The sequence below is a fragment of the Coptis chinensis genome, chromosome 9, assembly GCF_015680905.1.
Source record: "Coptis chinensis isolate HL-2020 chromosome 9, ASM1568090v1, whole genome shotgun sequence".
Lineage (NCBI taxonomy): Eukaryota > Viridiplantae > Streptophyta > Magnoliopsida > Ranunculales > Ranunculaceae > Coptis > Coptis chinensis.
Genome location: NC_141464.1, coordinates 39,114,585 through 39,186,673, shown reverse-complemented (window position 1 = coordinate 39,186,673; position 72,089 = coordinate 39,114,585). Strand labels below are relative to the sequence as shown.

General features: G+C 35.5%; 2 protein-coding genes and 1 long non-coding RNA gene across 3 annotated transcripts; all 3 read left to right on the top strand.

Annotated features, from left to right (window-relative positions):
- The first annotated feature begins 4,374 nt into the window (after nt 1–4,374).
- On the top strand, nt 4,375–6,048 carry LOC147475925 (uncharacterized). The gene is made up of 2 exons (XM_086585578.1): nt 4,375–5,798; nt 5,880–6,048. Exons 1-2 carry the CDS (start codon nt 4,375–4,377, stop codon nt 6,046–6,048), a joined length of 1,593 nt encoding a protein of 530 aa, XP_086441704.1.
- A 31,739-nt stretch (nt 6,049–37,787) lies between these two features.
- Nucleotides 37,788–38,902, top strand: LOC147475924 (uncharacterized). Its single transcript, XR_015207676.1, has 3 exons — nt 37,788–38,015; nt 38,681–38,722; nt 38,805–38,902. It is a non-coding gene; the product is annotated as an uncharacterized LOC147475924 (long non-coding RNA).
- Nucleotides 38,903–41,783: 2,881 nt separating this feature from the next.
- On the top strand, nt 41,784–42,164 carry LOC147475923 (uncharacterized). The gene has a single exon (XM_086585577.1). It carries the CDS (start codon nt 41,784–41,786, stop codon nt 42,162–42,164), a length of 381 nt encoding a protein of 126 aa, XP_086441703.1.
- The last annotated feature ends 29,925 nt before the right edge of the window (nt 42,165–72,089 follow it).

Here is a 72,089-nt window from a genome sequence, read left to right as displayed (position 1 = left end):
TCTTCATCTCTATTCTCAGACTCATTCAAAGAATGGGTAGGCTGATATATATTTTTTTATTTTGTTTTTGTAACAGGGTAAAGGATTTGCGGTTTATGAAAGGCTAAAGAAAGGCTTAAAGGGGCGACTAGTGGAAAATAATTCATAGGATTGAATTTTTGGCTATATCGATCCAAAGAGGGCCTAAATTCTCGCTTAGGATATGGTATAGTGATCAAACAAGTGAACGTGTGATTTCCCTATCCGGATTTTACTTCTCCCTTGTGTCATTTCTCAAATATTTCACTCATATAAGGCTTTAGGCTATATTCTCACAGGATTTGTAGAATAAGTACTCTAGCCTAGATTTCAGAAACTTACTGCCAACAATCATAGATAGTTATGTAATATATTTATAGATAGATGCAAGGATTATTACCTACATATTAACATAAGTTTCTAAAACTATTCTAATACAAAAGCTACGTGAGATTTTTAGATTATCAATGGCCTAGAGAAGGAAAATAATACCAATATTCCTAAGTGTACAGCATAAACTTTTTATTAATATTTTTAAAATTTATGAATTTTTAACTAGAAAACAAGTGCATATTATACATATTTATATCCTAACAGATGCCTTAATTACAAGTGTTTCCCCCCCCCCAAACAAGAAGCATGCTTTGTTCTCAAAGTATTTAAATAAAAAAGGTAGAGAAATACCATGAAAACGCGTGAATTCTGGAACATCTGTAAAACAAGGTTAAAATATACTAATATAGAAAATAAAAAACTGACGCAACTCGATATGAGTTCCACCCGTTATGGGGTTAACAAGAATCAAATTGCGGGACATAAGCAGACACTAACTGAAACTAAAAACTTACCTTAACTTCCCGATTAAACGTCATCCTCCTCATTCTTCCTCTCCAAAGAGATGAGGTTCCTTTGCATCCTGTCATGCCATGATAACTTGTCAAGCCCGTCGCCGTGTGTCATCAACACGTGCTAACTTGTCGAGTGTTACTATGTCTGATGGGGTGTAAGGAACAACCAAATGAGGTTGCACCTGCCATCCCGGCCAAGTCATTACTCGAAATGAGCGAACCACCCAATTGGTGGGTCTCATGGCTTCAACCCTTTTCCAATTCGTGAACTGGGTATAGAAATCAGGTAAACAACCACACATGATGCGGCCAACCAAAACATGCATAAGAAGATACTTATGCCTTATGTTTTGGGCTTTCTTATGACTAGCCACTAATACTCAGGGAATGTCATATCGGCGACGTCCCTCAGCTAAAGCGAGGAAAACGTCACCAGCGGTACTATTTGCAAAATTAAACTGCTACTCCCCTAAAATATTCATCAGGATGAATAGCATGGTGGTGCCTACATTAAGGGACAGGCTACCAAGGGCTATGTTATAACGCCCTTGTCCATTATACGAAACACCCCTCCACCATAATACTCATGGAAATATATTCCCATGTGTGCATAGGATCAGGTAAGGGAAATCCCGAAACTAATGCTACCAAAGACTTACTGAATTCCATTGTTGTGTCATTAATTGTAAGGGAAATTTTTTGTTCTCCGTCTTGGTTACAATAGAAGGTAATATTATTGTAGAAAAATGCAGTAAGCTGAGGGGAATATGAGTCGTCATCATTTACCAGTAGATGTTGCCATCCTGATGACTGCAAGATCCACTACAACAAACAGGTTTTTTAGCGACGAAATTTTTACCGACGTTTTTATTTCGTCCCTGAAATGCACCTTTTGGCACGTTTACATCGTCCCTAATAGTCTGTTGGTTTCAGCTGGGAAAATTAGTTTTTGCGACATTTTTTTTTTGTCGGAAATTGTGTTCTCGTGATTTTTTTAAAAATAATTTATTTTTATAGAGTTGAAACTGTGTAGTGCCGACGATAAAAACGTCGAAAGTAGGTTTCTACATAGGGCGATTTATTTCGTCGGTACTGATATTAAAGTAGCGATATTTCAAACTATCGTGGGAATTGGTATTTTATACCGACATTGTATACTGTCAGAAATTGTGTTTTCGTTTGCCGCAATTTCGGTAAAAACCAGCTCCAAATACTTTGATTTTTCACGAAAAAAAAAGGAGCGAAGAAACTTTCGGGAAAAATAATTAGAGAGGAAAGAACCCTAAACTAAAAAAGGAAACAAAAGAACAAAAGATGGAGACCTCATAGTTTCTCTCCTCACTTCCGAATTCCAATTTACTTTCCAGATACTCTTTTCTTAATTTTTTTGTGATTGTTCTTACCCCCCTTTCTCTTCCTACCTTTTGTAATTGTTGCAAGTTCAACTCTTTTGTTGTAGGCCCTTTATTTCGGGTTCGGTTTTGCCTTCTCCTTCATCCTTCATTGAGAGAAAGCAAGTCAAATTTCTGGTCAGTTATGAAGCAAAAATCATTCTTTGAACTTGTTTACAGATAAAATCGATGAAAGCTATGATTTTTCTTTTTGTTTCTACAACGTTGAAGCTATTTTTGTTTGGAAGCAAGAATTTTTAATCAAACTTGTTTGTAGAAATTAAAGAAGCAACTTTTTTCTGGTATTAGGAATCAATATTATGAACAAAATTGGATGCATATAAATTTTGTTAGAAGATAAACATTGGTTTTATTGTACTGTACTGCAAGAATTTGCTATCTACAAGGGAACCTCACGTCAAGGTTGTTTAGATTAGAACATTATTAGTGAATTCATTGCAGAGCATAGTAAGACTATTTTTTTTTATAGGTAGCATAGTAAGACTATCCCTCGAAGCATTCATTTGAGGAATGAAATTGTAATATTCTTTTTGGTAGTGAGATCATAAAGATCATATATTTTATGATAGCTGTAAGTCTGTAACAACTAACAAGCAAGTTGTTGGGATATTTTCATTCGTTCCATGGGAAGTTGTTATTATACATTTATACTAACATCAGTTTGATATAAAATGTCATCCCACGTCAATTAACTTTTTGGTATAGATCTGTCTTTGTTTGTTTCTTAAACTAAAGGATTATTAATATCAATAATAATGAGTAGTTAGTTCACTAGTCCTACACTCCTCTACTTAACAATGCTTTAATGACACAATCATACACATCCAAGCAATTATGTCTCTCTTTTGCTATCCATAAAGCCTAATAACATTCGGTCACTTATTGGACTCTGTGAATATACTTCATTTTTGCTAGCTTCAGTTCAAGTATTTTTTTTTTGCTTGTTGGGCCTACGAATATTTACTTTTTTATCATGTTATTTTTGTTTACTAGCTATTTAGAACATATATCAATTTATTATTTCCTGAGCTGGTAGTAAATGAGTTTTTGCGTGGTTGTTTAAAGTGGTAGCTGAATATTTGAAAAGTATATAGGTTAGTTAAGCAATAAGCTAGGCTACCTTCATGGAGTTCAGATTCCATGGGAAGTGAGTAGCTGCTTTTTAGTTTCTACACAATTTGGATTTTGGGTTCACTTTCCTTGGAGTAGTACGTACTCAATTTTCTACTTAACTTATTAATTAATTTGTTTTAATACCTTTTGTGCATAGGAACATATATGGATAAAAGTTGGATGAATATGCCGCATAGGCCTGAATACTTTCAAGGTCTTAAAGATTTTATTACGCTTACCACCAATCATTTAGACAAAAACCATAGATGCTGGTGTCCATGCAAGAAGTGCAATAATAGGTATTACCTGCACATTGATGTAGTAAAAGATCATTTATTTGATTCGGGTATCGACAAAGATTACACTCGATGGGTGCATCATGGTAAACCTTTTGAAGTAATGAGTGATGATGATGATGATGATGATGATGGTCGGGTGGACATTTTCATGTGTTGGACGACTTGCTCGCAGATGTAGCACCGATTCCTAGGGATATTTTGGAGCCTAGAGTGCAACATTCATAAGCATTTGATGTTCCTACTACAAGAGATGGAACTCCATAACCATTTGCTAAACTTTTGCATGAAGCTCAAAAGCCTTTGTTTCCTGGTTGCAAGAAATATAGTACGTTGGATTTTCTCGTAAAGTTGTTTTATCTGAAGATAATTAACCGTTGGAGCAATAAATCATTTGCCATGGTTCTCAAGTTATTTAAGGATGCATTACCAGATGGTGAAACACTCTCGAAGTCCCATTACGAGGCCAAGACGTTATTGTGAGGCTTAGGACTTGGTTATGTTTGTATACATGCTTGCATCAATGATTGTATGCTCTTTTGGAAGGAAGACCAAGATCTTGAAAGTTGTTCAATTTGTGGTGAATCGAGGTATAAAATTAATCAAGGGAAATGTAATAAGATACCACAGAAAGTCTTGAGGCACTTTCCACTAAAACCAAGGCTTCAGAGATTGTTTATGTCTAGAATGACTGCTAAAGCCATGAGATGGCACAAAGACAAACGAGTTCGGGAGGACAATGTACTTAGGCATCCGGCAGATTCAAAAGTTTGGGAGGACCTTGACAAGGAACATCAGTGGTTTGCTGCTGATCCTCGCAATGTTCTGCTTGGTCTTGCAAGTGATGGGTTTAACCCTTTTGGTGACATGAGCAGTACTTACAACATGTGGCCTGTAATGCTTATGCCGTATAATTTGCCACCTTGGAAATGTATGAAAGAACCATTCCTTTTCATGTCTCTACTTATACCTGGACGCAAAGCACCTGGAAATGATATTGATGTTTACATGCAACCGTTGATAGAAGAATTATTGGACTTGTGGCAAAATGGGGTGGAAACATTTGATGCGGCGACAAATAAAATGTTAGTAATGCATGCAGCAGTATTGTGGACAATAAATGACTTTCCTGCATACGGAAATTTGTCCGGTTGGTCCACCAAAGGTAAGATGGCTTGCCCGAATTGTAACAAGGATACATTCTCTTTGTACTTGAAGAACGGGCATAAGCAATGTTACATGAACCACGGCCGATTTTTGCGGCCAAGACATCCTTTGAGAAAGCGTCTCAAGCAATTACCTGGTGGAATTAGTGGTAGCAAGTCTGAACCAAAGAAATTAAGTGGGGAATATGTGAGGTTACAACTTCTGCATGTCGAAGAACAAACATTTGGAAAACATCCAAATAACAAAAAGAGAAAGCGTACTGAGGCTGAGTATAATTGGACAAAGAGGAGCATTTTTTTTCGTTTACCTTATTGGCGAAGCCTTAATCTGCGGCACAACCTCGATGTTATGCACATTGAAAATAACGTTTGTGAGAGTGTTATAGCAACGTTGTTCCACCTAGAAAAAACAAAGGATTCAGTGAAATCTCGAATGGACTTGGAAGCATTGGGTATTAGACCAGAGTTACATCTGATTCCTAGGGGTAATAAGTTTGTTATACCCCCTTCTTATTATACGTTGTCACCTGCCGAGAGAAAGAGCTTCTGTGAATGGTTGAAGACGGTAAAATTTCTTGATGGTTATGCATCAAACATTTCTCAATGTGTCAATGTTAAAGAATGCAAAGTATATGGAATGAAGAGTCATGATTTCCATGTTCTTTTACAACAAATTCTCCCAGTTGCACTTCGTGGTTTCTTGGCTAGTGATGTATCAAGTGCATTAACCGAGTTGGGTTTGTTTTTTCGAGAACTATGTTGCAAGACATTAAAGCTGGCAATGCTTGAGAGATTAGAAAAGGATATTGCTGTGATACTTTGTAAGCTTGAGTTAATATTTCTGCCAGCGTTCTTTGATGTCATGGTCCACTTAGCAGTGCACTTGCCATATGAGGCAATACTTGGAGGACCAGTTCACTATCGGTGGATGTATCTAATTGAGAGGTCAATGTTTGTTAGCTATAATTTAATTTGCTTGCACTTATATATTTCTACTTGGAATTCACTTGTTTAAATTCTAAATAGGTTTTTGAAAACTTTCAAGCAATATGTTCGTAATAAAGCACACCTAGAAGGATCCATTGCTGAAGCCTACATTGACACTGAATGTCTCACATTTTACTCAATGTATCTAGAAGGAATTGAAACATGTTTCAATCGTGAAGAGCGAAATTATGATGGTGATCATTCTTAACAAGTCAAAGGGTTTCAGGTTTTCACACAGAAGATTTGACCATTAGGAGCTCCCCAAATTATCAAACTTAGTGTGAAGGATTTCAATAAAGCTTAATACTATATGTTGAATAATTCAGAAGAAATATCTTCACATTTTGAGTAAGTCCCCAACTTAGTTCTCCGACATTGTATTTATTATATATGAACATATATGTAATATTTTATTTTAAATACACAGTCAACACATGGTTGAGCTTAAAAGACAAAGTCCGCATGAATTAGACCAAAGGCAAGAACGACACTTTGCTGAATGGTTTAAAAAATGCGTAAGTATTAGTTGAGTTTTTCAAGTAGTTCCTTGAGTTTGAGAATTTTGTATTTGCATTAATTTTTTTTTATCAATATAGATGCAAGTAATGCGTAGAGAGAAATCTTCTGAAGCAAGCGACGAACTGTATTCATTAGCATGTGGGCCTGATCGTCGTGTGACTCGGTATAGTGGCTGCATTGTTAACGGAGTTAGATTTCATACCAAGGACCGCGAGGCAACACTCCGAACCCAGAATAGTGGCGTGGTTGTAAATGGAGAACACCAGTCAAAAGAAATGGACTTTTATGGTGTCCTAACAGATGTTTTAGAGCTAAATTACCTATTTGGAAACCGAGTTTTTCTTTTCAAGTGTGATTGGTGGGATGTTGGAAATAGGATGGGAATAAATATAGATGACAATTTCACTAGTGTTAATGTCTCAAAGAAGTGGTATAGTGATGACTCATTTGTGTTGGCGACCCAAGCAACTCAAGTTTTCTATTTGGAAGATACCAAATTGCGTGGTACTTGGCAAGTTGTGCAAAAGGTAACTCATCAAAATGTGTATGACGTTCTAGAGAAAGATGAAGTGACTACTCTAGAGAATGATGATGAGGCTTATCAACAAGAAGAGCAGCTTGGAAGGGAAGAAATCCAAAATGAAGATGTTACACTTGTACAATTAAACAGGGAGGATGTGGAGCCTGATGAAGTTGATGAGAATGTGGTAAATCAAAATCTGATGGTTGTAGGTAATGACTTCATTGATGATGATTCTGAGGTTGAAGAAGATGATACATTACTAGACTATTACAGTGAAGAAGAAGGGAATGCTTCTAGTGATAGTGATACCGACATTGATTAGAAGTTCATGTAATAACATTATAAATCATGAATGAGTATAGTACCACTTCTAAGTTTTCTTATAATATTAATTTTCTTTTAGTTATTCTTCTTTTTATTTACCATTTACGGTTTTTAATAAATAATTATCCATTTTGAATGTATATCATTGTTATTTGTCATTTTATTGCTTATTGGTATTATGGGATTGCATTACTGACACTTATTGAACTAATTTATATTTCTCGCCCTAATTTTTTGTTCTATTTTACATTGTGGTTTTATTATTTGTGATTAACCCTTCATGTCTCTTGTGTAGTTATGGCACCTGGTCGTCCTCGACGCCCATATGCTAGTGAGCAGCCTCAATCCAGTCAGGGTGGTTCTTGTATGGGATATAAACTCATTCTTTTAATTTGTTTTACTTTTTTATTACGTACAAATACCTAACCTTCCTTGTGACTATTTTTTTTGTGTGTTCTAAATAGCTTCTGCAGCCAATCGTAAAAGGGTTAGAGGAAGGGCAAAAAATGAATATCTTACAAAACACATCAAGCGGGGTGGCGGGAAACCAAGAATAGAGATTCTTCCTGGGAAAGCTAGGCATATAGGCAATTGGGGCCAAGAATGGAATAATGAGCTTGGCATGATAGCTAAGGATGACATGCCCCCTTTTGCCCATAAGTGGAAGGATGTGGATGATGATGCAAGAACGCTTCTTCATGAATTTTTTTTGGTAAATGAGTAATACATATTAATTATTGCATTTCATCTCTTAGCTTCACTAGTTTATTATATTACTACTATTTCAAGAGCTTCAATGTGGTATGTTTTTCAAATGAGTTAATTATGAGAGTGAGATTATTGCTTACTAACTAATTGGTAGATGCCTTGCATTAGTTCATTTAAATTGTCTGTATAAAATGACAATTTCATTGGTCAAACTTTTGTGTTAGTTAAGTTGTTTATTTTTGTCTAGCTTATGTTTTTTTTTTTGTTCTTTCTTTTTTCCTTTCTTTTTTTTTTTAATCTTTTTTGTAGGATAAGTTTGATATGGATATGAGTCAACCACATGTGGTGTCAGTTGTAAATGGATATTTAAGGGACCGCTTTAAGGATAACAGGTGCAACCTTCACATGCACTATGTGAACCTACCCAATAATGTAAACAAACGTGAACACCCATACAGCAGTATTTCACAAGATGTGTGGGAATGTTGGTGTGATTTCTGGGAAACTGAAAAGTTGAAGGTAACGATTTGCACTTTAATGATCTATCTGATTTGAACTATAAGGATTGGCCTCATTGTAGTGAACTTTCTTTATTAACTACTTGAAGACTTTTCAAGAGGAAAAAACATACTATGGAGGAACTCCTTTCTTCCTTGCTTCCCATCTTGCTATCCTACAAGATAGGATAATAAGTACTTTCATTCATTCGATTCCTAATACAAATTAAAATGCATTTGTTTGGATGTAGAATGTCAGTGAGAAGACCAAGTATAGTCGCTCGTGCTTAACAACTGGCCACCGTGGTGGTTCAAAGTCTTTTATCCGGGATCTTGCAGATATGGTATGTATATAGGATTTCTTATTACTTAGATAATTATGTTTTTAGTTTCTTAAACAAATGGTATAACCTGTCTCTCTTTGGAAATGGTACAGGCTGATCCTGAGAGCCAACAAGAGCCTAGTCAGATTGAACTGTATAAAAATACCCACTACAATGAAAAGAAAGGCTGGATTTCTTTTCAAGTTGAAGAAAACTATGTAAGTAATATGTACTCTGAAATACCCACTATTTGTTTGATATTTAGTTATAACTAACTAACAATAATATAGGAAAGAATGTGTGAACTCCGTTCTGAACCTCCACAAGAAGGCTCGACCCCATTGACAGAGCAACAGATATTTGATAGAATATTGGGTGTAAGACGTGGTTACAATAGAGGCCTTGGTCATGGACAAGTAGCTCTATCAAGCAAAGCTTGAGGTGGATATGTGAATACAGAGGTGGATCAGCTAAGGAGGAGGGCAGCAGATGCGGAGAGCCAGTTTGAGGACTTGCGTAATTCGACACAAGAGAGAATGAATGCCCAACAGTAGGAAATGGATACCCAAAAGGCAAGAATCGATGAGCAACAACACGCATTGGACTTCCTTATGTCGAAGTTCATGAATGCTCCTTAATTGTGGTACGAACAACTTTTTCTCCCTTTATCATTTGAAATTAGTTTTCCTGCTGCCATGATTTTGAATAACTCTCCATGTTTCCTCGTTGTTTTATTGGATTTTTCTTTCATGCCTTCAATTGTTTAGGTTAGTTGGTTCTGCCATGCATCATTAGATTGTACATAACCTTCTGCTCATTCCTTTGTTTTACAAACCGTTTATTGTTCCTAAAAATAGACTTCTCAAGCTTTCCATGGGCATTGGAATCTTGGTGGACTATTCAGATTCTAGGTTAAGTAATCAGTTTTTACAGTCGGGATTTTGAGGAGTAATATGTACAAACCACAAAGAACCAAATTTGGTGATATTAATGTAATAAATTTATTTGACTCATGGAGAAAAAAAGAGATATTCTTCTATGCTTGTGACGTATCATAGTTGAGAGAGATACAAACTTAGGCAGAGCAACAAAGATGTTTATTGGGCAAGGAGCATTCTACTGGGACAAACATTGACCCCAAAGATCACAAGCTGTTCCAGAATACAGCCACCATTGTTTGTGTTCTTGGTAATGGAAGCATTGTACTTGGTGTCTCTGCCACCAATATGTGTGCTACTTTTGCACTATGAAGCACAGCTACTTCTTCAGAGGCAAACTATCTGTGTCCGACACATATTGGATATCGATACTCCGGTTTGCCTCCGACATGTATCCGATATTCCGGTTGAAGTATCCAATCTTTGAATATTTTTACAACTTTGGGAACGCTTGGGACACACTGAGGACATGCCTGTGACATGCACATGGCACTATTTGTGTATTTTTGTTCGTTTTTTGATATTTTTTCAGTGATAATAGGGATTCACTCGTTTAAAACAAAATAGTAGGCTAAATTAGATCCAACTGAAGTTATGCTGCTTATTGCTTAATCTGTTAGAATTGCCATATCCTACTGTTTGAAAAGTGTCATATTCGCGTACCCGTGTCGGGGCTTATCCATGTCCTGTTTCGGTGTATGTGTTTCATAGTGTCTGCACGTCAATTTTATGCGTACATGTTAGGTACTTAAACCAAAGTTCTTATACATGGGCCTTTGATACTTCAACAATCAAAAAGAGTCGAACACGGGAGACAAAATGTTATTGGAGATTAAGACTTCACATGTTATGTTAGTATTGGGCAATGAGCCCAGGAACAAATTTTATCTCATCTAGGTAATCACCCATATTTTGGGGAACAGAAAAGGCAGAGATGGATCTAATCTTCTTTGATACCATGTCTAGAAAATAGGAGACAATTTACTGAGATTATCGACTTTATACATTTAGTGAGATGACTTAATTGTCTAGAGACTAAGAAATTCACTTTGAAGAGTGTCTACGAGGCACTGTGCCGTTTGCAAAGACAAGGTGATATAGATTAGTTTGGAAAAATTGGTTATCCCTAGATACTCTTTTACATGTTGGCAGGTCTTCTTAAATAGTCTAACATTTCCCAATTTAGATTGTTGCAAAAGAAATACTAGTTCAGTCTCTTTGTTGTCCAAAGAAGAGAGAACTCTATTTATCCCTATAAGTGTATGTTAGTAGTAGTAGCCCCCCTTGAGTGGCAATTCTAGATCCACCCCTGCCATCAATTGCGCTTCTTTGTGGTAGTCAGGTGCTACTATGTCAGTCGTGCACACATATGACGGGGACATAGCATTTGGGTCTATTCAATAATAGTTTGGATTTTTACTCTTTTATGAGAGGTTGTGAAAATAAGGCATCATTCGGTGATTTGGTCAAAGTTTCACACTATAGACTATTAGCTAGAATTGAATGAATCCTAACTAATAAGTAGCTGCCTCTGCAACCTCACCCCTAGAAGTATCACTACAATAAATTTGCTTATGGGTGCTCGATTGGGCAAGCAAAGAAAGTATTGAAGTATATTCTGTTTGTACAACAAATTGCTTTAGAAATTAGTCCATAGATATCATCTTAGGGAGGATAGTATAGAATCGTACTCTTGTCATGTTTACATTAAAGAAAGAAAGCCCTAAGACATCTAGAGTATATTGAAGTCATTATGAGGAAAAAAAAATTGAGTATATATATTGAAGCAGTGCAGCTTCAATGTACTTTACTCTAGTCTCTAAAGTAGATTGATACAATTAATTAGTTTGCCTCAATGTAGTTTTATAAGCCAACAATCTTATTTCATATTAAATTTCAAAATTCAATGTGAGTGGCACCCACTTATTACTAACTACTTTTCAATTAAGAAAAAGCATATAAAGAAGTTAGATCTGTGGTCTCATGTCTCAAGCAACAGAAGTCATGGCTTCTCTATTCTGGTTCTGCTTCCATGTTCTTCTTCTTCTTCCTACTTACAATGTCTTTCCAAAACAAACTTACATAGTGCATATGAACCATCACTATAAGCCCTTATCCTATGCCACCCACCATGACTGGTACATTGCACACCTTCAGTCCCTAACAACTGCCTCTTAAGATCTCACAACTTATAATCTCTACACTTACACTAATGCCTACCATGGCTATGCCGCTTCACTTGACTCTGAACAAGTCGAGTCCCTTCGTCGATCTGACTCAGTTTTTGGCGTCTATGAAGACACCATTTACACTCTCCATACTACTCGTACCCCTCAGTTCCTTGGCCTTGAAACAAATATGGGTTTACCAACAATTAACCGAGCAAAAGATATCGATCAGGCGTCAATGGATGTGATTATTGGGGTGCTCGACACTGGCGTTTGGCCTGAATTGAAAAGTTTTGATGATTCAAAAATGGAACCTGTACCGAGTCGTTGGAAAGGAGAATGTGAGTCGGGGCCTGATTTTAGTTCCTCACTTTGTAACAAGAAACTAATTGGCGCTCATAGTTTCTCTAAAGGATTCAAAATGGCAAGTAGTGGAAGCACTACAAAGAAACCATTAGAAGAAAATGAGTCGCCCTGTGACCAAGACGGTCATGGGATGCATACAACAAGTACGACCGCAGGATCACACGTGGCCAATGCAAGCCTTCTAGGATATACCAGAGGTACGGCTCATGGTATGGCCATCTATGCCAGAATTGTTGCATATAAAGTGTGTTGGAAAACTGGGTGTTTTGGGTCTGATATACTTGCTGGGATGGATCATGCAATATTAGACGGTGTTGATGTGCTTTCACTTTCACTTGGTGGTGGGTCTGCACCTTATTACTGTGACACCATTGCCATAGATGCCTTCACAGCAGTAGAAAAGGGTACCCACTTGTTATATATGTCTTTGCATCTACAAAAAGACAACATTATTTTTGTTCCGACAGACAAAAAAACAGACACAACTTCATTTTACTATTTCCACCTTAATAACTAGCTAAGTAATCTGATACCGTCTTTTTCTTATTAGTTGACTTCACCGACCCCAGTTGTGTAGAAAAGGCCTTTGGTTTTAGATTTCAGCTGGGATTTCAAAAAAAAAAAAAAACAAGTATATGGAGAGATAGTCCTCCTTGTATAGCTTTTTTCTTAAGATATTGTACATTAGTTGTCTCAAAGATATAACTGTGGATGAGTTTTAAGAGGGATAGATTGTCTCCGGGCCGTTGCAGGCCATTTTCTTAGACGCGTCAGGTCGTCTCCAGCAGTTATAGGCCACGTGCCAAACCACCGTAGGCCATTTCCTGTTTACTATTCTCTTATCTAGTTAATTAGTTATCATTTGATTTTTCTCGCCCATAGCTATATATGTTACTTAGATTAGTAATGAATTAATCTTCTCTTATTGGTATTGAGATTTTTGTTCGTTTGCTTGAGATTCGGGAAAAACCTTGAATGAGTAGAAGTGAAGTGAAATACCATGTGGAATATAGATTCGAGGTTAGGAATTGGTTAATTAGTGGCATTACATAATTAGAACATGAGTGAGGAACCTATACCGCCTTCCTCATCGGAAATGACTTAATCCATTCGTATAGAAACACCCTATCAATAGGAAAACTACGATTGGCTTGATCCCTAAATGGGTACGTAGGCAACTACATGGCTCAGCCGCTCCATAGGAAAACCCCTACCCCTTGTACAAGGAAGTCGAGTGTTTAACATGTTTTATTATTGATAAATTTTGGTTAATTATGTTTTCGAACGTGTTAAACATGATCTAAATCCTTTGATAATATTGATTATATTGCGTGTTACCAACATGTTTATTTTGAAACTTCGTTAATCGTTATCTGTACAAAGATTTATATAAACAAAATGTAATAAGAATTGTCAAGTAGCTGAAAGAGGATGAACAGGTACCTATCGTTCTACATAGAGAACTAGAATATAGGTTGCTAAACTAATACAATGCAAGCACCAAGTAATTAACCTTGTTTAATTATTATATACATGCATTGACTAAGTGACTAATGTTGGTCATTTGAGAATAAATGACAGAGACGTACAAGTTTGTTTGATAAGTATTAACCATGCAAGCTTCCTCACCATAACCGTAGCTTCCGCTAGGATAAGGAACCTTCATTCTTTAATTCAAATTGATTCTTTTTAACTTGTTTTGTAATAATTTAGCTATTTTTTCACATTATTGAATTATGAAACACTATTATACTGCATTCATTATTTAGAAGTGATGACGATATTTAGCATTCAGAGATATTGGGTAAAAGATCGATTTCGTGGCGATGTAGCTACTTGATTTAACTGGCACTTGTCGAGATAATTAAGTAGCCGGTTCCACGAATCAATGTATCTTTTAGTAGTCGGGTTTATGGCTGAGGTATTTTTTATATTAAATGGAAGTATATTATTTGAATTTCAGGTTAGGACAGGTTTTAAATTTATGAAATGTTAGAAATACAGAGGAAACTCTGCCGATTTTTTTTTAGAATGCGATGTGTAGAGGTTGTTTTATATTTTAGTTCTAGTTTGGACTCATGTGAGTCAAACCCGCTCACGTCTTGGTTTATTAGATTGTTGAATATTTGGATCGAGCTCTTTTATTTGAATATTCAATTGTCTGAGAAATTGGGGCGCTATAGTATAAGATAAGTAATGGCTTGAAGAATTAAGGGAGAGGGTGCAATAATAGAGTTACCTTGCTAAATTGGTAAGAAATTCTTTTAGTTTGGTGAATGGAGATATTTTTAGCTTGCATTAGTGTTGGAGGTGGATATGCTTGCTGCTTATTTGTGCTAAATTTTTAATAACAAACTATGGAGTAAAGGGGGGGTGTTATAGCTAGCCAAAGATATGTCAGAAGATGGCCTGTCAGTGGCCTGGGGGATGGCCTATAGCAGCCTACGAGTTAAATTATACTAAAATGGAGAGTAAAACACTAATTAGATTAGTGTTAGCATTTAGTATCTCATTTTTTTATCGTTGTACATACTAACATATTCCATATTTCTACGTTAAATTAATATCATTATAACTGATTAATTCTTAGATTTTAATTATGTGTATGTGAATTCTAGGAGCCAATGAGGGGTATAGTTTGTTATTTAGATTACATGTCTGGTGTTGGATTATTTGGATTATCTTTAAATACATGTTGCCATATCTTGGCTTGACATATTTCAGTGGATGTGAACTAAATGTTGTCATATTTTGTTTACAGGTTCTCATGCGGTTTGGAAGAAACAATTTATATGGGTTTGTTTAGACATTTTTCTTTTGGGATATAAAGTATTATGCGATAGATGTTGGATGTTCAGACAATTTCTTTTGATGTTTTGTTGTTTATAAGACTATTGTATATATATATATATAATGAATCATATTACTCTTAAACATGGAGAGAGCGATCTTTATAAATTACTTTTGGGAATGTTGTTGGTTAAATTTAATGTGGTTGAATTTAAGTTATTTATATGATTCTTTTAGGTTTTGTGATTGAAAGAAATGAAGTAATGTAAATATGTAATTGAACAAAAACAGGATTAAAAAAAAAAAAAAAAAAATCGACGCTTTGTTAAAGCGTCGCTAAAAATAAATTTATAGTGTGAAAACAAGCGTTCCTATAAGCATATAATTTGCGACAAATTTAAAAAGCGTCGCTACAGGTTCATTTTCAGCGACGATAAATATTGTCGCTATATGGATTTAGCAACCAAAAATTTCGTGTTGTTGCCACGAAACAAAACGTCGGTAGTATAAGATTACAACCACAAGATATATAACGTCGCTACAAGTTAATCTTTAGAAACGGTAAATAACATCGCAATAGTAATTAAAGTAACGAAAAATTGGTGTTCTTGCCACGAAATAGAACGTCGGTAGTATTGAATATGACCGATGATTTTGAAAACATCGCTAGTAATCTATCTTTAGCAATGATATATAACGTCGTAATACTAATTTTAATAACGAAAAATAGGTGTTTTTGCCTACGATATAAAACGTCGGTGGTGCTCCTCATTACCAACGTTTTTTTAAATCGTCGCCAGAATAGAGTTTTTGCCACGTTTTAAATAATCAAATAAAAAAATATATATATTGACGTTATTTTGGGCACTACCGACATTATAAAATATCGTTGATATTGTCCATTCACCGACGTTTTTTTTTTTTTTTTGTAGTTTCGATCTTTAGCGACTGTACCTCTTGCGACGACCGAGCGACGACCATATAAACATCGCTAATAACAATTACCGACGTATTTATTACTTTTACCGACACTTTTTTTCGTCGCTAAAACTCTTATCTGTTGTAGTGATCCTGTCGCGGAACCAATGTCCATAAGTCTCGCTTCCCAACAAGTGTTTGAAAGACTGCTCTGGTATGACAATAGGTGATGTCATCACAAAACTACTCTCTAGAACAGCTGGAACGATCCTGGAACAACCCACATGGAATTTTTCGTGCCTTTGGATGTCAGGGCACAGGGGGCGTTCAACCTAAGCCCTGTATGGGCGCGGGTCGCGCTCAGGAGTAATCGAACTTACAATGTTTTGGGCGCGGGTCACGCTCGAATTGGTCTGGGTAGGGTGCGGGTCATGCTCAGGTAAATTTCGAGTTACAGGTGGTTCAAGTGCAGGTGGCGCTCAACTGAGGTGCAGGTGCGCTAGTGCAGCTTAAGTGCTGAAGTGAAGAAGAAAAAAGGAAAAAATTGGGAGTGAAAGGTGAGAGATGAAAGTGAGATGTAGTGTAGGTTGTGAGTGTAGAATGAAGGAAGTTTATATAGGTTTTGAGTTTCCGAAACGAATCGGCAAGTTGCCAAAAAGTTTTAAGGCAATTGCCGGAAACAAAATATTTCCAAAACCGAAAATGGAAACAACCCATATTCTCTATTCCAAAACAAACCTAATATGTTTTAGGTTGAATTTAGGATAGTAACTACCTAACTCATTGAGATTTCATCCTACCAGAATATCTACTCATAGGCATGCCAATATCGGCAATATTCCCAACAATCATCGCAAAATTATATAATAAATTGTGTATCATATAAAAACCATGCTAAAAGAAATAATACCACCCCCAAACAATTCGGGAAGGTGGGATTAATACAAGAATCAGTGCATAATTTGAAAAGAACCACATTATATTAAAATCAAAATTCAAATACAATTAACTACTGAATACAAATTTAACTATTGAATTCAAAATTAACATCCGAACTAATAAAAACAATAAAAACAATGAAAATCCATAAATTCTCTAAACCACCTGCTACTGTTTGAAGATGGAACATGAGATGAAGATGGTTGGGCAATCAAGGATGGAATTACCAACACTCCACCCCCAAACAAATTTTATAGAATAGGGTTTAGAAAATTTGTTTTAAACGTGGGTCTTTTAAAGTCAGATTCTTGAGACTTCCTAGATTACTATTTTTATGGTTTTAATATTTTTTTTACTTGTTATGAATACGGATTAATATAAGGAAAAACAAAAAGCAATAAAGGTCCTAATTCATACCATAGAGGAACATGACTCAAAAACCGAGAGAACATGCAAGAGTGGAAAATGGGAATTATGTTAAACGTGGTTTTAGGATCCGGTACTTACAACCACACACTCCATAGGGAGGGTCTGGTTACCTAAATGGTGCACTTACCAATATATTGAAGTGAAAGGAAGTACACCGAAGAACAAAATGAGTCTTTTATAGTCAGATACTCAAGATTATATCTAACACATACGTATATAATGAACATGTAGTTTACCGTATATCAATAACCTAAAGAGTTGTGGGTCTTTCCATAAATAAATAACATGGAATGCACCCCCAAACAGAATCAAGCATCAAGATTTTTGACGATGCAACTTAGTGAAATGAAAGCGAAATTTGATAGATCTAGAACGTAACCAAGCATGCACCTTCTTTTTGCTCCAACAAAAAGGTGGCCAAGTGAATGAGTGTGAAAAAATGGATGGTTGTGGAAGATATGGTGGATATGGATGAATTTTAGGAGTAAGGAATTGAAAAAATGAGAATGTGGGTTTAGCATAAAACTCATTTGTGGCATGGGTTAGTATTATCACACAACTAAAAATGAGAGTGTCAGGTGGCTCTTTAGGTAGTATTTTCTTAATAGGAGAGTTTAGAAAATCATGAAGCACAGGAGAAACAAGAGGATCAACTGCAAACTCTAGGTTCCTTTGAAAGGGTGGAAGGAGGGGAATCGTGGCGGATGGTGCGCAAGGTAGTTCTTGATCGTGTGATTCATCACCTGCTCTAAGAAACTCTTCAAATTCCTCATCAAGCTTGGTCACATCCACATTACTATGGTATTCCTCTGTATCCTTGAGAAAGTCATCAATCTCATCCTCATCCATAAGATGGGTATCGACTTGTGTAGGGACGAAAACGTCAGAGTCTAAACTTCCAAAGGAAAGAAATTTGGGCATCGGATTATCAGGAAACATGTTGTCGAAATAATCTCGAGCGAAGCTCTCAATCATGCTAACCTCTCCATCGACAGTCGTATCTGGGTACTGTTGAATCGTTTTAAAAACATTTACCTCAATAGAAAGATGTCCAAAGGATAGGACATCGAACCATCGTGGCAGTTTATGAGAGCGTTGGCAGTATCCAAGAAGGGACGCCCTAAAATGATAGGAACAGAGTCATTAGCGACTTCTGTGTCGAGGATAACGAAGTCGGCTAGGTAGTAAAAATTTTGAACTTCAACTAGCACGTTTTCAACCATACCCTTAGGATACTTAATAGAACAATCCACTAATTGCAAAGTCATTTTCGTTGGTTGCATCTCTTGTAGACAGATTTGTTTATATAAATAATAAGGGAGTAAGTTAACACTAGCCCCCAGGTCTAATAGAGCAGTTATCGCGTGATTATCCCCCAAGGTGTATTGTATAGTAGGATGACCAGGGTCCTTGTACTTAACGATTCCATTATTTTCCGATAGAGTTGGGAACTATTCAGTTAAAAAGGCGTCTTTAGGAATATTTGTCTTGCGCCTAGTAGTGTGATAAGTGCTCAAAAAGTGCTATTTAACCCTCGATTATGCCTCTTGTTTAGCCATCTTAGTGGACTAATAGTGTTTATAAGTTTTGTTTTAAGATTCTACAGGTAAAAAAGAGAGTTTTGTAGAATATTAGAGAAAAAAGGGTAAAATGAAGCAATTCGGAGCATTAAGGATCACATGGGAGGCCCGTGGACAATCATGGAGAAGGCCAAGGAATTGGAGCTGTTAAAGATGTGACTTGGACCTATTTTAAAGTCTATTTGGAAGCCCAAGGCCAAAGGATTCGTTGTTTGGACCAAAGCCCGCAAAAGAGGATAAAAGGATAGAGCAGAAGAGAGAAAATTGGCTTATGCGTCTGGGACGCATGTATCGAGCGTCCAGACACGTTGAGTGTGTCTGGGACGCATAAATCGAGCATCCAGACGCATTGATTAAGTCTGGGACGCATGAATAATGCATCCAGACGCATGAATCAACACTGTAGCCAATTCCTTCTCAGTTTTGAAGACGAAGTCGGACTCTGGAAGAAGACTATTTGTATTAGGAAACAAATGACGATTTGGAATGCTTCTAGAGCTCATTGTAACCCCTATAAATAGAGGACCTAAGTGCCTCATGTAATTTTCCAATTCACTTATATTCTTGTCTCTTAACTTGAAGAGAGAGAGATTAATAATAAAAGATCGGTTTTAACTAGCTGAGTCTTAATAAATTAGTCTTTCTAGTCTTATGTTCTTCAACTCTTCTTCTTCTCGTTCTTCGTGTTATTCCTTCTATATGGAAGGCTAATCTTCTCCTTCAAGGGAGGAGATGAAGCCGGTGGTTAATGTTTAATGATTCTTCTGGTTTATGGTGTTCTTCAATCAGGTTAGTTCTTTATGTTTTTAGTTATTAGTTCTATTGCCCTTTTTGGGGGATGGAAGTATAGATTAAGGTTTTTATTTATTACAATTGAATATCATGCTAGTTTAGGGTTTTATTTATTGCAATTGAATATTTGTTAGTAATATGCTTTTATTTATTGCAATTGAATATAATGCTAGAATAGAGTTTTATTTATTGTAATTGAATATTATACTATTATTCTCTACTTTTCTTCTAATTGTGTAGTATTTTAGAGTAAGGAAAGTATTCCTTGTGTTTGCCTTAGATGGTGATTCATTGAATAGCTGCCCAAGCTCACATAAAAGTAAAGAAGATACTAGTAATATGAACATAGGAACAACCTTAAGTAGAGTTAATTGTTAACGATGTTTCATCCAAGAGGGCATCAGCACTCGCTTGATTGCCCGATTGTAGTGTACTTGGAGAACAACATGAAGCAAAATGTCATTGAATCAAAAGCATTGGTGGATTTGAATCTCTTGAATCTATCTCTCTCATATTCTCTCCCTATTTCCAATTCTTAGTTTTAGTATAAGTTTAGTTAGTTAGTTTAGTTTAGTTTAGTTTAACATTAGAATCTACAATATCTATAATAATAGTTTTAATCCCTCAAACCCCTTTCCAATCCTGTCCTTCATATAAACATACACTTAAAAGTGGAACAATACCTTACTCATCCTTTACTTATTGAGGGATAATTAGGTTTTGATACGCTTCTTTTTGTTCAACGACCATCATCTATCTACATCATCCATACCACATCACATACGCAAAAAGAGGAAGTGTCATAGTGCACAACTCTTTAAGAAACTTAGCATGGTGAGGCAATTTTTTTATCGCTTCAAGAAAAGGAAGGTTTATCGTTAGATTTTTAAAAACTTCCCTAATCTCATCGAAATTCGTATCCTTGGTTAACATTTCTATTCTTTGGGGAAACGGTGGTTTCTCTCTATATTTAGCATAAGGGTCAACATGATGTTTAAACTTGGCTTTTTGTTTCTTAGGTTGTTGTTTAACTGGTACCTCTACAGGGGTAGGATCTTCAGTTTCGAGTTTGGTATCTAGGAGAATATCAGGTGTAGGGACCATTGGTGGGGTAACCACAGGCATACTTACGGCGTTATCAACCACTCTGCCAGAACGGAGAGTGGTGATAACATTTAACTCACCTACGTTTCTATTTTCATTACTAGTATTACCGATTACTTCAAAGGCTGTGTTTGGTATTTTTTTTTATTTTATTGGTAAGCCTGTTTTAAATGAGATCAGTAACTCTTTGATGTTGGCGGGGTTCGAGCCCCAGACCTCTGGTATCATCACCCAAAAGTTTTACCGATTAGTAATGCTTGACCTCCAGGGTTTTACCGATTAGAGCCCCAAAGCTTGTTAGGATTAAGTAACGCTTGACCTAGAACCACGCCTCTTGGTTGGGCTTTCTCTTGGGCTAACTATTGGGTTAAATGATTAATGGATTGTAAAACTTGTTGGTTAGATTGAGCCATGGATTGGAAAAGTTGTTGGTTAGATTGAGCCATGGTTTGGAAAAGTTGTTGGCTAACCTGTATGAAGGAGTCAAGACGATCCGGTTGTGTAGGTGTAGTGGTCACAGGTGGTGTGACTGGAACTATCTCACGTTGATTATTACAGGTGTGTTGTGATAGTTATTATTAACCGGAACGATAGCTCTATTAGCATTATAATTATTATTGTTATAATTATTGTAATTACCTTGTCCTTCTCCTTGTCTCTGGGGAGCTTGGTTGTAATTGGGTGTTGGCCTAACATTTTGATTATTATACCCTGGAGGTGTAACTTGTTGATTATTTCGTCAACCGAAATTGCGGTTTTGTCTCCAAGGTTCATTAGGGTCGCTATTAATGGAATAAACATTGTATGTCTACGCGGATGGATGTTCATAGACGAGAGGACAATAGGAGTCGGGATGTCCAGGACTCGAACAAAAATTACAGGGAATAGAGTTGACATTCATGACAGGGGTAGGCTTTTGTTGAACAACAATAACCTCTACCTTTTTAGTGAGAGATTCAATTAAGTTTTTGAGCTCAGGATCGGGTTTCATCTCAAACATCCCAGCGGCCTTAACTGTTGAAGAAGAACTAGCGGAACGGGGGATATCGTCACTACCCCCACAGTTATTATTATGCTTTGTTTGATCTTCTAGAAATTTATAAGCCTCTGAGGCTCCTTTACTGAGGAAACTACCCCCGTTCATTATGTCAAGCACCGCTTTGTGGTGGTGTAACAATCCCTTGAAAAAGGCACGAACTAACGTGTCTTTTGCGAGGTTATGGTGTGGACACTCTATAAGAAGATCAGTGAAACGATTCCAAGCCTCTGAAAATGATTCATGAGGATTCTGTCGAATGAAATAAATCTTGGAAAGAATTTCATCTGTCTTTAGTGGTGGGTAAAAATGTTCCATAAATAGTTGAACAAGTTTGGCACATGAGTCCACGTAATTAGCGCCAGGCGTTAACCAAGACGCCGCCTTATCGGCTAAGGTGAAAGGAAACACCCTTAGTTTAATTTGTTCAGCACTAACCATAGGATGGTGGAATGTAGTAAGGACTTGGTCAATCCTACGCATGTGTTGATAAGGTTTTTCATGGTCTAACCCATGAAAAACGGGTAACAAATTAAATATATTTGGGGGGATTCGGAAATCCCCCACTGGGTATGATAGAACGATGCAAGATTTAGGGCTATCGTTCAAGGCTTTGTAAAAGTCGGAGAGAGGAGACTCTCTTTCTTTAGCCATTGTTTTAGGTGTGGTGTGTGGTATGCTAGCTAGAGGTGTAGTGATTGGTTTACTAGAAAGGCGTGTTTATTGAAAGGCGTGTTTGTTGACGTTGCCGGTTGATTACGTTAGGCATTTTTCTTCAGCCTGACCTTAATCTCATGCAATGCTAAGACCAATCTTAACTAAACACGACAACAGTACAAACAATCCTGATATACTAGTATAAACCTCTAACTAGAGATGCGAGATGTGGAAGAAAGGAGTACCTGAATGCCTCCTTGCTTTGCTTATAAATAGCGTCTTGTTTACGCGAGCTTAGTGTATATAACAAGTTAGAACACTGAAAACCTTGAAGAAATGGGAGTTTGAAACAAACATGTGGAAATCGGGCTATTTCAGCAGAGGGTGTGGGTCGCGTTCAGTCAAACTGGAGCTCCAGGTGCTTCAGCGCGGGGGGCGCTAGGCTTATCCTTGGTTGGGCGCGGGTCGCGCTCAGGGAAAAACTCAAGGTCCAGCGCTTCAGCACGGGGGCGCCCCAATTTAGCCTGCCTAGGGCGCGGGTTGCGCTCCATGTAATTCTGCGAGGAAAATTTCAATGCTAAAACAGACAACCACAATTAGAATCAAACAAGGGTGGGTGGGTTATGAGACTTTAGAAGACTAACAATTCTAAAGAAAAAAAAATACTAAAGGGAACTAAGATAGCGCCATTTGATAAACATAAAATTGCTAATTCAACTCACGAATAAACGATGCGATTCAAATGGAAGTAAAACTAAAACTTTACGAAAACTAATTTATCAAAGTTTTATTCTACTCTCGATGCTGTTGCAATAGAGTTGGATTAGAAAGTTCGTCGCACTCCTAGTTCTTTAGTATTCAATGTTTCTAAGATTATCAATCCTACCAAAGTTAATGAGAGTAATGTGGGGAATTATACTATGATGTAATTTTCTAATAACAAGATACGCTAATTCAAACTACATAATTTCTAAATCGACTATATGATAAGGAATTAGGGGGGGATTGATTCTACCTTAACTCGACTTAATCAACTAATAAAGATTCATTGTGATACAAATTTCAATGCTTTCGCATATCAAAATGGTAATTCTAATCTCTAATTATACATGACAATCTCTACCAATTAATAACTAGCATGTGAAACAACCAAACCCATTCTCATGGTGAACTAATTACTTTCTAGAATTGAATAGATTATCACGACGATTTCTAAGTTAACAAAGATCAAGCTTCATCAAGGCTTCTTCAACCCCCTCTAATGGAGGTTTAGCCTAGAATCATTATGCTATCATTTCCATATAGAATTAAACAAGACATGGTATAAAGATTCTAACTTTACTTGTTTGAATTCAAATGGAAACTACTCATGCAAGATTTGATTGAAACTAATAATGATAAATAACTAAATCTATGAATTGAAATTAAATACTTAATGGAAAATGAAACTAAATTATGAAGAATAACTAACTTTATTGATCTAATAATTAAATAACAATTGATTCAAATCCTAAATTAAAATAAGATAATAAAAAGGTAATTAATTTAATTGAATCTAAAATCTAGATCTAAAAATTATGCTCTAATGGCTACTTGCTACCTAAACTAAGTATTACTTAAGAGCTAAGTTATGTGTCTTGAAAACAAGATCCACATTTTCGTGCATGGCCTGAGGAGCCATGTTTTGGTCCGGAAAATCGAGCCCAAAACCCAATTTCTTCTGTCCACAGAAGCCTTTTCAGCTAGATTTTGCTTCAATAGATTTTTTGTCTACTTTTGCTCCATTGATTGGGTCAAGGCTTGAACCATTGGAAATCTCTTTCTGAGCCAGTCGTTTTGACATAAGGTAGGCCCAATTCTGAGGTCAGAGTGCAAAGATACGGTCTTCGAAAGTTTTGTTGCCTTTTGTGTATGTGCTGCTTTTTCCCGCGTTAACTTTGACTTTTCAGCTTTGACCGGGCTTTACAAAGGTTTTTTCTCATTGAATCTTGGCCTTTAATCACAGAACTTCTTAACAACTAACCTTTGCTCATTTATCTCGCCAAAGTGACACATTCCTGCACATAATTGACTCTAATGCCTGAAATACATAAAAGCACGTAATCAGTATTAACTCTTATTTATTACTCGCACAATTGGTCTAAAAGTATTATTGTTAGGGGGTTTAAACTACAGTTTTGGGCTCTTATCACACATAGAACAACTCATTATTGAATAAATGATTAAACTTATAAATCTAATTGAACAATAATAATAATGATTCAAAATGAATTAAAATTGAAATTAAAACTAAGATTATGAATAACTAATTATCAATTTAAGACAAACTAAATGAAATGAACTAAGTAATGGATTCCAAAACTAAATTTACTGTTCTAACTAATTTATTGATAATTCACTAGGTAAACAATAAGTTATATGATTCTACAAACTAATTTCTTGTTCTAAAAACTAAATCTATGAAAATTAACTTGATTAATCTATAACAACTAATTTAATGAATTCAACTAAGTATTTAGATCATTCACTAAAACAAAACTAACTAGAAACTAATTGTTAAGTAAAAATTGATTCCACACTAAGTAGAACTAAGTCACTAAGTAAAAAAACTAATTCAAAAACTAATTTCTCTGATCTAAATCTCTGTGGCTTAAGAGCTAAGTCTTGTGTCTTCATATGGAGGAGATCAGATCCACAAATTCGTGCATGGGTTGAGGAGCTTGTTTTGGGTCGGAAAAATCGAGCCCAAAACCTCATTACTTCAGTCAACGAAGTAGTTTTCAGTTGGAAATGACTTTAATAGCCTTTTTGTCCACTTTTTCTCCTCTGATTGGGTCAAAGTTTAGACCATTGGAAAGCTCTTTCCGAGCTGGTCGTTTTGACATAAAGTAGGCCTAATTCCAAGGTCTGAGTCCAAAGATATGACCTTCGGAAGTTCAGTTGAGTTTTGTGCTATTTCTGCTCGCGTTGACTTTGATTTTTCAGCTTTGAACGGGTTTTAAAAAAGTTTTTTCTCCTTGAATCCTGGCCTTTAATCATAGAACTTTTTAGCAACCAACCTTTGCTCCTTTATCTCACAAAGGGACACATTTCTACACATATTCGACTCCAATGCCTGAAATACATAAGAACACGATAAAAAGCACTAACTCTTACTTATTAATCACATAATTGGTCAAAAGTGATATTGTTAAAGAGGTTAAAACTATAGTTTTGGGCTCTTATCACTGGAGAAGAGGATATAAATTCTATAGTGGAAAGTGGATCTAATTTTAGTTTGGTCGTTAAAGACTTATCGATGGAACAAATTTGTAACATATCATTAATATTGTAGATATGAACCATAATCTTGTCGAAACTTCAAAACTAGATGAAGAATTCTCTAAGTCTTTGAGATCATATGAAGAACCACCACCCGACCATCATTCCCCTGAGTTAACACCTCTCGAAAGCCAACCTTCATTCATAAAAAATCCACCAAATTCTGAGGACTGCACCTACTAAACTATTTCAAAAAAACCTCAAGCTCGCACTTAAACCAATTACCTTTGAAATTTTTCATAATTTTCTAAACCTTCCTAGTAAAGAGACTTTGCCCAACATACAAACTCCCAAGACTATCATTGCAGTTGAGAAAAGCCCCACATTGATTGAAGTGCTAGAAAAAAAAGGAAACAAAATCTAAGATGGAATATGAGTTCTTGAGAGCATTAGATGATCCCTTTATTCAAGTGGTTGAAAAACCCAGTTTGCCATATGTCGGATCATCTAAGCCTCATGAAGAACAACTACTACCACACTCACACTCTCATGGACAATTTAATGACGAGATACTACATAAGTTCCATGATGGTTTACATAAGCTTTCTTTTATCATTCTGCATCTTACACTCCAAATGTATCATTTCATTTTGTTTGGGGGTAAATGCTTGCATATGTTTTTCTGTAAAGATCCCCATTTGTTTAGGCTATTAGTATATAGTTAACAACATATCATCCATCTCATATTGATAGTCATGTAATCTGGCCTAAAATGACCCCACATACAGTCTTGAATATCTGACTATAAAATATTCATGTTATGTTATCTAGATGCATTCCCTGGGAGTGCATCACCAAGGTAACCGGACCACTCCACTTAGAGTGTGTGGTTGTAAGTGCCGGAGCCTTGAGTCCACGTATACTTCCATATTCCTTGTTAGTACTTTTTCTCGTAGTTTGAGTAGTGTACCCCTATGGAGCAAGTATACAATTTTCTTTTTCTTTATTTTATACTTCTTTTTAGAATAGCTTTTCTATTCCTGTTATTTACAATTCCTGTCTTTATTTTCATTTCCCTGTTTTCTGTTTTTATATAAGCATTTTTTTTTTTCAATCTCACCTTTAACGGTGAGTAGTCTTTCCTCTATAAAGAAGAGATGTGAAACAAAGCAGAAGATGATGGGGATTGAGTGAAGGTGTCTTACGGTTGTCTCTAACTATACCAAAATAGGACATTCCAAATGGTCAGAAACCGTTACTAAAAATATTTGTAACGGTTTTTTTGCTTCACAGTTTTGTCGTTTCTAATTCGTTATTACTATTCGTAACGGTTTAGAACCGTTACATAATTATTTATTGTAACGGTTTTTTTCTTAACTAAAAATATTTACTAACGATTTTATTTGCTTAATTGTGTTACTCTTTTCTAACAATAGTAACACTTTTATAGAGTTAGTAACGCTTTTTAACCGTTACTCTTTTCTAACAACAGTAACGGTTTTATAGAATTAATAACGTTTTTTTGTATTACTCTTTTCCAACAACAGTAACGGTTTTAGAAAGTTAGTAATGATTTTTTGTGTAATTGATTTATAGAATTTGTAACATTTTGGTAACTGTTTTGTTGCTTTGTAAGCGTTACTTATTACAAAGCTTAGTTATAGTTTTCCACCGTTACAAAACTATTTCATATGTAAAAAAATAATTTCCTCCAAAACCACCTTTTTTGAGAGATTACTAACCTACATAAAGATGTCCCCACTTATTGGGTATTCTACAATCGTCTATAACATAAACAAGAAATCTCACAAGTACATCTAATTACATAATATTTTATTAAAATAACATCACCAAAATGTCTTCTCCATAAATAGGATTTGCCACGAATGATATATACATTGTTTTCCAAATAAATGGAACTTGTCCCTAATCTCAAGCTCTCACGTCATTTGTACAAAACTTCCACCTTCAATAGTTGCAAGCATCAGGGGATGACTTTGGGATGGTATCATCAGAAAAGTCCTTTTCATCATATACACCAATAGAAATAAATAAAAAAGAGTCAGGTAGTAGAAAACAAATGTGTATAGATATATACTTATATCTTGTATCTTATTCTTAAGTAGTAGCTCCTTATACTCAAACTACAGAATTCAAAAAAGAGAGTATGGTAGTAGACTAGTAGCAATAGAAGCATAATATTGAAAGTTTATGCAACACCCCAAAACCCTATAACCTTGTCAGACACCTTGACGAAAGACATAAAAATTTCAGCAGAATCTCCTCTGTATTTTCAACATTTTATAGACATAAATCCTATCATAACCTGAAAATCAAATAATATACTTTCATAACATATATTAAAACCTCAGACCTCGGTTGTAAACCCAACTACTCAAATATATATTGATTCGTAGAACCAGCTACTTAACCATCTTGACCAATGCTAGTTAAGTCAAATAACTAATCCTTGAATCGAAAGGACACTATAAATTATATACCAAAATTAAAATGAAAACAACATATACATCATTTCCACTTATATCAGTGCTATTTATATACCAAAATTAAAATGAAAACAACATATACATCACTTCCACTTATATCAGTGTTATACACCTCTATTAGTTCCAACCAGAGATACCACACTTTGAATATATGTACACCATACCTTCACACTACTCACTGTAAGAACCCATCTTCCAAAACAAAACTTATGAATATTCTAACATCTGCATACAATTGTCATATATGAAACGAAAGAAAACCACACAAGGATCTTACCTTTCATTAACTGCTAGGTCTCCTATTGCTGCTCTCCGTCTACGTTCCAGCACGAAACACTAAAGCTAGTTCCCTAACAAAATAACTAAAGTAACATATATGCGATTATACAAAATAACTACATTCAACTTTACTTTTATCTTTAACTGAGTTAATTTCATAGGGTAGACACAACACAAAAAGTCAGAATCAGCACATTCACTTGATCAAAGACAAATATCAAACCATGCTTGCTCAGTCAAAACCCACAAAATAATTACACCAAAAAAAATGACACTGTCATGCTAGCATATTCATGATTATGCAAGTACATTGTCAATTTAAAGGTAAAAAGAAAGATACATGAGAGAATGTTGGAAACATAATATATTAAAATTACCGATTCCATGAGATAACATTCATATCTGCTTTATGTGCCTTAATAGAAACTGCAGGTGTTTTTCTCAAACGGGTATCCCATATGGCAACATACCATCCACAGGACACAAAAACATTAGCTTCGGTAGGGCTCCACTGCTTGAAGAGATTTAGATAACTTTTAGAACGGAATAGACTTCAAATTGAGGAGTTATGGCATTAAAACACCCACACAAAAAAACAAATAAGATTTGTTAATCAAGTTAGAGTGTACCTAGAGATCCTCAACACTTCCGGCATGCCCAACAAAAGGAGGAGATTCTACTTTCCATGTTCTACTAGACAAAAGAAAATAGTAGCAGTGTTAGTTTTGAGTAGATTGTTTTGCGGCATTGTAATTCAAATACACTAGTATACTGCATTGCAGTGGGGGCATGAACGGAGCAGGGAAGATTTTTTTTTTAGGGGCGGGGGCGGGGGGGGGGGGGGTTGGGGTTCAAGAATATGAAATGTCCATCTTACTTAGGTTTAAATGGTTTTTATGCTTTCATACATAGCTTGACTGGATGGGATTGGAATATCAATAAGCTACAAAGAAATCACGAACATACCTTAAGGAGTTTTCCAACACCCATAACAAAACCGGCATCAGTGTTTCCAATTCCACTGGCGAACTGGCTAAATGCACCAGCATTGCATGTGTGTGAATCAGTACCAAGCAGGACCTACAAGCAAATTAAATAAAGTCATAAAAGGGACCACAAAAATAAAAGAAGCCTATTGGGAGAGATAGAGAGAGAGAGAGAGAGGCACCTCCCCAGTCCTACAATGATGACATCCCTTTATAATTCGGGTTAGCCTGCAATACGATTGAACAAATGCTTGATAAATACCAGCAGAATATTAAATTCACTTAGCTGGAAATAACACATACCCTAAAATCACCAAGATCGTTGATATCTTACTTTCCTACAGAACGCAAAACCCATGCAGGAAATATCAGCGTACCCATGCAACAGAAGTTGTAGACTTATGCCCTTAAAAACATTAGAAACCATAAATGAGTTGCATGCTGCACAAAAACTTCTTCCATGCTAACTACAGATCCACAACTAGAACACCCAAAAATCTCATTATAAAAATTCTCCATTAAGAAAGACAAGAAACTAACCCAACTCCCTTCGAACGTCTTCAATTATGGTCCATAATAAGGTGCACATCTCGTACCAGAAACGATCAAAGTAAGTTTGTTAAAAAGACAACAAGTGAACATGCACAATAACATTTTCAAAAACTCCAACTTACGAAAAGATGACCTCCTGACAAACATACTTTATAGTTAATGTTATTGCACCATGAGAGGTAGCATATATGATTGCCTGTACGTTTTAAGTGCAAAATTAAACCCAACAAATAAATAAATAAAAAATGCTAAAACCATAACATAATCTTCAACTTAGGATTTAGAAAGGACACATAAGAACCAATGCAATAAGAAGTGCAAGAATCTATCAAGTACCAATATGTGTACGCCTCTGGGCATACACGTTAGAGTCATCTAAGGCACATGCCTTTAAAAATTGAGCTTCAGATATTGAAATTTTAATTGCAAATACTAAGCCTCAAATCACAACTTAAGAAGATTAAAGAAAGACAACATAAAGCCCACATTGTGAGTTATTTCTATAACTTTCCGAAATTACTTAGATTTTTTGTGATAATTTACACATTGTTTGAAAAATTTAAATGACTAGTCACTCACTCACCTCATTTTAGCAAACCACCTCATTTACCACATTGCTTCTGTAAAAAATGCCTTTAAGAAATCCTCACTACAAAGTTTAGATAACTACTCCAATTAATATCTTCGTAAGCTGCAGATGGCAAACTTCTATTAACCCTACTGTGTTTTTCCTGGGAACCCTCTAAGGTGTGAACTCTTTCTCATGCTCTTTGCAGTTGGCCTAAGTTGTTTTAGGTTATTTGTGTCTTCTTTAAAGGCCTCCATTGTATCTTTTTCGAGCCACCCACTACAGATGAAGCCACCCCATTCTATAGTAATTACGAAATATATTTGGAGCACAAAACATGTTTGACCAATGATCTCTTTCTATGTCATTATTATCTCCATTGGTAGTCCAAATATCTACAGGCTCTTTCGTGGAAGAAATGAAAATTGGGCATCGCCTCCAAGTACTTTACACAAAATTGCAAAGAGATAACAAGTTGGATAAACCATGCTCTCTATTTGAATATTCACTTCACCAATATAGGACAAACTATTCAATTCGTAATCCAGTAAATTGGAAATGATCTCAAATGAACACTCAGAAAATATTTACGATCCACTATATTAAGAGGTAATATGATATGCTAAAAAAGAGCACCCCTACTAACCTTGTCAGCCCTTGAAAAGAATTGAAAAACATCTTTTTCATCTGCCTTCAAAGAAATCTATCAAACCACAAAAATCGAATTTTTTAAGGAATAACACAAGTAATAAAAATCACACCTTTGGTTATAACTGGAGCAATTAACACCCAAGTTAATTTCAGTTGTGATATCACCTAGTAGTAGTGTGAAAAATCGAAAAAGAGATATGAGATGTTGAAAAATAGAAAACCATAGAAGAAGAAGGCGAATGAAACGTACCTAATAGCGGCAGCAGTGGCGACCGGTGCTGACTCCCAAAAGTTGTGGATCGATGAAAAATATGAGAGAGGAGATGATATAAGAGAGAGACGATGAAAAGAGGCAGACAATATAAAGTTATTTTTTAGTAATCTTAAATAAATAGGAGAGAAGAGCACAATCATTTAATAATCTTAAATTCTAATTTAGCTATTATTTTAATATTATATTTAACCTTCACAATTTCTTTATGTTTTCTGGTCGAAGCAAACAATTTAAAAATGTAACAAATTAATTCTCAAATCGAGCAAAATTAACGTAACACTTTATATATAATTGTAAAGCTTATAAAACGTTAGGAACATAGTTACACTTTAAAACCGTTACTAAGGAAAAAACTTGAGCGTTACTAATATCCTATTTTGGTGTAGTGTCTCATGGTTGTATAGCATGTCTCATCTTTCATAGACATGCCATACCGTGGGATGGTTGGCAGCTGGAACCCTTGATTTTGAAAACTTTTTCCTTTTATGGGTGATTTCTAATTGTTTCGAACTTCGTCTTTCTCTCTAGTTGGAATAGCTACAAAATAGGGCTAACTAGAGATTAGGAGAGGAGAGGCTAGATTATCTAGAAATAGAGCTAGTCCTCTTCACTAGATTTGCCTACTTGCAAAACAAGAGGTCGAAGATCAAGGGAGGTTAAACCATGGGATGGTTCGCAATTTGAATCACTTAATTTCATGCATCTTCTATTAGGAGGATCACTTTCATCATAATAATTTTTCTTAGTAGTTTTCTCTTATTTTGTTATTATTTTAAGTAATTTAGGAACAAAAACCCAAAAACCCAAAAAGAAAAACCCTTCTCTCACCCTTTCATAAAAGTTTTTATTTTTCTTGTGCCTATAATAGATGATTCTTGATACAACAATAGTTACATGATTTTCTAAAAAATGGGCAATGGATTCCATATAGACCAACCTTTAGAAGTATGCAATCTCCATTCTTCTAAGGGTTGTTTGACGATCAGTTATATTTTCCTAAGGGTTGCCCATATCACCATGATATTTATACAAGACATCTTACGTCTTGCACAGTAAATCCTCCAACACACATAATTGAAGCCACAGTCTGACTGGATCAGGTTCAAAAAGAGCCAACACTAAAGTTACATAAGATCACTTGTTGTAGTTTTTTTCAAACTTAGCTTAGAAATCACAGCTTTTGAGTACGAGTATCTTTATAACATCTCTACATAGTTTTCAAAACTTTAGGATATAAAAATTAAAATCTTACTCCCCAGAGTAACCAAAATGATACTGGATAAATGTATAATTTTATCTTCTTGTAAAGACTCTCTATATAGTTAGAGATACCTTTTGAGAAAAATAGGATTCAAAAAAAAAAAAAAAAAAAAAAAAAAAAACCCCAATAATTTCATGGTAGAATAATTACGTAGCTTACTATTTAAATAAGTCGTGTATTTTTCGTTCTATATCTATCAAATCATGCTCCAAACTTGTTTTGGGGTGGTATATTCTCATCACAAAGAACAGAGTACAAGTCACTTCCATTTTTGCTTATGTTCCTATAGTAATAATCTCTTTCCTTTTCTTCATACTTTGTAGACAAAGTATATTTCTATTTGGGGGTGGTATAGTAACATTCTGCAAAAACTAGGCATTATTATATAGCATTCTTATATTAGATAGATTTAATATATTTCTATATTACTTTCTTTCTTAAAATATTTCGAAAAGACCAAAAATATTTTTCTATTTAGTACCAAAAGTCTTGTTTTCCTTTTTCTATGATGAATAAATGGTTTAGAAGTCTCATTATAGCAATAGAGTAAAGATTCGTTCTTCGAATTCAGACTAATATACATACAATAGTTTTTGCACCTTTTCATGAATGGCATGCATCAGCATTTGATTGTATATAGCAGTGAGTTTCTGAAACCACGGTTAGAACAGTTAAGTTCCATATCTTGTGAGAATCTAACCAAAAGCCTCATCTGAATGATTATTGCGTGATGACATAAGGATGTCCGGATAGAAAGATAACACGTCCACTTGATTGATCACCATGACATATCCTAGAAGAGAATTTAGGCCTTTTCTAGATCGATATAGCCAAATAAAAGTTAAAAATCCAAAAAGATAATTTTTCCTCTAGGTACCCCCTTTGTGCCTTCACCAATTTCTAAAAACTTTTTTATTTCTTTGCCATCAATTCCTGAACCGTTATTACACACACAATAAAAAGCTTATCCATCTGATGAGTTGAGGATTGGATGAACTGAAAAAAAAAAGAAAAGAAGATCTTATACAAAAACAAAATAGTTAGAAGCTTCAAAAGAAAGAAAAGAAAGAAAAGATTCAAAAATCGAAATCTCCTAAAAGTTCAAAATCAAAAGGAGTCGAATTCAAAAGAAACAAAAGCAAAGTTAGAACTCCCAAAATTCAAAATCATATAGGGTCACAAAGCCAAAGGGCTAAAAGATTAAATCACTATTTTAGAAGCAAAGAACAAAACGAGGTTCTTCTCTAGTTACAAATATCATGAAGACCCAATTTCTCAACTTATCAGAGTTTGTTTTCCTTTCCCTTTATTTCTAAACCACTATCTTAGCCCCGTAATTCCTAATAAAAGACTTCTAGCTCGACTAGGAATAGGATGGTGTAATAATAAGCGGATATTGTGATCAATTGACCCCAGTTTCTTTGGACGTCATTCAAGTATGTGAGGAATATAAAGTACCCTCTACACTTGAGAAAATAAAACTTGAGTGAATCTATCAGAGAGCTATGATCGCAACACACCCCTGTAAGAACCCAACTTGAGGATGCTCTCCAAAAGTTTCGAAAACGACTCTATTTTTGTATTTCACCGCTCATGTTTTGCAAGTTTATCTTTAGATGATTAAACTCCTGTATATATATTATTCTGAGTTCAAAGGAGCTTTTCTTTATTCCCCGCTAATGAGATGTATAAACCTTTGAGAATAAATAAAAAAACGAGACCCTTTGTACTAAATAGAGGAAGTTTGTGAGTACTTTCTCTAGAAACTCTCACGAGACTTAAGCTCATCCACTAGGGAAGTCCTAGTAGTTTAAGGTCTTGTTGCATATGGTCAATGCAATCGCACTCCGCAAAACGAGACTAGTATAATAAATCACACATTTGTGATCTTAGTTTTTTCTCTCTCATTTTTACTTGAAGACAAGCAAAATGTTGTTTGGGGGTAGATGATCAGTCCCCAAATGTGCATTTTATTACCTTTATAATACTTCAATTATGCCCTTCTTATGCTTAATGAACGGACAACTTATAGCTTTCGCTACCGTTTGCATGATACATGCCATTTAGGATGCATATTTCTAATAGGTGCATTTTAGCGCAAAAAGGATTGTTATTTACGCTGCTTGGGAAGATCCCAGCTTAGGAACAAAAGTGTTGGAAAGTCAAAGTCAACTGTCAAAGACTCAAGGACTCAAAGCTGAAAGTTAGGGACTTAGGGACTTAAAGCCAAAATCAAGAATTCTATTGTACGAGCTTAGGTCAAAAGCCCACAAGGTTGTTTCTAGAAGGAAGGGCAAAGATGTAAATAGTGTCCTATATAAACCAAAGAGCTGTAGAGAATTAACCATCTAATGTTTTAGGGTGCAAACCAATTGGTTTGTTAGGAGTAGAGTAACCTTAGAGCTAATCTTTGGTCATTAGGAGTAGGTTAAATGTTTTAATTTAAATTGTTATTTACTTATTATCTATTTTTATGTTCTTCAAGCTATAGTGTTTTCAATACAAGTTTTTCATCCTGTCTTATATACAAGTTTCTCTACTTATTTAATATTACTTAATCCCACAAACACAAGTCATACTCATTTGACAAGTTCAAATGAGTATAGCTTTGTGAGTAATATAATCATCCAATCCATTTTCATACATGTGTCTCTATTGAATGTGTTTAAGATTTCAACAACTTAAGATAAGAACTAGTATTTCCATCATTAGAACTTAGGAACAAAAGAGTAAGAGAGACTAGAAAATAGTAGAGAGAGTTCTTTCAATCCATCCAACCATTCCTCCCACCATAAGAGTTTAAGATGAACAACAAACCTTACACACACCACTAATTATATCTTGTCAGCTTCTCCAACATTACATGAAAAATCTAGTTAAAATTAACAAATTGTTCCATTGTCGGGATATGAACCCCAGTCACTTCTCCATGTATAGTATAAGCAAGAATAAAATATAAATCAGAGTGATGTGATATGATCCTTGGTATATGATAATGAATTTTTTAATCAACTTCAACTAATCAAACATAAGTTATTCTACAACCTACAACACCATAATGTTTTTGGTCTCATATATTTTTTATTGATTCATGTAATACATCGGCACAAAAAACCTAAAAATGACTTTTAAATTTTATTATCTTACAAATGTTAGCCAAATTATTAATTAAGTACATTCACCGAAGTCAGGATTGAGAAAACCTATTATTTAAGCGTGATAATTAATTTATCGCATAGCAATTTAGCAAGATTATACTGTAAATAAAGAGTTTAAGAGAGTAATCAAACCCGTCCCTTAATACTCTAAAGGGAGGGCTGATGTGAGGGTTAAGGCTTCACAATTTTAGCATTCACTACAAAACATATGACATATGACATCACTAATTTTACATCACTTTTAGTGAAGTGATGTTATATGAAAACTATGCCATCACTTTTCTCAGCATGTGATGTAATAATTATCACAATTTTTTTTTGAACATCACTTATTTTAGAAGCTGATGTAGTAGAGTTGTACAACATCATTTTAATAAGTGATGTCATGATAGTGATGTAGTAACACTTTTTTACTTCACTCGTCGTGTCACTTTTAAAGTGATATAATATCTATGCATTCAATATCACTTTAAAAGTGTTGTCACTCACTATGTCACTTATAAAGTGATGTAATATCTATGTATTCAACATCACTATAAAAGTGACTTTGCCAAGTTTTCGAAATCACTTATAATGTGACTTCCTAGAAGTGTTATTATTAATATACCACATCTTAATTAATTTAATTAGTTAGAAAAAAGACCACAAAAAAAAATTAGGTTAAATAGAAATAAATAGGCGAGCGCTTGGTTTGCAAGACTAGCCGCCCTTAAACAAAAATAGAAAATAAAAAACCTCTCAACTCTTTTCTTGCACCAAATATAGCCCAACCAAAAACAAACCAAGGAAATTGGTTATCCTTCATCCGTCTTTTATTTCAATCCAACCTCCAACTTCAAACCGACTGATCAGGCCTTCTCTTGGAAGCCTTCTTCCTTCAATTAAGCACTAAGATCTCACCACCAAGGTTGTTTCAATCAAGCACTAACTCACTAAGCTCTCACATATCTTTACCAAAGCACTAATAAGCAATTTGATGAAAACCATCACAAAGGTTGTTTCAAATGGAAGCAAAGCAATTCTGGTTGATAATAATTTAATGACGAAAGCAAAGAGAGTAAGCCTTCATGGGAGCTATGAGACATTGGGCTGGCTGGTCGTAGGTTCTGATTTGCAAATCTGCAAATGAGTGTTCTTCGCTTTTCCTGTTTGATTTTTGTCTCTGAGCTTGATAATGTCTAGTAGTTGCACTCAATGGTAGCAAGGGACCACTGCGGCAGTTAGACTGTTAGTTGGATCTGAGAGAACTGTAACTCATGAGCATGCCTTGCTTGCATACTTTAGGAGTGAAGCAGATGATCTGCTGCTGTAACACAATATTTACTTCACCTTTTTTATGTATTTCCTTTTGTTCATATCACTTTGGACCGGAATTTCGAATATATAAAAGGAGTGCATTATTCTCGTTATCTGCATCATTTACATAATACTTTATTTAATGTTTTCATTCAGCGGAAGGCACACGGAAGCAATTGGCTGCTCAAGATAGCTCACGTACTGCACCTAATGGTAACAACCAGTGATTTGTCTCTTTTATTAGATTTCATTATTTTTTAATCTTCTAGATGTTACTGGGTGTATGGTTTCTTATTAAAGCAACTAGATTCATTGTGAGCACTCGCAACATCATGTATGATATCTTACATCTTTATTTGTGACAAATTTTTTTAAAATTTTGTTTTATGAGTACATTTTTCCAATTTTCCATGATGCAAACTTCTCAACTCCCTGTTCTATTTAAGAAAATGATGCACTAGAATATATATCTGTATCTTTTCCGTTTGTATATGAATTTTAATTGAAGTTTCTTACTGTTAGTACATAAAAGGTAGTATTTGCTTTACATGTCAATGAAAAAGGTGTATAAATGGTAATTCAAGTGAGCTTGTGTTTTTTGTTTGTAAACCACACATATCTCTTTCTTTTTAAATGGTCTTCATCTTGCCATGTTTCCACTTTCACCATTTGTCACCCTTTATGCAGGATCTGGATGCATTTTCTGCTGCTATCATTATAACTATTGCTTTCTCTTTCATCCTTGCGTCATTTGTAGTTTCCGTAATTAAGGTAATAAAATTGTTTTTTAGAAATTATGAAGTTTATTAGTTCATCTATGTTTATCTTATTTTGATGAAGTAGTTAGTTATGATTTGAACTCCCTGGTCCAAATATACCAACCAAGAGGACCTTGAACCTACTAGTTTCTCTACATTCATCACTTTTCATAACTTTTTAAGTATAAATCATCAATAAGGAATCTCTACTGGGGTTTGATACTATGTTCTCTACTTTGTTACATAAGACACTCCATTTCTGCAATTTTTCTGGAACGAGCAAATAAATATAAAAAAGTACACAACCCCAGTATCAGTTCAACTTCTTATTGTATTATATACAAATTGAAGAAGTTAATATGAGCTGCATAACGAAGTAAAATTACATCCATTTGATCCTATTCATGCAAGCTTTTGTGTCTTTTTGTTGTGGACATTATGTATAGATCAATTATGAATTGTTTATTGTTTCTAAAAATTTCTCTTCTGATGATCTAATCTTTGCTGAAGTTTCACTAGAGCCTCTTTAGTAAATGAGTTCATAAGCTTGTACATGTATTTGTACGGGACCGAAAGGCACTACATGAGTTGTTGTTCGCTATTAGTTTTATTTGTTACTCTTACACTATGACTTAGCAGTAAGGAAATAATCAACATATGCATATTATCATTTTGTAGGAACGTGAAGTAAAAGCAAAGCATCAACAACTTATCAGTGGGGTACGTTTATGGTTTATGAGTATTTATTTTGAGTGTGTGTAATTGGTATATTGTTGTTAACTAAAATGGTACCTTTTTATAGGTATATGTATTGTCATATTGGACTTCCACATACATCTGGGACTTCATCAGCTTCTTATTTCCTTCATTTCTAGCAATTATTCTCTTTTACATTTTTGGTATGTTAGAAGACTAGACTATTATGACAGATTTACAATATTTTTTTTGCTTGTGCATTGTTGTGCAACCAATTTAATTCACTTTTACCTTTGTAGGCCTCCATCAGTTTGTAGGAAGAGAGTCTCTACTGCCAATGTTTTCCTTGTTTATGGTCTATGGATTAGCAATCGCAGCATCAACATTTTGCCTCACTTTCTTCTTTTTGGAACATTCCTCGGCACAGGTTTTAGTCCTCTTTGTTTTTAGAATATGCCACCTCACACTTTGAATCTATAAAAATCCTGTTCCTTTTTCTGCAGAATGGGTCTTGTTAGTTCATTTCTTTACTGGACTCATTCTTATGGTGATATCATTTATTATGTGGCTGTGATAGGTTATTGTTTTCAATTGATTGCATCAAGCCGGGTTATGATAGGTTCTTGGTTGGGTGATTGTGGTTCTGTTTGGCTCATTTCGGTACTGCATATTAGATTTTGTTGGTATATCTTGGCTCGTTACAATTTTTTGTATATAGTGTAATATTTGTAATTGGAGATGATATTTGTGCGATGAATGTGATTTTAAGATACATTTCATATTTATTTGATGATAAATGACCAGGAAAATGGTATTATATTAGGATGATATTGGCAATTTTGTTTTTATTATTTTTTTTATTAGTTTTTTGATAAATAAGACATCACTTTTAAAGTGATTTATAGAATTATTTCACATCATTTTACAAGTAATTTGGAATCTGAATGAAACGTAACTTCCTAAGTGATGTTAATCGGCCTTATTGATTTCACTTAAAAAGTGATGTTAAACGTTATAACATCACTTGTACACATCAATTAAAAAGTGATGCAAAGTTATAATGTCACTTGTGGACATCAATTAAAAAGTGTTGTGAAGTAACATCACTTGTGGACATCCTTTAAAAAGTGATGTGGAAAACCCTGACTTTTCACTTCGCCATCATTCACATCACTTTCAAAAGTGATGTCTTATACTTTTGACATCACTTTTTAAGTGATGGGAAATGCCATTTATGTTTGTTGTGATTGGCCATCATAGGCTCGCCCCTCACAACATATAAGGGTTGGGCCGAGCCGACCCTCAAATCATACGGGTTTTATGGTTTGAGGGCCGACTCGTTTACACCCCTAGTGGCATGTATTAAATATGATGGCGAAAAATTTGAACTATCTACTATTCAAAGGAACAAATTCAGACCAGTAGTCAGCTCTGACATCTTCTAGAAAACTTGTCATAACTTATGAGTCTCAGCTCGGTTTCGCAGAAGGTCTTTTGCATTGCAAGGCCCAAAATATTGCCAAGATTTTCGAAATATCACCAATATATCTTATTTTTTGGGATACACGAGATGGAAATATTCGATATATCTCCACCGAATATTGAATCTTTTTTTTTGTCGATATATATCGCAATTTCTGATATGTCGATATATATCGACCGATATACACGATATAAATTGTTGACTTTGACCAATTTTGATTGATTTTTATTAATATATCAACGATATTTCTGATATAATCGATGATATTTCTGATATATCGACATACAAAAATAAAACTTTGACCGATTAACAAAAGGATATACATCTACCAATATATCGATATGTCCGATATATCTCGGTTTTTGGGTACACGATATATTGCTTGAATTCGATATTTTTGTCCTTGCATTTGAAACTATATTTTTTGGTCTTTCTGTAGGTGTATGCCTTGCATTAAGTTCTAGTATGTGCAGATTCAGTTTTGACTAAGAACAGGGGAAATCTGCATCACTTTAATGTTTGTCTTTTCGTACGCCAGTATGTATTTCATTATAAATATCTCTAAGATTTATAATGGAATATATAGTATTTGAAGTATTTTCTTCATAAGGTCGTGAGTTACCAAAAAAAAGTGTTTTTTTTGTTGTTCAACTCTTATCCTTTGCTAGAATATCTATGTGGAAGAACAAAGATCTTAACAGAGCTGGAAGAGTGCAATTGGTGAAATCAGTCCTATCTTCTTTTCAAACCTACTGGGCTCAAATTTTTGTTCTTCCTAAGAATATGATAGAAAAGGTGGCAAAGTTATGTAATAGGTTTATATGGGCAGGGCCAAACATGGAAAAGAAGATGCATCATGCGAGTAGTGTGACCCTTAGACTAGATAAAGAACACGGAGGGATTGGCCTTGTTGACCCTAGAGTTTGGAATAAAGCAGCATACTGTGGTCTGGTTTTTAAACTTGCATAGAAATCAAATTGTCTATGGGTCAAATGGTCATGGCAACATCACATAAAGCAAAAACATTTTTGGACCATGAAAGCCCCGAGGGACTATTCATGGGTGTGGAGAGGCATAATGAAACACAGAGAGATATCATGGAAGTTCATTAAATATTGTATTGCAAATGGTAATGGTACCAGCTTCTGGCATGACCCATGGTGTTCAGGCCCACTTATTCTCAATAGTCAAGCCAGAGCTCTACTATCACATCACATGCAGTCCAAGAAGATGCAAAGGTGTCAGTAGTGATAGCTGATGGTGGTTGGTCAAGGATAATCACTGATCTACAAGAGTGCGAGGTAAAGGAATGGATTATTAACACGGAGATTAATGCCTACATCACAGAGGACCAGGTTACATGGACACCTAACAGCTAAGGAGAATTCTCTACATCATTAGCATACTCTGTCCTAAAGAATGTGAGGAGTAAAGTAAAATGGTTTAAGATAGTATCGGGGTAAGAGTCATACACAAAGAGGAAAGATGGGTTAAATGGGAAAAGCCAGAGGTGGGTACAGTGGTTCTTAACACTGATGGGTCGGTGCAAGAGGGGTGGCAAGCTATGGAGGAGTCTTGAGGGATAGCTATGGGGAAGTGATAATGGCGTACAGTGGAAGTTCTAAGAGGTTGTCTGTGATCTATCAGGAGCTTCTCGCGGTTTTAAAAGGGCTAGAAGGTGCGGTACAACTGAACATTAAACAACTTCAAGTGCAATCAGACTCTATGCGGGGGGTCCAGATATTAACCAAAAAGGGGAAGCCACCGTGGTACTGTAGGAACCTGGTAGCACAAATTCAAGTTGTGAGTTTGAAGTTTGATCAATTATCCTTTGTCCATGTCTTCCGGGAGGGTAACCAAGTAGCTGATTACCTATCGAAATTGAACAGAGAAGAGTGTAATGGTTTTTTGCTCTTTGTTCCCCCTATGGATCAAAAAATGGATGTATTGATCATGAGGTATAAGGAAGGAAAGTTGTTTTGAGAACCTGAAATAAATAACGTTTGGGGTTTCTAAACCCTTAGTTATTTCAAAAAAAAAAAAAAAACTTTTATTCTTTGGTGGATTTCTGTAGGGTCGCGAGTTCTCGGTCCTATTTTGTGTTTGTGTTCTTGTATTCATTTTTTTTTCTATTTTCAACGGTGTCAAAATATTTGAGCGAGATTTCAAATGATGTTTGTAAATTTTCATTAGTTCATTATTTTTGGATTTATTGTGAAATTATTGTGTTACCACTTACCACTAGCAATTTCATGAAATTGTGTCCATCAGACATGGAAAATTTGTTGTTATTAGCAATTTGCCACAGTTGTCTTTAGATATATATTATAGCTATACCCTCTTTGCTCTATTTATCAAGGCTTCACTGAGTCTCTAACTATTACAAAACATTAATTCTAATTACGAGAAAGTACGGCAAATTAGCGGTTTTCCTCAAGAAAGAAAAAATAATGAAAAATCAGACTCTTCCCTAAACACAATCATTCAGTCACTTTTTTCTAACCTCAAAATCTAACCTTGGACTTTTTTTTGTTTTCTCCACTCTCTTCCGTCACTCAATGCGACTTAATCCATGAAATCAGCAAGCAAAAGAAGAAGAAAAAAAACATATATCAATCTGAACTGATCGATACAAGGTGAAGATTCCTTCTACTACTATACTTCTCAGGTAATTCTTTTCATAATCTTTTTCTCTTTATAATTGATCAATATTGTCAATATTAATTTCTCCATATGTTTAGCCACATAATCGTTTCCATCGTCACTGATAATTAGGACTATTTGTGTTCAGTCAAAATAATAAAGATCGGCCCTTTCTCTTATGCAATTTTTCCAAATTGAAATGGAACAAAATATTGGTTGTGCATTGAACCACAAAATATTTGTCGTGCTTTGAACAACAAGAAGAGTCTTGAAGAGAATGCTTATTTAGCTCTTGAACCACAAAATATTTGTTGTGCTTTGAACAACAAGAAGAGTCTCGAAGAGGATGCTTATTTAGCTCTTGATTAACGTAGGGTAGATATATAACATGCATAACCACTTAACAATCCCTACTGTTTGTACAAGAAGTTTGGTCAATTATGACTTTGATGTTACATTTTCAAGTCTTCTATATACCAGTTGTGAAATAATGTGACAACCACCTTAAGTGTAGCTAATCCTTAATATGAGCATCTCTCTACCTAAGTAGCTAAAAGAGGAAGTTTCGATTATCATGGATGTACAAATGCACCATTAACTTCATATTTTTCAAATTATACCCTCCTTGATAATATATTTGTTTAAGGATTGGCTCTACTGATCTGTTACATTGAAGGGTGTTGTGAAAGAAACATCCAAGACAGCTAAAGCTCTTCTTTTATTTTATTATTTAAAAGAATTTGCTTTAAAACTGCTTATAATCAAATTTGCAATTTGTTTTTGTGGTAGTGTAGTGGATCTTAGCTAAGGAGAGTGAAGACATTGGTAATTGCTTTGATTTCAATGAAAGATACTCGGGACTGTGAGCAACAAATGCTCCCTGAAAAATAGTTGCTTCTTAGGCATCTCTTCCTCTGTCAGAGTTATTTCAGTTCAATTAGTTTATCGTATGCTTTCCAATGTCCATCTTAATTTTTAAGTATCCCCTTCACAATGTACGCTCACCTAATTCACTACTTAAATTATACGTGAACAGATGGATAAGCCAATTTTACGATCTAGACACATTGATAGATTTGTAGATTATTTTTCTATATTTGTTTGTGAAAATGCTCTTTAGTTTGGTGACTACATTTGGGTATATTAGGGATGGAATTTTTTTGTCAAAGCTACACAACAATGGGTTTTAGTAGCATGTTTAGCAGAAATCAAATCACGTACCTTAAATGTACTTTATAAGTACTTTAATTTTATTTGTAGAAGATAATTTTTGCTGGACTTATTAGTTCCTTTTTAAAAGTATAATCCATGTAATTTGTAGTAGAATTGCGAATATGAAATAAAATTATTATGCCTGCAGTCTAACTTGATGTTACCAGCTTTAAGTTTTACTTGGTCTATCTTGCACGTTATGCTTATATATATCTCGAACTAGATCTTCAGGTCCTATCCTTTAATATGACATGGTGGTTCAAATCCACAAGGTCCCATCCTTTAATGTGACTTATTGCTTTCTTCTCATAAGCTACTGCATGAGTTTCTTTTCAATCCTATGAGTGGTGATGCTTTGAGCATCATAATTGCTTATAAAATAGACATCGAACTAACCAAAATGAATAATTGACTGGAAATAAAAAATTAGATGCAAATGCATGGAACTAACTTCAAAAAATAATTAGCGATAAATCAAAAATTGGATGCAAAATGCATCAATCTAACCTCAAAGAACAATTAACATGATATCAAAAACAGAATGCAAATGCACTGAACATACCTCATAGAACAATTAACAGGAAATCAGAAAATGGATGCAACTACATTGCACTGACCTCAAAGAACAACTAACAGAAAATCAGAAACTGGAACAAATGCATGCAACTAGCCTCAAAGAATATTTAACTTGAAATCGAAAACTGGATGCAAATGCAAGGAACTAACTTCAAAAAATAATAAACGATAAATTAGAAATTGGATGCAAAATGCATCGAACTAACCTCAAAAAATAATTAACGGGAAATCAGATACTAAAAGCAAATGCATTGGAACTAACCTCAAATAGCAACTAACGGGATATCGGAAACTGGATGCAAATGTAATGAACTAGCCTCAAAGAACAATTAAAGGGTAATCGGAAATTGTATGCAACTATATTAAACTGACCTCAAAGAATAATTAATGGGAAATCGGAAACTGGGTGCAAATGCATGGAACTGACCTCAAAGAATAATTAACGAATAATCGAAAACTACTGGATGCAAATGAACTGAACTAACCTCAAAGAACAATTAACGGGATATCGAAAACGAGATGCAAATGCATTAAACAAACTTCAAAGAACAATTAATGGAAAATTGGAAACTAGATGCAACGTCATTGAACTGACCTCAAAGAATCATTAACAGAAAATTGGAAAATGGATGCAATTGCATACTGACTTCAAAGAATAACTAATGAAAAATCAGAAATTGGATGCAAATGCATCCAACTAATCTAAAACATCCAACTAATCTAAAAAAAATAATTAACGGAAAATAAAAAACTGGATGCAAATATATCGAACTAACCTCAAAAAATAATTAATGGGAAATTGGAAACTGGATGCAAATTAACCAAACTAACCTCAAAGAAAAACTAACGGGATATCGGAAACTGGACGCAAATGCATAGAATTAACCTCAAAGAATAAAAGTCCTATTACTAACAACCCTTTTTGTGTTAGGCAGACCCCGCCTAGCTTGGCCCAATTTTTGGGTTTGTACTTGCGTTGGGAACAACCCCTACCAAAGAATGAGAAACATAGAAAGGTAGTTACCTTCGCCTCCTACCCTTCATCTACTTCAGTTTTTGTTGAGAGATTCTGTTGTTCTACGTCAAACCATGATGGTTACTTCATTTTCAGTTGTCAATCCATCATTAACATTGAGTAAGTACCCAAAACCTCAATCTCAAGATGACTTTCCATCAAATCTAAGAATGCCGACCATAAAATTTCCATTCAAAAACATCTCTTTCTCAATCCCATCTCACTCCCTGACAACACTTATGTATGCTACTTCCAACCCATCATTTTCCCCTTCCACAGAAACTACCACCCCCCCTTTCATGGTGTATGCTACGTTTTAGGCAATAACATCGACACTGACCAAATCATCCCTGGGGAATATCTCACTCTAGTCCCTTCGAAACCAGACGAATATAAAAAACTTGGATCATATGCCTTAATTGGTCTTCCAGAGACATACCAAACTCGCTTCATTGAACATTGGTATATCCTAAGTTGTTGGCCACATTACATCTTAGTCAAAGTGCATGTTTTCATAAGCTAGAAAGTTGCATTCGCTGAACACAACATTGAAAGCAATTCAGGGCTAAATCTGTATCAATAATATTTGTTTCATTACATGTCCCTTATCTCTGTTGTGCATTCTCTTTTAACCCCTTAGGATGAGGAATTCTGTTGCACGGAGGGTACTATAAAAAACAGGGCATTGTTTGCATGTTTCATCCTACCTTATTTTGTGTCCCAGGTCTTTTATGTACGATTTAATATTTTCTCTTTCTCTTGTTTCACTTTTTGATATTGTTTTCACTTCTTAATCTAGTGTATTGAACGAGGTACTTCCTTTGCATTCACTAAATTTGGGAAGAATCCAGATCCAATTTGATGAGCCACAAGTTAGCTTGAACAGTCACAGTTACAATCAATAGTTAAAATTAGCTCAAATTTAATATATTTTAGAAATTCACTGAAATTCACAAAATATTGTAAGGGGACCACACATCTTCCACCATACTTGGTTATATATGTTTGTATAAAATGAATCATGAAACGGAGCTTTCACTATCTCATAGGTTCGCCATACTTATTGGCTTTTTCTTCACATTCATCGACAGACATTGAATTGGAGAAATTAACTAAAGTTTTAGGTTCATAAAGACAGTTGGTGGACATATTTATATGCACATTGGTTTGTTTTTTTGGGTATATAAGATGATTTGGAGTAAGGATACACAATGTCTTGTAGAAAGTTTATTTGCAAAAGCAATTCTCATATATCTTGTATTATTTTGTTATTTATTTTTTCCATGGATCATTTTGTTCAACTGCTTAGTGAGCTATAAATCCAAAAGAGAAATACATTGGACATTACAAGCTACCATTTTTTTTAGGAAAATATACATAAATAAAAAGTTGTGAATGGATATTGCATTGTGTCAAAATTGGATGCAAATGCATAGAACTAACCTCAAAGAACAAGTAACGGAAATTGAAAATTTGATGCAACTGCATTGAACTAACCTCAAATAACAATTAGCTAGAAATAGGAAATTGGATGCAACTACACTGAACTAACCTCAAATAACAATTAGCTAGAAATAGGAAATTTGATGCAACTACACTGAACTAACCTCAAATAACAATTAGCTAGAAATAGGAAATTGGATGCAACTACACTGAACTAACCTCAAAGAATAATTACGACCTTAAAGAATAATTAATGCAAAATCAAACACATGATACAAATACATGGAACTAACCTCAAAGGATAATTATACACTAAACTAACCTCAATGAACAATTAACGAGATATCGAAAACTAGATATAAATGCATGGAACTAACCTCAAAGAATAATTAACCAAAAATCAGAAACGGGATGCAAATGCATCGAACTAACCTCAAAGAATAATTACCTGAAAATTGGAAATTGGATGCAACGGTTTGAAACTAACCTGAATAATTAACGGGAAATTGAAAACTGGATGCAAATGTATGGAACTAACCTCAAAGAATAATTAAGGGGAAATCAGAAACTGGATGGAAATGCATGGAACTAGTCTCAAAGGATAATTATGCACTGAACTATCCTCAAATAACAATTAATGGGATATCGGAAACTGGATGCAAATGTTTTGAACTAACCTCAAAGAACAATTAACGGGGAAATCAGAAACTAGATGCAAATGTTTTAAACTAACCTCAAAGAATAATTAACTTGGAAATCAGAAACTGGATGCAACTGCATTAAACTGACCTCAAAGAATAATTAACGAGAGATCGGAAACTGGATGCAACTACATTGAACTGACCTCAAAGAATAATTACAGGAAAATGAAAACTATATGCAACTGCATTCAATTGACATATGCAACTACATTAAACTAACTTTAAAGAATAAGTAACCAGAAATCGGAAACTAGATGCAACTGTGTTGAACTAACATCAAAGAATAATTAACGGGATATCAGAAACTGGATCCAAAGTTATTGAACTAACGTCAAAGAATAATTAATGAGAAATCTGCTGGAAATTGGAATTCAACTGCATTTAACTAACCTCTAAGTATAATTAACGGGAGATCAGAAACTTATGGAAATGGGTGGCTGGGCATTTCTCCTTTAGTTGCAACTTTCAGAATATGCAAGAGGCAGTGGATCTAGGAAAGTGATGTAGTTCTTATGTTAAGCTCCTTTGGTTGTCCACAGTAGTTGGAGGAATGGTTACTTTATGGCAGCATAGGAACCTAATTGTTTTTTAGGACAAGAAGAACAAATTTAGGTGGTGTCAGAAGCAAATCATAAATTCAGTGCAACAATCCAGTTTTTTTGAAAAGTACGATGAAGAACTCTACTCGAGACCTTGTAGTGATTAAAAACTGGAATGTTCCTTGTAAGCCCAATAATGCTCTGTTGATCAAAGAATGCAAATAGTGCCTCCCCCCACCTGGTTATATGAAAGCAAATTATGACAGAGCTGCAAAAGGCAACCTTTAGAGATAACAGAGGAGACTTCTGATTAGTCATATGGAAAAAAAATTGGTGTGAATACCAATTATTTGGCTGAAGTGCTTGCAATTTTGGAAGCTTTGGAAGTAGCCTTGGAGAGCGAATGGGTAAATATCTTAATAAAGTCTGATTCTTCGGCTGGGATTAAAGCTTTTGGGTTTGGTAAGTTGCCTTGGTGGCTAACATAAAGGAGGGAGAACATTAAGGAAAAAGTAGTTAATTGTATCTTCACCACCACATGGAGAGAAGCCAATTTCTTAACTGATCTTGCAACAAACAAAGCTACTACAATGCCATCTACCCAAACCTAGGAAGGCTAGCTTGGATATTCAAATGGGAATCTCCTCACTTAGCATATTTTCGGTTTGTGAACTAGAGGTAGTGCACATGATTGGTGATAAATGTAAAAACTATAGTTTTACCTACTCTTAACTAGTTATGCTATGAATAAGCGAAACTAAATGATGTTTACACTATATGATCAAAGTTCTACTCTAGTTATCGTTCAATATGTGGAGTAAAGAATTCGTTCCACTCCTAGCTCGTTTAGATATAACATTTCCTAGTTTAATTAATTCTAACAAAACAATGAGAGTAACGAAATGAAAAGATACTAATGTGGTGATTGAATACTAATAGAAATGATGTAATTTAAACTACGACAAATCAATACTACAATGTGAATATAGGAAGGAATTAGGGAGATTTGATTCCACCTTGAATTCAACTTAATAAACTAGCATAGATTTGCTGTAATCCTAATCTTTATGTTTTCACATAAAGATTGGATCTTTCTAATCCCTAATTATTCATGGCAATCTCTACTAACTAATAATTAGTATGTGAGGCAATTTAAACTCATTCTCATGGTGAATTAACTACCATCTTCGAGTGGTATATATTATTACAACTACTTTTACACTAACACAATCAAGTTTTCATCAAAGCTTCCTCAAACCCCTCTAATAGAGGTTTTAGCTTTGATTCATCCAACTATCATTAATAAATGAATAAGAAGAAGACATCCTTAAAGAAATGTAAAATTACTTTATTAATCTAATGAAAAAGAGTCTAATGATTCAAAACTGAATTAAAACTACGTACTGACTAATTAATTAAATCTAATCTATATTATGAATCTCATCTCGTAGTTTTCTAGAATTTGGCCTTAGTCCTCTTTATATAGAAGAGGCTAGATCTACAAATTCGTGCATGGGCTTTGGAGCCATGTTTTAGGCTATAAAATCGAGCCCAAAACTTGATTACTTCAATCTAAAAAAGGTTTCTCTATTGGAAATTACTGTAACAGCCTTTTCATTCACTTCTCCTCCTCTGATTGGACCATGGCTTAGACCATTAGAAAGCCCTTTCTGAGACGGTCGTTTTGACATATGGTAGGCCCAATTTCGAGGTCTGACTCCAAAGATACAGCCTTTGGAAGTTCTGCTGACTTTTATGCGCTATTTCTGTCCGCATTGACTTTGACTTCTCAGCTTTGACCGGGCTTTAAAAAGGCTTCTTCTCCATGAATCTTGGTCTTTAATCATAGAATTTCATAGCAACCAATCTTTGCTCCTTTATCTTACAAAAGGGACACATTTCTGCACATAATTGACTCCAATGCCTGAAATAAATAAAAGCACGTAAACAGCACTAACTCTTATTTATTATTCACATAATTAGTCTAAAAGCAATATTATTAAGGGGTTAAAACTACAGTTTTGGGCTCTTATCAAACCACCCCCAAACAACATTTTCCTTGTCCTCAAGCAAATATGAGAAATTAAAATAAGTTACCAAAAATAGAGTTCTAACTAATTTTATTTCGCCGAGTGCGATTGCATTGACCATATGCAACAAGGCCTTAAACCACTAGGAATTCCCTAGTGGACGAGTTATACCCTAGTGAGAGTTTTCCAGTGAAGGTACTCACAAACTTCATCTATACTACAACGACTAAGAAATAAAACTATTGTTTCCTTACTTATTCTCAGATATATATCCATCTCCCTAGCAATGAATATAGAATAATCAAGTCGAAACCTAGGCTAATATGTGCATAATAATCAATCATCTATGAATAAACATATATATAATGAACTATGCTATGAAATACAATAACAGGTCTGTTTCTGAAAATTTGGAATAGCATCCTTAAGTAGGTCCTCACATAAATGTCAAGACAAAAACCACTCTGATTTTTCCACTCAAGTTTCGCTCACTCCAATGTGCAGTGAGCACACTTTACCTTACAATCTCAATGACACACAAGGAAGCCGAAGTCAATCAAACACATCTGTCACTTACTATCACACTAACTTATTCCTAGTTGAGCTAGAGGTCTTTATTAGGTGTTGCGGGGATTAGGAGATGGTTTAAGAAGGAAGGAAATGGATATTCAAAAAGAACAAGTCTAAGATAATAGAGTCTTCATATTATGTAACTAGAGAAAATCTTGTTCTTTACTTTGCTTCTACACTTTGTTTCCATTCTTAGCCATTTTTTTTTTCTTTTGGCTTTTGACACTTTTGATTCTGTTTTTGGAGTTCTAACTTTTTTTTTTCTTATTTTATTTTAATTTTTTTTTCTTTGGATGGAATCTTTCTTTTCTTATTTGATGCAACTAACAAATTCTTGGTTTCACAGGTATGTCTCTTTTCTATTCTTCATTTCATCTATATTCTCAGACTCATTCAGAAATGGGTAGGCTGATTTTTATTTTTATTTGTTTTGTATAAAAGGGTAAAGGATGTGCGGTTTATGAAAGGCTAAAGAAAGGCTCAGAGGGGCGATTAGCAGAAATAATTTCTTATAGATTTGAATTTTTGGCTATATCGATCCAAAAAGGGCCTAAATTCTCGCTTAGGATATGGTATAGTGATCAAGCAAGTGGCATGTGATTTCTCTATTCGGAATATACTTCTCCCTTGTGTCATTTCTCAAATATTTCACTCATATAAAGTTTTAGGCTATATTCTCACAGGATTTGTAGAATAAGTACACTAGCCTAGATTTCATAAACTTACTGTCAATACAAACATAGATGCTCATGTAATATATTTATAATAAGATGCAAAGATTATTACCTACATATTAATCTAAGTTTCTAAAAACTATTCTAATGCAAAAGTTAACGTGAAACTTCTAGATTATTATCATCATAGACAAAGAAACAATACCAGTATTCCTAAGTGTATAACATAAACCTTTTATTTATATTTTTATTTTTTTGAATTTTTTACTAGAAAACAAGTGCATATTATACATATCTATATCTTAACAGGTACCTTAAATTATGCGTGTTTCTATGCCACCCCCAAACAAAAGCATGCTTTGTACGAAGGGTAGGAAAAATACCATGGTCCTCTATACGGAAAATTTCCCTTGGTCCTCTATACGGAAAATTCTGGCCCCATAAGTCTCATCCAAAAACTTATAGTTGTAGGCAGAGAAATTATCAGCTAAATAGCCCCATGAGTCTTGAATCTCAGCAGGCATAGGAAGCTCAACAGCAAAAGCCAACAAGAACTTGGTTATGTCCATTGTTTCGTCATCAATGGTGATAGAGAACATGTGTTCTCCATCCATCCGATAAAAGAATTTACAATGTTCATTAAAATACGCTGTAAGTGTAGGAGAATAAATTTCATCAGAACTTACCATTAGAGATTGCCACCATACTTGTACGATCACTTCACGAAACCAAGATCCGTACATGTCGCTCGAGAACAAATCTTCGAAAGACTGCTTTGGTATGAGTGTAGGAGACTTCATATCAAACAACACACTCTAGAGCTGCTGGAAACAACCTCGGAAGAACCCACAAATAAAAATCAGAAATGGAAGTGCTGCAAAGGCCATGGCGCGGGGCGCGCTCGAGAATTGACTGCGAAGGGCGCGGGGCACGCTCTTGTCTTTCTCGACTTCCAGGCACTTTAGCGTGGGGCGCGCTTGGAATTTTCCTATGAAGGGCGTGGGGCGCGCTCTTGTCTTACTCGACTTCCAGGCACTTTAACGCAGGGCGCGCTTGGAATTTGCCTATGAAGGGCGCGGGGCGCGCTCCGTGTACTTTGAGTGCTCTGACTTGAAAAGTGAAAAAGAAAAGTGAGAGATAACAATGAGAGGTGCAAGGTGAGGGGTGTGGTGTGGAGTGTAGAGTGAACCTAGGATTTATAGACGTTTAGTTTCTTAATCTAGTTCGACAAGTTGCCCAGATTGTTAATGCAACTTGATGGAAACAAAATATTTCTAAAACCAAAACAGAAATAGACCAGATTTATTATTCCAAATAACACACCTAATAGCTTAATGGTTTGAATTTAAAATAGCAACTTTCCAATTACATTCCTTAAAATTTTCACCACTCCCACACTAGCTAATCCTAGCTACACCAAAATAGTAACATTCTCACATAGTCATATTCTTACCAACTTGCAACAAATACTTCCAAAACGGTGGATAGAGTAAATAAAACAATGTTGAACCATTAATGCCACCCCCAAACAAATCGGGAAGGTGGGATTAATGAAAAACAATAGCATGCTTGGACAAAAATTTCATTAAACTTAAAATTATACTAATAACCAAATATTCGACAACAATTATGTAATTCAAAATGAACCACTTAACTAAACAACTAAAAATAAAACTTTTACTAAAAATAGGGAAAATTTCCTAAACACAAAACAACTAAACTACAAGCCATGAGATGAGGATGGTTCTGAGTCATCAGTCCTGCATTGACGACGCTCATGCCTCTCAGACTTGTCAGAAGTAGAACTCTGATAGGGTGGCAAGCATCATAGAACTTCCACTTGGAACTTCCGCTGACTCTCTAGATATGCGTTCAAGGATTCCTTGCGCTCCTTATCATGCTGGACTAGGGTCTCCATGGTAGTCTGGAGCTCCCTATTACTCGCACTGAGCTCCTCAAAATTTTGATGGATGTTCACCTGCCTAGTCTGCAGATCCACACAAATGGTATTAAGAGAACGCAGGCCACGACGAAGCAATGCCATGCGTTCTACATTAGAAGCCTTTTCCAAGGCATCGGCCTCAAAACATGTCGTATCTCCCTCATCATCATCTGAATCAACAACCCTATCCTCAGGCAATTGCCACGTCTTCTGAATACATTCTGAATAAATTTTTGCATTTGAATGCAATTTCAACATAATCCGATCAGTTTTCGAAACAACACCAAATAACAGCATGAGCTTAGTAATGAATACAGGGTAGGGTGCAAAATGGTTTCCACCCCTTTAATTATATTCAACACAAAGTCGAGGATGCAAAATTCATACCTCTTCTCTTGCAATACCCACAGAACGTGCAGACTGTTCAAAATGATATCACTGAGTTTCGAGGTGCCAATGATGTTCTTACTAACCCACTGAGCTACAGCCAGCTGGTTGGTTCTCAGAGACGACTGTCGAACACAATGCGATCTAGCATTGTACTCTCCTTCCAAAATAGTCTCTCTCATTAATGCCTCTATTCCACCCACTGCAATTCCTGTACTGTGACTACAAGGTTGTGTCTTGGCTCAACGTCCATAATCCTAGACAACATACCCGTACAAACTTCTCTCCTCATCCCATTCACCTTCATAAAAATGTCATTACCCACAATTCCCTCTTCTTGTAAAAATTCAAAACCAAATCCGGATGGTAAAAATCATTCTCCGTATACCAAAACTTCTGCCATCTCCTACGCCTCATCTCATCACCATAAAGGGGGGAAAATTGGTCGAAGGTGAAAAATTGTTCGGGAAGAATTTTGCGATTTTTAGCAGCCATGAGGTTTTTGAATTCGAAAATGAGGTTAGGGTAAGGTGGGGGAGAGGTAATAAAACAAGGAATCGAAATGTGGTTTGAGTAAAGTGGGCGCACATTTTTATTTTTATTTTTGGTTCGTTTCACTCGAACTGATGGACGTGTGAACTTGAAGAAGATGAACGTGAAGGATTTTTGGGTGTTTTCAAACAAATTTGAAAAATGCCCATTCTGTCTTTATGAGTGCAAACTTAAAACTAAAATTTTCGATTCATTAACGGTCCGATTTTGGCGAATGAGCTATTAAAATGATCAGCAAAGATAGTACAATCCAATGATCCATAAAAAAACTCAAATCTAACCATGGTTAACATAAAAAAATGGAAAACACTTCAAAGTGCGTGCATAACATAAGTTATGTGATCAATTGAAATCTAAATTTATAGATATAGTTAACCCGATTCAAAATATGACTAAACAACATAAACAACAAGAACAAAAAGTTGAGAAATCAAAAAAGGAAAGACCAAACACCCCACCCCCAAACAAATTTTAGATAACATAGTTTAGAAAATTTGTCTAAAAACGTGGGTCTTTTAAAGTCAGATTTCCGAGACTTGCTAGATTACTATTTTTATGGTTTTAATATTTTTTTACTTTTTATGAATATGGATTAATATAAGGGAAAACAATAAAGCACTAAAGACATAATTCATACTATAGAGAAACATGATTCAAAAATTGAGAAAACATGCAAGAGTGGAAAACATGAATTATGTTAAACGTGGACTTATGATCTGGTACTTATAGCCACACACTCTAGAGGGAGGGCTCGGTTACCTGAATGGTGCACTCACCAATATATGGAAATGAAAGGAAATACACCAACAACAAAGGTCAGTCATCATAGACAAGGTCCTGTAAAAGGACATCCTCCACATTAGGAGACATTAACTTGTGAAAATGTTTTAACCATTACCCATTGACTTGAAATATCCTGTTTTCCTTAGGATTTACCAAGGTGATTGCCCCATAAGGGGTGACTTCAGTAACCATAAAAGGACCAGACCAACGGGTTTTTAATTTCCCTAGGAAAATATGCAAACGGGAGTTGTAAAGCAAGACCTTTTGACCAACTACAAACTCTTTACGCAAAATTTGTTTATCATGAACACGTTTCATGTTAGCTTTATAATCCTTTATGAGATCATAATAATTGATACGGATTTCTTGAAGCTCGTTTAATTGCAATTTGCACTTGACACCCGCCTCATCAAAATTGAAGTGAAGGCTTTCTATAGCCCACATAGCACGGTGCTCCAATTCAATGGGCAAGTGATAAAGTTTTCCAAATACAAGTCTAAAGGGAGACATACCTATAGGAGTTTTAAAAGCAGTCCTATACGCCTATAAGGCATCAGTTAGACGCTTAGACCAATCTTTCCTATCAGGATTTACTGTTGTTTCTAATATTTTTTTAATTTCCCTATTCGAGACTTCTACTTGGCCACTAGTTTGTGGATGATAAGGAGTTGCCACCTTATGGGTAACTCCATACTTTTTAACTAGAGAAGCAACAACTCTGTTGAAAAATGTGTTCCGCCATCAGTAATGATGGCTTTAAGAATGCCAAACCGACAGAATATGTATTCCTTAACAAAAAACACAACTGTCTTATGGTTATTGCTACGGCAAGCCATGACCTTTATCTATTTAGACACATAGTCCACGGCAATAAGAATATAAATAAAACCATGGGAAACATGAAAAGGACCCATGAAATCAATGCCCCATACATAAAAATTTCTACTACCATAATGAGATTTAACAACATCATATTACGTTTAGTGATTCGCCCCAGTTGCTAGCAACGAACACACATCTTGCAATGCACTTGGGCATCTTTAAAAAGGGTAGGCCAATAAAACCCACATTGAAGAACTTTCACTGCTTTTTATATCACTAAAATGGCCACCACACTCTTTGTCATGGCAAAACGATAGAACCTCATTATATTCCCACTGAGGAATACAACGACGAATAATCTGATCCGCATAATACTTAAAAAAGTAGGGCTCATCCCAAAGTAGTATAGCTTAACTCGGCCAAGAACTTCTTACGTTCATTTCTTGACCAAACATCAGGAATAATATCAGAAGCTAAATAATTCACAATGTCAGCATACCATGGTGTATAAAATATAGCATAAAGATGTTCATCAGGAAAAGAGTCAGGTATGGACTCAGAATCACTATCATTGTCATTTGTTACTCTTGATAAGTGGTCTGCAACTACATTTTGACCCCTCGTTTATCCTTAATTTCTAAAGTGAACTCTTGTAGGAGAAGAATCCATCGGATCAATCTCTGTTTAGCATCCTTCTTTGCAAGAAGGTACATAAGGGCTGCATGGTCCGTGTAAACTAAAGTCTTAGTACATACCAAAAAAGGATGAAACTTATCTAAAGCATAAACCACTACTAAAAATTCTTTTTCTGTAGTTGTATAATTTCTTTGAGCATCATTTAAAGTTTTACTAGCATAATAAATAACAATGGACTTATCATCTAGTTTATGTCCTAACACAGCACCAATAATATAATCACTAGCATCACACATAAGTTCGAAAGGTTTAGACCAGTCAGGAGGCTATATAATTGGTGCAGATGTTAAAGCGGCTTTTAAAGTTTCAAAACCCTATTTGCAATTATAATTGAAATCAAAGATGGCATCTTTTAAAAGCTGATTAGTTAAAGGCCTAGCTATTTTTGAAAAATCCTTGATAAAACGCCTATAAAAACCTGCATGGCCTAGAAAGGCTCTAATGTCACGGACAGTCTGTGGTCAAGGTAGAGACGCTATCTTATCTAATTTGTCCTTATCTACTTCGATGCCATCACAAGATACAATATGACCTATCACTATTCTTTTTTTAACCATAAAATGACATTTTTCCCAATTTAAAACCAGACTTTTCTCCTCACACCGTGTCAAAACCTTAGACAAGTTAGATAGGTAGTCACTGAAAGAGTCTCCATAGATAGAAAAATCATCCATGAAAACTTCCATAAAGCTCTCTACCATGTCACTAAAGATATGAAGCATACACCGTTGGAAGGTACCAGGAGCATTACAAAGGCCAAAAGGCATTCGTTTATAGGCATATGTTCCAAAAGGACATATGAAGGTAGTCTTTTCTTGATCATCAATATCGATAATAATCTAAAAATAGCCAGAGTAGTCATCTAAAAAACAATAATCAGCATGACCAGCTAGACGTTCGAGCATCTGATCTATAAAGGGTTAAGGAAAATGATCCTTTCGTGTCATGCATTTAAACATTTGTAGTCAATACAGATCCTCCATTTCATAGGGACACACGTGTAAACATACTCACCCTTAGCATTATGCATAATGTTAACCCCCGATTTCTTAGGAACTACATGTATGGGACTTACCCATTCATTATCGGAGATGGGGTATATGATACCCGCATCGAATAACCGTAAGACTTCTTCCCTGACCACCTCTTTCATGGTAGGGTTCAAGTGACACTGAGGCTCGCGAGAAGTCTTTGTATTATCCTCCAAATGGATACGATGTGTGCATACATTAGGGTCAATCCCCTTAATGCCGTCTAGGGACCAACCAATTACGAAATGATGTTCCCTAATCACCCTAATCAACCGTGCCTCTTCATCAGCAGACAACAGAGAAGATATAATTACCGGATGACTACCATTCGGATCAAGTTAAATATAATTGAACTCAGAAGGAAGAGGCTTAAGCATAGGGGTGGGAGGAATGTCGATAAAGGATTCTTGACGTTCCTCATCGTGAATAGTGAACACTTGTTTAGGTAGAAGATCTTCAAACTCGGTAGATGGAGCAACAGAAGGATCTAAGATAGGTGTAGACTCTAAAAGGGCGTTGACTTCCTCTACGTAGGAGTCATCGTCAAAATCTAAACTTCTGAAAGAAAGGAATTTATGCATATGATTTTCTGGAAACGTGTTGTTGAAATAATCTTGAGCTAAGCTCTCGATCATGCTAACCTCCCCATCTATAGACGAATTTGGTAACTATTTCATCATTTTAAAAACATTTACCTCAACAGAAAGATGGTCAAAAGACATGGACATCAAACCATCGTAGCAGTTTATAAGCGAGTTGGCAGTTGCTAAGAAAGGACGCCCTAAGATGATAGGAACAGAGTCGTTAACGACTTTTGTATCGAGGATAATGAAATCAGCAAGATAGTAGAAATCCTGAACCTTAACAAGCACATTTTCAACAACACCCATAGGATACTTAATAGACCGATCAGCTAATTGCAACATTATTTTAATAGGTTGCATCTCTTGTAGACCTATTTGTTTATATAAATAATAAAAGAGTAAGTTAACACTCGCCCCCAGGTCTAATAGAGCAGTTGTCATATGAGTATCCCCTAAGGTGTATTATACAGTAGGACGACTAGGGTCCTCGTACTTAACAATTCCATTATGTCCGGATAAAGTTGGGAACTGTTTAGTTAAAAAGGCGTCTTTAGAAATATTTGTTTTACTCTTAGTAGTGCACAACTCTTTGAGAAACTTAGCATGGTGCGGTAACTTTTTAATCGCTTCAAGAAAAGGTAGGTTTATCGTTAGATTTTTGAAAACTTCCCTAATCTCATCAAAACTAGTATCCTTGGTTAACATGGCTAATCTCTGGGGAAATGGTGGTTTCTCTTTATATTTAGCATATGGATCAACAGGATGTTTAATCTTGGCCTTTTGTTTCTTAGGTTGTGGTTTAAGTGGTACTCTCTACAGGTGTAGGATCTTTAGTTTCTAGTTTAGTATCTAGTAAGTTTTTATTTGTTATGACTACTGGAGATGTAACAACGGGCATAGTTACGGCGTTATTAACCACTTTGCCAGAACGGAGAGTGGTGATAGCATTTAACTCACCTACGTTTCCATTTTGATTACTAGTATTATCGTTTACCTCAAAGGTTGTGTTTGGTGTTTTAGGATTAGGTATAGCTTGACCTGGAAACCTTTTGGTTGTACTTTCTCTTGGGTTAACTGCTGTAAGGAAAGTTGGATGGACTATAAAATCTATTGTTGGGTTTGCATGAAGGCGTCGAAACGATCCGGTTGTGGAGGAGTGGTTATTACAGGTGGTGTGATAAGAACCATCTCACATTGATTATTAACGGGTGGGTTGTGATAGTTATTATTAACCAGAACGATACCTCTATTAGTATTATAATTATTATAATTACCTTGTCCTTGTCTTTGTGGTGGTGGAGTTTGGTTGTAATTGTTTGCTGGCCTAACATTTTGATTATTATACCCTGGAGGTGTAACTTGTTGATTATTTCTCCAACTAAAGTTGGGATTTTGTCTCCAAGGGGCATTAGGAATATGATAGCTATTAATGGAGCAAACATTATCTGGTTGTGATGGTTGTTGTTCATAGGCGAGAGAACAATAGGAGTCAGGATGTTCAGGACTCAAGCAGAAATTACATGGAATAGAGTTGACATTCATGACAGGGGTAGGCTTTTGTTGAACATAAATAACTTCTACCTTTTTAGTGAGGGATTTAATTAGAGTTTTAAGCTTAGGATCAGATTTAACCTCAAACATACTGGCAGCCTTAACTGTTGAAGAAGAACTAGCGGAGCGGGGTATATCGTCACTACCCCGCATTTCTAGTTATTATTACACTTTGTTTGATCTTCTAAAAACCTATAAGCCTATGTGGCTCCTTTAATGAGGAAACTACCCCCATTCATTATATCAAGAACCTCTTTATGATGGTGTAAAAGCCCCTTGAAAAAGGCACGAACTAACGTTTCTTTCGCAAGGTTATGATGTTGACATTCTATAAGAAGATTAGTGAAACGATTCCAGGTCTCTGAAAATGATTCATGAGGATTCTGGCGGAAAAAATGAATCTTGTAAAGCATTTCATTTGTCTTCAGTGGTGGGTAAAACTGTTATAAACAATTGAACAAGTTTGGCCCATGAGTCCATAGAATTAGGCGCTTGGGCAGTTAACCAAGACACTGCCTTATTGGCTAGGGTGAAAGGAAACACCCTCAGTTTAATTTGTTCCACGCCTACCGTAGGATGATGGAATGTGGTAAGAACTTGTTCAATCCTACGTATATGCTGATAAGGCTTCTCATGGTCTAACCAATGAAAAATTGGTAACAAATTAAATATATTCGGGGGGATTTGGAAATCCCCCACTAGCTCTGCAAGAACAATGCAAGACTTAGGGCTATCGTTCATTTCTTTGTAAAAGTCAGAGAGAGGAGTCTCTCTTTCTTCAGCCATTGATTCAGGTGTAGTGTGTGGTATACTAGATAGGTGTGTGCATTAACGTTCATGATAGATCACGTTAAACGTTTTTTCCTTACCTGACCTTAATCTCATGCAATGCTAAGTCCAATGTTAAATAAAACACGGCAACAGTCAAAATAACCCCTGATATGCTAGAATAAATCTTCTAATAGGAGAGGCGAGGAGTGGAAGAAGGAGTACCTGAATGTCTCCTTGCTACACGTTTGAATAGCGTCTTGTATACGCTATTTCAGTGTATTCAAGAAGATAGCAACACTGAATAACTTGAACAAATGAAAGTTTGAACTAACCTGTGAAATTGGGTTTATTCATAAGAGGGCGCGGGGCGCGCTCTTGCCTTGGACGATGTCTAGGCACTTTGGCACGGGGCACACTTCAAATTGGTCTAAATAGGGCGCAGGGAGCGCTCTTGCCTTGGACGATGTCCAGGCACTTTGGCGCGGGGCACACTTCAAATTGGTCTGAAATGGGCACGGGGCGTGCTCTTGTATTTCTACAAAAAATATCAGTTTCTGAACCAAACAAACACAGTTAGAACCAAACAAGGGTAGGTGGATTTAATGGGATTTTGGTAGGATTAACACTACTAAAATAAATGAAGCTAAACAGAACTAAGATGGTAGCGGCGCCATTTGAAGATCTACCTAGTAGGGAAGTCATATCTATTACAATGATGCAACTGATTTTTTTTATGATTGACACCTTTCTATTATTTTATTTTAATATTATATTTTCTAAATTGAAATTTTTTATAAAATATTGTAAGATATAACAAGGCTTTACATATATATATATATTTGCAAATTTTGAATTTGATATATGTTCAAAGTAATCCTGACATGATGCACAATTACGCACTGCATACTATTTTAAGTTTTAATTATTTATGGGGCTTCCTGATTTTTTTCCAAATTTTTTAATGAATTTGTACGTATTAACAATTTCATCCTTGCCGAATTTCAAATTTGTTACTATGAGTATCATAGTACAAAATATCGGGATAGGGCAATATATCGATCTCTGATTTATAGATATGTATCGTGGATATATCCTCCTATATGGGGATATTTTATAACGGGGCGTCTGCAAATATCATGACATTTCCACAAATATCCACAAATATCAACAAACTCTGTGTGGGTATTTTTTATGCAACTGTCGTGGATATATCGCGATATAACTACAAATATCATCAATATTTTCATTAAATGTGATGATAGTTTTAATATGAACAACTCTAGTGGTGTTCAAAAATTCTAACTAATTTATTTGCACATATTTTGGATTGTTATATGCCTCATAAAATCATGTTTTGAGCTCCAAATACAAGTTCAAATATAAGCTGAACATCAATAAGTTCGATCGAGATTCATGGTGCTCTTAAAACTAGGTGATTTTTTTTTTTTTTTTTGCAAGAATTTGAGTTTAGAACATTGGTGTTTCTCTCTATAATGTAATAAGACACATCCTATAGCTCAACCCAGCAAAAAAATATGGTTATTGGGTTGAACTACACAAATTAATAGGTATACAATAATAGATTGGTCTTTGAAGCAGGTGCCAACTATCAAAGTTGGTAAAACCTCTGGGTGATGATAACAGAGGTCTAGGGTTCGAACCCCCACCGCACCAATGAGTTACTGATCTCGTTTAAAAACAAGCTTACCAATATATAAATATATATATATATATATATATATATATATATATAAAGAAAGAAAGATTGGTCCATGAATATTAATGTTGTTCATTCTCTAGTGGCCATTTTCAAAAGAAACCTAGGTTCAATCCCTCTCCCAAAGCTTAATTGTTATTAAAAACTCTATTTTGTTAATTTTAATTTCCACACACTTTATGAATTATTTGATAGTCAACATTTACATAACTAGCTGGTGACACTAGTGGTAGACATGTCAACATTTAGAGTAGGTTCAGTCGATATTTACAGTTGAATATGTCGATGACTATATCATGATATTTATATATCTTTGTTTGACTTTTCGATATTTATCGCGATATTTGGTACTATTGTTAGTATTATGGAAAAGAGAATTACTATAAGAATGTATTTACGTACTAGCGATATAGTTCCAAAGTGGCTATTGATCAATCAAGCAGCCTTTCATCATTCCGAATAAAGGACAATGTTTCTTAATAAATAATAAAATACAAAATGATGGCACGTATGTGCTATGGATTCGAAAGTTTGCATGTGGGCAACATTCTATTTAGATTTGGGGAAATGCCTGATTTGGCCATGATAAATGCACGCTCCAACCGGCCACGCCATTTTATTTGACCATTTCAACAGTTTTTTTACCCTTTTGCCCTTGCTCTAAAAACAAGAAAACTTCTCTCTCCTCCTGCAACACTCTCTCTCTCCTTATGATTCCCATGATTTGATGTGTACAAGGATAGCAACAACACGATTTTATAGAGATCGACCATAGTGAGATGAGCGGTTGAGATTACCTTAACTTTTGAAATTACTGAGCAACTGCACGATTTTCGTATGATTCATTTTAGATATATGATCAAGATTGGTATTTTGGTTATTGCAATTTGAAAAACTTAAATGTTTGAACAAAAGTGGTACGATAATCATTCATCAAAAACAGAGAGAAATATCAACAAATAACAAAACAAAAAGAAAGAAATGATCATTCTTCAAAAGAAAACAGAACATTGAAAAGCAGAAAACAAAAAGAAAGAACATCAGTCACCCTCTTCACTATCCTTATCCTCACCATTTGCCTCATCATCTTCCTCGTCACCTTCACCACCATCACTTGAACTCCCATCATCACCCTTTCCATCATAGCAGTAAGGGTCCCTCAGCCATTTATCTTCTTCTTCTTCTTTACCCAAATCAGAATCCCAATGGTCATCTTCTTCATCGTCCGAGTATTCACTGGTAAGGCAATCCGACCAGTTAGGCCAGTCTGGAAGAACCATAAAAACAATAAAAACTATGAGAAAGTAAGAGAAATAGCCATATTTAAGAAATTTGTTTCTTCCAGTACATAAATTACAAAGTGCAAGATAGAATTATGTAGTTTGAGAGTCATTTTAAAGAGGTAAAAAGTTATAGAAACAAGGAAATTTAATGGAAATAGTTGAAAATTTAATTTACTGTTATCCATGCATTAGACTGTGAATGTGAATGCCTCAATTTTCTAAATTCATTCAATGTTGGTAATTTGAGTTATAGAGTTGAGTAAATAAAACATAAAAAGTTAGGGAAACTTGAAAGAGTACAACTTTCAAATGTACGTTATGAGGTGAAATTTGGCTTTCAAACCTTCCAAGGGCACGCACCTGTCAATGCCTTTTTCTACAATTTAACCCTTCAGACATGATCATTTATTTATATTGGTTATAATCTAACTGATATGGACTTAGAAATTTAGAAAAGTAATTTTATAAATAAAAAGGATAGGTAAAAAAAATACAAATTTGATATCCAATTGATATACAAATGGTAACTTATATGCACTTAGTTCTTGATGGTAAAGCATTCAGATAAGTTCAATAAAATGACAAAAGGTGACAAAATGTGTGTGAGCAAGTAAATAGAGGAAGTAATAGGGAATTCCAATTAAAGGAGACACCTGTGGCCATGAAATTATTTTGCTGTGAAAGAGATAAATTTTTACTAATATTTGTGACTTTTCACGTGAAAACGAAGTATACAATAAAATTGAGTAGGACATTTTGGAGAATTTGCTTCACATTTGAACAATTTTAGCATAATATGTAATTATTTTATAATCTACGTCATTGCTTATGATGTTCAATATTGACAAAGTTTTCCTTATACAATTATCCAAAAAGTTTTAGTCAAATTGAACAACATGAAGAGGTTGCTGATGGTTAATACCCTAGAATATGTGTGTAGATAGATGAAGTGGTGAGATGAAGAATATTGTTTAGGCGGGAAAATTGTTTGCTCCGTGTTCGGTAAGGTACGATAGCCTTATTTATTTGTAAAACAGTTGAACAAGTAATGATTTTTTTACCTTTAATAGACACGTGTCAGTAGTAACCTCACAAACACTTAAGGAATAGGGGGGAAATCAGTTTTTACATCAGTTTCCAGACCAAAAACTGCCCAAATTGAAACCCTTCAAACCCTAACTGCTTAATTTATAACATTTCCAGTCTTTCAAAAATGTGGAAGCTTAATTTGACGTGTTGTATGTCACTGGACAAAATGCATAAACTGTTCAAGACATTCACTACGGAAGAAAAGGAATATTTTGAGAAGTCTTGCTTTGGGAAGTTCTTAAACATTGACAAGAGAATGCACACCACCACTACGCTAGTTTGTGCTGTAGCTGGACACCAAGTTGGTAAGCTTTGCTACCGAATCGGTAAGAAGGATTTGGTCTTCAAGAAAAGTGATGTTGCTCTTATAATGGGTCTTAGTATGAAAGTGGTTCCTAATTCATTCTCCGCGGCAGACGTGAAGATACCATCCCAATTTAGTGCAAGATTTTTTAATGGAACCATGATTTCTGAAACATAAATATTGGATGCTAGAAAGTTGGAAAAATCAAGTGTTGGCAAAGAAAGTAAGAATGATGTGTTTAGGTTGAATAGGTTGTATGTACTGTTAATTGGAAGTTGTGCTTCCAGGATCTGCTAGGACGGTAGATGGGAGGTGTCACACCCCGAATTTCGACAAAATTAGGAAAAACATTATTTGTTCCCGACTCTTCGATCTCCGAGGTGTGACGCACTCTCCACTTCCAAAAACCCATAAACAGTTTAAATATGCGGATAATTAAAAACCAATAAAAATTTTAACTTAAACAAAAGTCCTCTTCATTACAAAAATTAACAAATGAAAATGCCAATAACCTTATCTCAACTGAAAATCTATATCACCTCAAAGGGAAACAAAGCCTATCTTGAAATGCGACGCTAACGCAAACCACAAGCAGCAACCAATCTTCTTCAACACTAAACATATCAAGACTTATCAACTATGTTCATTTAATGAACACACCCGATAAGCAAACATGCAAATCGGGTCAGCATTATAAAAATGCTGGTGTGAGTAGCTTTAAAATACAACATATACTTATACATATACATACACAATCCATAAAGCAGTTAGTTCCTCCACCGAGGCGCCCTAACTTCTAACAACTAATACGACATTCTTAACTACAATAAATAAGGCAGATAGTTCCTCCACTGAGGCGCCTTAACTTCCCACTAGCCACATAACAAACCATACGCATAATAAAAAGGCATTTAGTTCCTCCACGAGGCGCCTTAGGTTCTAACTAAACTAATAACCAGCCAAACATATTCTATACTTACCGCATTTCATGCTCAATTACAGAGTGGGCCGTCTCTGCCCAAGTAATTAGTTTGACCCACCCTTCTGCAATGCCATATACAATCATATATTTAAAGATATATCATTAAACAACATATCACCATAATTATATTAATTAAGGCTTTCTTTGCGTGTCCCTAAAATCACGTCGTATCTATGTCTTACCTAGTTTCCCTGGCTACCACAATCGCTTCCCAAAGCCGAACCTGTACATCCACATGCCTCCCCTTACATAATGAACCACTCCGTGCATAACTACCCTGAGCGGGATGCCGCACACCAGGTACGTAACCCTCACACGGAAGTCATTATGTAAGTACTGCCACTATTCGGCATAAAATATCGCATGTCTCGTTCTAATTTTGCGAACGGAATAATCAAGCCACCATTCGGCTACGATTGCCCAACACATGGGTCAATCAACATCTTATATATACACCCTACACAAGGGTCAATCATATCACATACGCCCACACAGGGCAAATCACATGAGTTGTGGTAGTCAGGTTCTAGGATTTTCGTTACGTAATTTATTCAGGTGTCATATATTTATGACTCATAATAATTCCACTATATCACGTGCAGGTCAAATACCTTATTGCACTAAGCCACAATATTTATAAATATCTCAATTATATCTCGTAACCACTTTCATTCTTTCACGTGCCAATATATTATTGCACTACGCCACAATCCCATGGGAAATATCCACAAATACTCTACTAGCATCTCACAGATAAAATAATGGAGCGTTTATGCATTTATTTCTCCAAAACTATTTCATTTAATATATATATCCCAACATATTATATAATGTCACAATATCAACGTAAAATCTTAATTAGATAATGACAACCAAATTTATACAAGCTTCCACAACATTTTAGCATTTGATTTGTCCATAAAATTTACAACATAAAATGTAGCACAATTAAACAGTCCACAGTCAAAGTCCATGAATCTAAGTCCGTATATAATTTAATTCTCATAAAAACGTATATATCTAAGTCCTATAAAAATTCCCCGCTTGTTACGCACCAATATATTATAGGTTTTACACACTACCCACGTCAAATCTTAATTAGATAAAGACAAACAAAATTATACAATGTTCGACAATATTTTATTACTACATTTGTCCATATTCTTAAATATGTGAAAAACTGGAAAAACAACATTCCACAGTCAACGGTCAATGGTCAAAGTCAACGGTCAAAGTCAAAGTCAACACGTCATCGGTCAAAGTCAAACTGTCGTTTCCATGTTCAACAGGTTCAGGGTCGTAGCCATGGTTCATGGCTAAGGTCAAAGGTGCATGGCTCATGGGCTCATGACTAAGGAAACGGTTCGGACCCAACTAGCAGAGCCCAAACCTTAGAACCCGTAAGTCTGAACATTTAAAGACCTAATTTGAATCTCTATTTTTAAGTCCTCTGGACTGGCCCCAAGCAATATTAGAAACTGGCCCAAAACTAATTGGAAAAGGCCCAAACAAAACAAACTAAAATCGGGCCTAAAACCAACTAAGGCCCAACACCAAATCGAAATAGACTTGTACTAGTGAGATGGGGAGCACTGGATCTCTCCCTCTGTCATCTCCTTCATAGCCACCACTAGATGCCAAAACCGCCACCACAATCTCCACTCGCCCACCCATTTCAACTAACCGAAAATGAAGAAGGTACAAACCCTCACCACTTTAACAAACACGAAATCCTCAATTCTTGAATTCAACATCTCGACCAAAACTAGATCTGAGATCGTTCGCCATTAACAGAGCTTCGACAGCTCCCATGCACAATACACTAGCTACTTCAATCATACATCAACAACCAATCAATACCCAAACCTCAACCCCTTTCTACCCCAATCTTCAATCAATACAAAAAACACAACAATCACAGTTCTACTGGCGATTCTCTGGCAGCCATTAACAAGTATTGGGAGCTTCCAACAGCCCTTCCGCCAACCCCCAACCACCGGTCTACAGCCCATCATCAGTCAACAACTTATAACAAAAGCCACCCAACAGTTACATAAAATTGTATCGGCGATTTCTTGGTGCCGCCATTTATGTTTCTTCAGAGCTTGAACAGCTCATCCAAACCACAATAACCAACATCAAACCTATAACCCCCGACATCAATCAACAAATTCCAAGCCACATTCCAAGCCACAGTAAAGAAAAATGAGTTCAAACAGAGAAACAAAGAAAAATGACGATTTCTATAGATTGGGCTTTAACTGCCCTTAACCGGCCATAAAGCTTGGACAGTTCAATGTCGATTTCCTAGCCTCAACAAAGTTTTGACAGTTTAACCAATATGACAGGAGGAAAAAAAATATCGACAGTACGCATAACCCAAAATTATACTATGCCCGAAGCCAAAACTCTGACAGTACCGTAGGTTCGGTGAAAATTTAAAAATATAACTACTCACCTTAACTAACATCTCGACAAATCCCTCGTAGTCCGAATTGTCGCGCTCCACCCTCTAGCAATCCAACTTTTATCTCTGCCTCCATTTTTATTATTTTTTTATTCTCTTAAAAGCCTATTCTCTATAACAATGTGATTATATACTTGGGTTTGAAACCCAAGCCCAACACATTCGGGCCCAGAAACCAGGCACACATATCCCAAATCCAATCCAACCAATTTTAAATAATAATTAAATTAATTAATTAATAAATAAACATGTATTTTAAATACGGGCGTTACAGGAGGTATATTGATCTTGCAGAGAATTTGAATGCATTTGACAACTTTGCTTTGGGAGCATCTCTGTTTGAAATGTTGGAAGAGTCTTAGGAAGATATATACAATCATGTGAGTGTAGGGAAGGATTCTTTTCTAGTTTATGGTTGTGTAATTTGTTTTGTTATTTGGGCACATCTCCACATCCCATCTCTTGGGGCTCGAAAAGTAGTTGATGGTAGGTTCCCAAGAATACTAGATTGGGTAGACTTGCCTTCGAGAAACATACATCTAGATACGTATAAGAAAAGGATTAAGTCGCTTGAAGGGAAGGCATTGGTGCTGGAAAATCTAGATTTTTCTGAAGGAGAACTCAATGAACAAGTGATGAAGGATGCTTTGGAGCAACCAGCTAGGCAAAGTGGTGCAGCAGTTTCAGGGAAATTGAATAATGAGGAAGTGTTTCATAGACAGGCTAACATAATTAAAGGCCTTGTAAGTAACTTATATTATTTACTGTGTTCAACAATGTTGAATGTTGTTGCCCCGAATATGTCAGCATTTCTTCTATGAAGTACTGATATTATATGGATAACTATTATTTGACATTTGAAGTACTCATACCCTATAATCTTATAGGAGTTGTAATTTTAATATATTATAGGGTGCCCTTGTAAGATAATTGTATTTGAAGTACTCTTGGAATTGCAATTCTGGTTGTTATATGAAGCACTGAGAATGTGTTGTTGTAGTTTGTATATGTCAGCATTTGTTCATATATGAAGAACTAATAGTTTACGGTACCATGTATGATAAATTGTAGAACTATATATGTCAGCAACAACTTATTGTTTTTCTGTTGTGCTCTGATTAATCTAAAATAGGTTACTAAGGAGGTTAGGGTGGTTGGGGATAAACTCCATAGTGAAATAAAGACTGGCATGGAAACAATAATTCAATAGATTTTTCATGGTGGGTTGAAAGGTGGTATGCAAAGTTCAGAGGTTGAGGTTGTGGAAGGACGTAGAACAAGGGGTAAAAGTTCAGAGGTTGAGGTTGGGAAAGGATGTAGAAGCAGGGGTAGACGTTCAGAGGTTGAGGTTGTGAAAGGACCTAGAACTAGAAGGCCAAGGAAGGCAAGCAATGCAGATGTTGATGCTATACTGAAAACACCAACAAGGTCTACCCAGAAGAAGGTTGATTCAGAACCTAATAAAGGGAGTTCATCATTTTCTGAGAAAGTTACTTTTGATCTTTCTCCTCATTCATCATATCAAAGAAAAAAAACATTAGACAAAGATGAAAGCTGTGAAGTTGTGGGAGATACTTCAATACATACCTACTCAGTATGAAATGAAGAAAAAGAAAGTGGTTCCCGAGTTCAACCATCAAGGGCAAGCAAAGATGAGGCTATCAAGGCTACTGAGAGACAAAACTTGAAAAAAAAACATCAAATCAGTGAGAGAACAAGACAGTAGGAGATTGAGGTTAAGGAAAAAGAGAAGCCCATAAAAAAGAATAAAGTTGATCCAGGCTAATTCAGATCAAGATGATGATGTTGAGGAACAACAAAGAGAGCAAAACAATTTAGAGTCATTTGCTGCAACTATTTTGCAAGAGATTAGTAAGGACATACCAAAAAGAACATCTGAGGGGATGGAAATTGTTATTTGGAAAAAGGATGAAACACCTGGTGATAACTGTATGTAAATGGAGGTGTTCAAGGGTACTGTGGAGTTAGAGGATAATGCGGAAGGTGGCCAAGAATCTGTTTATAAGGAGGGTGGGAAAGACCTGGTGGGGGTAGAGATTGTTGTAGTACATTATGTTGAATATGCAGTGCTTGACCATGTACCCTTTTACTCTCCTTTGGCTTCTACTTTAGTTTTTTCTCCTGTTGATCTTGATGAGGAAGCAGTCTTGAACAGAGAAATGGAAAAAAATATGTTTTGCTTCTCTATTGGCTGGAAGTGCAGAGTTGACTGACATAACCTAATTGCCAACCCTATCACCATCTGAAGAAGCAAGCACTGAAGATGTTGTGGTATATGTTGATGATGGTGATTTGGTGGCCTGATAAGCACACAAAACTGTAATATTAAACCCCGAGAGACATAGCATTTTGATCGATTATGTGTTTAATAATCATGTAATAATTATATTTTCGTACTTTTGCAGGTTTCCGCAGTTAACATGAATATAACGATAAAACATGCATCAAAGTATGGGAATACTGGAATATTTGAAGTTCCCCACTCAACCTCAGTGAAGGCCAACAAAGCCTAACTAGAGCCGAAGTTTCCAAAATAACAAAACCAGTGCAGAACGGGTCCACATATAAAGAAGCAGCAAACTTCCGAAGCTCACATCTAATAAATCTGGATACCGACGTTAACTAGTGAACTGCTAGAGCGACCAGGGTGACGAACTCTACGCAAAGACATAAAGTTATAAAAATGCCAAAATCAGCCCGCACTGGACACACTAAGTGGACCCACTTTGCGGGCCCAAAAGGTATGACGAGTCAGCTTAAGCAGGTGGTAAGTGATGGTCACAAATTTGTGCCACCTTGCAATGGGAAAGACACGTACCAATTCAATGTTTGAATTGAATTGGGCTAAAAGACAAAACCAAAACATAAAAGGACAAAACAAATTATAATAAAACAAAACTTTATAAAAACGAAGTTTTGATCTTAACAAACTGAATTGGGCTAAAAAACAAAACCTGTTAAATGTTGGGACTTCACGTGAAGGGTCCCCAGCCTATATATATGTGAGGGGGGGTCTTCATTATTCGGCCTTCAGCATTTTTATGCTTTAGCTTCCGCTCAGTAGTTAGTTAACTTTCATTCCAAGACTTTAAATTCCGTCCTTTTCATTTCAGAAGCTTAAATACTCTAAGTCATTTCTTCTTAATAAAAGTCATTTCTTTTCAAGTTTAATTCCTGTCCTGCATTTATTTATTTAATGTATACAACAAGTTTAACTATTGCTTCAATGACCATGAGCTAATCCCCCCCCCCCCTCAGGGGGAGGGTTATGCTGCTCGTGTGAGAATCCGGATTGACTCTTTAATATTCTAAAATCACTGCTTAGGAATTAGGTGTAGATTAGACATCCGGTCCCAAAATGATGACCGAGATCATAGAAATTTAGAGTCTTGATGCTCGAACGATCTCATGAGAGACCCAAAATGTCTCGCGCGTGACTCTCTCGTGTCAGACAACTCTCCAATTTTTCTAGCTGATGTAGAATCGAGCCAGGAGCTGAAATGATATTCCAGAGATGAAATAT

Bases quoted from the DNA above. Each gene is read 5' to 3' on its own strand.
- LOC147475923 (XM_086585577.1), top strand. From the start codon at position 41,784: ATGGCGTACAGTGGAAGTTCTAAGAGGTTGTCTGTGATCTATCAGGAG.
- LOC147475925 (XM_086585578.1), top strand. From the start codon at position 4,375: ATGACTGCTAAAGCCATGAGATGGCACAAAGACAAACGAGTTCGGGAG. The intron at 5,799-5,879 runs GTCAATGTTTGT...AATTCTAAATAG, and splicing joins TGGATGTATCTAATTGAGAG to GTTTTTGAAAACTTTCAAGC.